Consider the following 72,089-nt stretch of genomic DNA (forward strand, 5'->3'; position numbering starts at 1 on the left):
AACAAGTGGATACTTCTCGTGAAACACAGGTCCCACGTCAAACATACCACTCCCACATTTAAACATTGAACTTGAAATGAATTGACCTCACTGTCATCAGTCAAATAATGCTCATAAAAACAAAGGTTTTTTTCCAATTAAGTTGTAATGTGCTTGTAGTTTCAGAGTTTGTTTTATAAATTCCTTGTCAGTAGATACATTCAAATAATAATGGAGAAATTCAATTTAATTATACACATGCAAAACACAAAGTCTTGGAGGAACTCAGTGGGTGGTGAGCATCTGTGGGGGGAAATGGGTTGAGGATGTTTTGGGTCAGGATCCTTCAGACTGAGTTGAGAAGCACGAAGAAAGCTGGAAAAGAGAAATGCGGGGTGGGGCAAAGCCTAGCAAGTGATAGGTGGATACAGTTGAGGTAAGTTGAGTAAGTGATAAAGGCGAGAGATTGAAGGGAGACAACAGGGAGCCAGATAAGGAGAGAAGTGGAGGCGTAAAATATAAAGCCGGATGGAGGGACATGGGTGTGACAGGGACTGGGGGCAGGAGTAAAAAGTGTGTTAAAAGGGAAGTAAAGGGCTTGGTGAACGGAGAAGAGTATTCAGAGGAGGGGAAAAGAGCAGGGCCAGCATCTGCAGTTCTTTGTTTCTTCAGGGTGACTAGGATGGTGAGAGATGGTGGGAGAAATGTATGTGCACCATATGAGGTGGGGGAGGGTGGGGGTGGGGGGGGGGGGGGGGGGGGGTGTTGTAATTGGAATGTATTTGTCCCATTTGTGTTGAGTTTAGAGATACAGCGTGGAAACAGGCCCTTTGGGCCATTGAGTCTGTACCAACACATATATTAGTTCTATGTTATCACAGTTTTGCATCCTACCCACTAGGCGCAAATTATAGAAGCCAATTATCCTACAAACTCAGACGTCTTTTGATTGCGGGAGGAAACTGGAGCACCTGGAGGAAATCCACATAAAGACTGTACAGACAGGACCCCTTAGTCAAGATCGAACCCGGGTCTCTGGCGCTGTAAGGCAGCAACTCTACTGATGCGTCGCCGTGCCACAATTATGTCTCAATTGCATCCATGTTCGCTGTGTGCTCTAATCAGTTATTTGCATGTTTGTCGACTATCATTAACATCAACAAAAGGTTTACTTCAGATCAATATTTTGGACATTCAAAGATCAGAAGATGGGCTACTTTTAGGTTGGCCACGTTGTGTTTGCACAGCTAGGAGCGGATCCAGCTAGTTGGCACCCACATGGGTTCCCGTTCTATGTTATCCAGGATTACTTTCAATTCACTGCATGCAGTTTGGAGGTCACCTTTCACCAAGACTTTATCGATAAGATGACCATACTTCTCTTCAACGTCAGCCGCTGACTGATTCATTTCCTGGTATTCATCTTCCTAAAGTTAAAGAACAGAATACTTGTGGCAATACTGGTACCATTCTAAATAAAAACGACAAACAAAGGATGAATGAGAAAGGTAAGTGATGATAGGGGGGAGCAGGTTACAATCACTGCAGGTTTGCAGCCTATAACATGTTTAGTGGGTTGTAAGGGAAGTACTTTGATTAGTAAGGGTGTCAGTGATGGGGCGAAGGCAGAAGAATGGGAAAGATAGATCAGCCATGATTGAATAGTGGAGTAGAAGGCCGAAAGGCCTAATTCTGCTCCTAGAATTTATGAACTTACGAACATTTTCCTGCTTCTTTGACATTCTTTGTGGAAGTTCAGGTGAGATTCATGACAAGACTTGGTAACAAAAGTTAATTTTAGTGCAGTTTTGAACTGACGGGACTTACTCCTAATTCTTTAATGACACCGTTCTCTGATGTGTCTGCTGTTGTTGAGATTGGCCTTGGTTCTTGAATAAATGGCTTGACAAATATCACATACGGTTTAAATTCTGCTGTTCTGAGGTGTTTGATTGTCTGTAATCAGGACAAAAGAGAAAATCATTTGTGCAGAACGAAGAACTGTTTAATAGATGTAGCTGTAACATGGATATTCCACGGCAGACAATTCTATCCCATAAAGACCTCACTATGAATGTTATTTTGTACCATCAAATATAGTCATTTTTCATACAGTGAGATCTGAGAGATAGCAATGACACAAATAATTAGTTGATTTGGGTTTTTTTGGACATTCATTATAGAAAATATTGCTACACGAACGTCCAATGGACCCATTAGACAACTGCAACATTTTCACCTCACTAAATTTGCAATGACCAAGCTGAAAAGCAAGAGTTACAAAGCACTTACTTGAGGATTGGCGTCCACTAAGCAAACCTTTTTTTTTAGCATCACTGTGCGGATGGAATCTATAGAGATCCCATAGAGATTGTCTTTGTATTCCCCATGCTCAACAAATCTGAAAAAAATATCAAAAGGCACCAAATCAACTCTTTGGACCTACTAACCTCCAGTTAATATCAGTTCCTGTCTATGGAACTGATGCGCTGTAATGCTGAGAACTATCTTCTGCACTCTGTATCTTCCTCTTTGTGTTTTACACAAGATTCCAGCATCTGCATTTGCTTTTGTGAGTCTGAAGAATGTTCTCAATCCAAAACAATGCCTACCTATTCCTTCCACAGATGCTGCCTGACCTGCTGAGTTACTCCAGCACATTGTGATTTATTTGATTCAGAATGTTGCTTTTAGCCAGACTCTAAGAACATAGAAATGACTAGACCAAAATAAATTCATTGAAATTGGAGTTAGTATTAGTTTATTACTGTTACATGATGATACTGTGAAAGGCTTTGTTTCGCGTGCTGTCCAAGTAAAAGTTTCCATGCATCATTACCAGCAAAAGGACTTTATCTTGCAATAAACGTTATTCCCTTTATCCTGTATATGTGCACTGTGGTGTACGTGTTTGATTGTAATCATGTTTTGTCTTTCAGGTGCCTGGATAGCACACAACAAAAAAGATTTTCACCGTGTCTCAGTACACATGACTATAAACAGTAGCAGACTGGGTCTAAAAATATTGGTTGCCAGGAGACAAAGGGGGCCCACTTCATCAGGGGCCCACTTGCCATCAGGCAAGCTGAAACCCTGGCCAGTCCGCCACTGACTATAAACTAAACTATCTAACCTTATGACCCAAGGAAGCAGTGAGCAGAATATAATGTTACAGCTTCTACCAGTCGAGTAACGGCATGATGAAGAATTATGGAGTAGCTGACTAATCATTGTAATAAAATATTCATATTGTAGAAAACCTCCAGATGGATTGGTCATTATAGGAACTCATCTAAGATTAATTATTCTTAATTCCTCACTGTCAAAAATAAATTGAAATGGAAGTCTGTGTTATACAATGTATGTTGGTCATTCCTGAATGTTACAGGTGAACTGTCAACAAAATGACCCTACCTGTTCTTCAGAATATCTGCTTCAAATGAGAGCTTGCTGACAAAATGATACTCCAATCCTTGTCTTTCATGGACCTTCTTTTGCCTTGTTGTTGCTGAATTCAAATAGAATAAGCAATTACACACATAGTAGCCTTTCAGTTCAGGAAATTGGACTGATGCTTTCTCCATAACATTCATACCAGCCTTTGAATTTATTTGGAGATGGACACAATATGCTGGAGTAACTCAGTGGTTCAGGCAGCATCTCTGGAGAAAAGGAATAGCGACGTTTCGGGTTGAGACCCTTCGTTAGACTGGTTTTAGTTGACTGAATTTAGTTGATTGACTAGTGCCGGCATCACCTGCGGAGGGAATGGATGGGTATTGTTTCCTTATGAGCGCTTTGTCCCACCACCACTTCCCTTTTCCAGCCTTCTTCCCCTTCAATAATCAGTTCGAAGAACGATCCCAACCTGAAACTACATCTGTCCATTCTCTCCGCAGATGCTGCCTGACCTGCTGAGTTCATCCAGCATTTTGTTTTGTTTTTTTAAATTTTAAAAAGGATATATTTCACCAATTTTTAATGACGTATCTCTAACCTATGTGGGAATTTGGTGTAACTATTTAAGTGTTAGAGCAATGAATTATTATCCCAAGTTATTTATTTTTTAAACCGCAACTTGGAAATTACAGGTTAGTATCTTTACCTGGAATGAACAAATGTTCGTCGAATGCACTGAGCCAACGTTTACTTACAAGGAACAGCCACATTGTAACGATTGGGATTTTCTGCTATTATTCTTTGCCTCATCTCGTTTATTTTGGCTCCTAAAGAACCTGCAGAGGTGCACAAAATCATCGAGGTTTAAAGGCAAACAAAATATAAGATCTGAACAGATTATTACGTTATGATATTTCAACTGATTCCTATAAAAGGTTTGACAAACCCAGATGAGAACAACAAGAATTGGATTGTTCTGTCTGGTGTACCCATACAAAAAAAATTTGCTCCTTCATATGAGGGAGGTAAAATGGGGGAGGTAAAGAGGAAAAGTGAGTTTCCAAAATCTCAGACTAACTGTAGATAGGCTGTGGGCCGAGCATCAAAAATGTGTCTAGAAATAGGATTTCGTGACCCAAGTCACCAAACTACATGAAATTTTCACATATTGTGTAAAAAAATCTATATAAGTCACCCCTGAAACTCGATATGAAGAAGACTTGCACATTTTTATTAAATTATAGAAAAACCGAAAAAATGTCGGGAATTTTTTAGTCCAATCAAAGCACGATTAACATTGAGTTGTCTGCCAGTTGGCCAATCACGCGCTTTGTTTCAGGTTAGCACACAAAATGGCTGAGGAGGCTTCACAGATGCCTGTTTTATTGGAGATTCCGATGTGTTGTTCTGTGGAATAAATGTCGTGGAAACTTGCAGCAGGTAATTGTATTTAGTGGGAAAAGCATTGAAAAGGCTGAAGAAAGTGCTGCGAAGTGGATTAAAGTGCAAGAGAGCCTTCAAAGTCCCTGCTGATGTGCTGGAACACAAAGAAGGCCCCACAACTTGGATTGTTTTCTCTGTAGTAGTGGAGGCTGTGCAGAGACTTGTTAAAAGTATATAACGTTATGAGAGGCACAGATAGGGTAGACAGAACTCTTTTCCCAGGATGGAAGTGTCAAAGACTAGAGGGCTTAACTTTAAGATGACAGGGGCAATATTTCAAGATGTTTAGATAGCATATGGAAACACGTTCTTCAGCCCACCGAGGCCATGCCAATCATTGATCACGTCTTCACTAGTTCTATGTTATCCCACTTTCGCATCCTACATGTGAGGGAGAATTTAGAGAAGCAAATTAACCTACAAACTTGCCTGTCTTTGGAGTGTGGGAGGAGATGGGAGCACCTGGAGAAAACCAACGTGGTGACAGGAAGAATGTACAAACTCCATACAGATAGCACCCGTAGTCAGGATCGAACCTGGGTCTCTGGTGCTGTAAGGGAGCAACTCTATCACTATACCACCGAGCTGCATAAATAATCGATTTTATTGCTATGTGGGGCAAGTTCTTTTACGCATAGAATGGTGAAGTGCCCGGAAAGCGAAAGGTGATGGTGGAGGCAGTTATGATAGTGGCATTTAAGAGGCTTTTGGATAGGGACATAGATATGCAGGGAATGCAAGGATATGGGTCATGTGCAGGCAGAGGAGATTGGCATCATGTTCGGCACAGACATTATGGGACGTGTTCTACTGTTCTCTACTCAATGAAGACCCACTGATCCTTCAGCATCTCTACATCTCTATCATCTGTGTGGAAAGCACTTCTGAGCCAAGGTTTGTCTGAACAGCCATCTTCGTACATATCGCCACATTACACATATAGGCGTCATGGCCTTAACTGAGAATGATTAACAAACAGCGTCAACATAAAAGATATATTGGTAAAACATTGTTACACTTTCATTCATAGTCCAGTGACTTTGAATATGACTCAGCATTGAACAGTTGCAGTAAGAGGCTTAGAGACAAGAAACTGCAGATGTTGGCTTACAAAAAAAAAAAAGGATGTATAAATGTTATCACATCAAGCCTCCTCATACTAAAGTAAAACACAATGTGCTGGAGTTAGTCAGTGGGTTAGGCAGCATCTCTGAAGGCATGGATTGGAGTCCTGACCTAAAATGGTACCTATCAATGTCTTCCAGACATACTGTGTTCTTGGAGTAACTTGGTAACCCACTGAGTTACTCCCAAGAACACAGACTTATTCTGTGTTTTATTTTAGTATGAGGATGCTTGATGTGATAACATTTACACATCCTCAGAGTTCTCTGTCTACCCTCTCACTGCATGGAAGTGCAATGTAGAACGTAGTTTGTATGACCAAGATGCATTGAGTGGATGATGGAACTCACCAGCAAGGACCACCAGTCGGTGTGAATCATTGGGGCGACGGTGGTAGATGGCCACTTCCTCATAGGTTAGATATTCCACGCTCTCACTCGGCTTCGGCTGCTTCTCTTCAGTTTGGTTCGTCTGTCGGGATTTTCGGCTCAGCCGGAAGCTTCTCCGTAAGCCAGCTGTAACACAACGTCAACTGAGGAAGGGGAATCAGGCCACTGGGACTCACAGTCTCTTAATAAATGTGACCATGTGGGAAGTCAGGAGTATATGGGTAGTGTGAGTAATTAATTAACTTCTCCAATCAACATGAATTATTGTTAGTTACATATAATAAATACTGCGCCATAAATCTTGTGAAATGTTTTAGACCTATTAAATTTTAAAAAAGGATGCAATTTGAACATGGATGTAAACAAATTAGAAGTTATGATTTATATTTGAAATAAACATCCCAATCAACAGAGTGTTCAACTAACATGCAGCATCATTTGGAAGACTAGATGTACTGTATATAATCTTCACTCAAGGTTAACTCGCACCTTCCATTTTCATTTGCAATTTGGTGTCACTTGCGTTAACTGGGAATGTACTAAGTCCTAATGCGGACAACAGATTTTCCAACAAGATGTACTTTAGGCTTAACACGCTTTCACTTATCAGCTCGCTATTTATTGCTCACTATTAATTGTTCATCTCATTGATTTGCCCTCAACACATAGGGAAGGTGTGTTAAGAGAAATTAAAAAGGGACACCTACTTTGTTGTCATGCCGGCCATCGATCACAGCACCACGGCACGGTGGTGCAGAGGTAAAGTTACAATGCCTGACACCCGGGTTCGATCATAACTACAGGGGCTAACTGTGCAGGGTTTGTGCATTCTCCCTATGATTGCCTGGGTTATCTCTGGGTGCTCTGTTTAACTCCCATATTCCAACGACATGTGGGTTTGTAGGTTAATCGGCTTCTGTAAATTGCCTTTAACGTGTAGGATGCGAAAGTGGGATAACACGGAACGCAAACGCGCTGGGCCATAGGGGCTGTTTCCACGCTATATCTCAAAACATCAAAAACCCATTCCCCTTTATTTCTCTGTTATCCCACTTTCTCACTTGGACACTAAAAAATCAAATTATTTACAGGGTTGAGAGAAATATACAAATTCTGCTTCAACAAGCATTTATAAGCATGTCATATTTTTTCATAGGAGTTTCCCTGTAGTTCTATCAAATGCCACAAAAAGCAAACCTAAGCCAGACCACTGTTTTATGATTTCTGATAAAGTAAAATTCTCTTTATCTTGCCTGGGATTCTGGAGTTTTCCCCGATTTTTAGGCTGATTACATTCAATTACTCCATTTACTTGTGTTTAAGTCTTTGGCTTATATCACCACTGACAATTAAATTCTACTTTAGTTTTTGAATCCAAAATTTTGCGATCAAATTTGGTGACTATTCCTTCCAAGAAATTCTAAAACAGTGGCCTTTATTAAAAATGCACAAGATAATTTAGCAAAACCTAAGCTCTCACCTATATAAAGCCCATTCAAATATCCATCACACTCACAGTCCTCTGATGAGGTAGAGAAGCAGCAAATTGAAAAGAAAAGAATAATAAAGATCAGGAAGTAAAATGCAGAACACTAATCAATGTTTAAGACCAGCAAATCAATAGTAATATAAGAGCACTCTCTGAATAAAAATAATAAAGCACTCCAGGTTAATGTCGAAACTCAAGTTTCCTTGAGCAAAATCTGAGTCATCGTCCCTTCGGCCCAACTTGTCCACATTGACTAACATGCCCCATCAAACAGCTAACAATGGCCTATTTTGTTTATCATTGTTACTTTTTGAATATCTTTCATGCATTTGTTCTATATCTCTCTACATCATCATCTATATCTCATGTTTCCCTTTCCCATGACTTTCAGTCTGAAGAAAGGTCTCGACCCGAAACATCACCGATTCCTTCTCTCTGGAGATGCTGCCTGTCCTGCTGAGTCACTCCAGGACTTTGTGTCTATCTTCTGTTTAAACCAGCATCTGCAGTTCCTTCCGACACATGCGCCATCTACACTAGACCCATCTGCCTGCCATTGGACCATATCCCACTAATCCTACCCTATCCATGTACCTGTTTAAATGGTTCTTAAATGTTGCGGTAGTGTCTGCCTCAATCACCTCCTCCGGCAGCTTGTTCTATACACCCACCACCCTTTGTGTAAAAAAGTTACCCCTCAGGTTCCCATTAAATATTTCCCCCCTCACCTTAAACCTATGTCCTCTGGTTAAACCTATGTCCTCTGGGTCCTCTTATGCATACTTATTATGCATTTACATTTTATATTTCCAAGATTATGAACATCCACTTATTAACTAGATTTCAGGTACATTTTCGGAAAGTGGCACCCAATTCACCCCATTTAATTGTTTCCATAATGGCCTAACCCGGTTGTATTGATTACTTATTACAAGATGCAGCGCATCATTTCCATGTTTATTCAACAATAGCTCCTATGTTTGGAAGGGCAAAACATAGTCTCATGGAATTTTATCTGCCTGTAACATTTTTACTCACCTGCAGAATTTTTCCAATATTCGTCAAAGACCCACACCATCCTGGCCAAACACTCATCTCACCACTGCCATCGGGAAGAAGGTACAGGGAGTCTGAGAACTGTAGGTTCCAGGTTCAGGAACAGCTTCTTCCCTACAGTCATCAGGCTATTAAACACTACAACCCCATAAGCTATGAACTATAATAGACTATTCTTCTTATTATTATTATTGCACTGTTATTGTTTGTTCTTTTTTTCCCTGAGTTTTTGTTATATTATTTATTATGATTACATATTCTGTTGTGCTGCATTTAATTGTTCTATCTGGGACATGTGACAATAAAACACTCTTGACTCTTGTTCATTTAATATTCATAACAACCTGTTGATATCTGTTCTGAATATACTCAGATAATGAAACTCCCAGCCTTTGTCACTTGTAATCAAGGTCCTCATTTACAAAACTTTCTTGCACATAATATTATTATTTCGAAGGAAATGTTCCTAACTGTCAGGTCTATGTCCAATCCAGGCACACAGCAATGAAATATATTCATAATTACTATACAACCCGAAACGCCACCTGAACATTTCCTGCACAGAAGCTGTCTGACCTGCTGAGTTACTCCACTATTTTGTGTTTTGTCCTTCGAGGTGCTCCAGCACATCATTCTACCCATTTAAATGAAAATCAGCGTTGGCTAGTCACAACCATAAAAATAATAATTAAATAAAATCAAAGGTTTCTATTGTTATTATATTTGATAAATACTATACAGACTTGCTCAGGAATTGGAACTGAAATAACTATTATAAGAAAGATATTACAGCTGATTATCTCATATTGGAAATAATCCAACAATGATCAATACCTTTAAGATTAGCAAAACAGAAAATTAATAATTTAAATTGCATTAAAATAAAAGTGGAGCATTTTCCAAATGTTATATGTGATCCAATAGTGTTGTAGCACGTACTAATAATACTGTTCAGGCCTCAATTTGTGCACTTTAATCCTTCTGCAGTTATGGAACCAAATGTAAAATATTAATGTGTGCAAATGTCCCATATTATTAGTAAGCATTGAATAGTTACAATGTAGCTATGCATGTTTAAGAAGGAACTGCAGATGCTGGAAAATCGAAGGTAGACAAAAATGCTGGAGAAACTCAGCGGGTGAGGCAGCATTTATGGAGCGAAGGAAATAGGCAACGTTTTGGGCCGAGACCCTTCTTGTAGCTATACATGGTCATATATTGTAAGAATATACAAGCAATTCACAATAAAACACCCACCTTTCTCACAACTCTGGTCGTCTAAGAATAGCATTAATGAGGAAAAAGGAAAATATTGAACAATTTGAGTTACAACAAAAAAAAATAAACAATCTGGCTGTTAGGGTTAGTCAGTATTTAGGTATTAAATCAATATCAAATTCATACCTTGAAATTTCCTTTTCAACAGAAATGCTTCATAAGTCATATAATGCACAATTGATTATAGTTATTTTAAAGAATATATCACTCAACATCATCAGGAGGAAAGGTGGGATTACTGACACTTTGATGATCTACCCATCTTCAGGCTCAGATATTCTGATGAAAGATTTATACCCAAAACTCATGTGATAAACTACACAGAGGAATTGTGGATGCAACATTGGCAAATGCTGATTCACAATGTCTAAAGAATATGTTTTATTGTAATTTCAGGTTTCTTTCACTGTTTTGTTTCTATGTTGGAAATGAGGAGAAATGTTTTCACTCAATGGGTTGGCAGGGCCTGGCAATGGTCCACACAAGGTTGTGGTAGAAGCCAATATATTGAACAATGTTCAAGTACAGAGAAGGTTCAAGTAAGAGGGAGTACAGAGAAGGTTCACCAGACTGATTCCTGGGAAGTCAGGACTTTCATATGAAGAAAGACTGGATAGACTCGGCTTGTACACGCTAGAAATTAGAAAATTGAGGGGGGATCTTATAGAAACTTACAAAATTCTTAAGGGGTTGGGCAGGCTAGGCGAGAAGATTATTCCCGATGTTGGGGAAGTCCAGAACTAGGGGTCACAGTTTAAGGATAAGAGGGAAGTCCTTTAGGACCGAGATGAGAAAATCATTTTTTACACAGTGGTGAATCTGTGGAATTCTCTGTCACAGAAGGTAGTTGAGGCCAGTTCATTGGCTATATTTAAGAGGGAGTTAGATGTGGCCCTTGTGGCTAAAGGGATCAGGGGGTATGGAGAGAAGGCAGGTACGGGATACTGAGTTGGATGATCAGCCTTGATCATATTGAATGGCGGTGCAGGCTCGAAGGGTCGAATGGCCTACTCCTGCATCTATGTTTCTATGTTTCTATGTTTTCTATGATTCAATAGGGTTGGGTTAGGTACTTGAGTTGCTGCTGGGTTAAAAAAAAAAGCAGGGACATTGAATTTTGCACGATTGTCCTTTTAAAGAGCTGATTCAGGCTGAATGGATCACTTTTGAAGATTCAAAAGCTGAAAAGCACGTACCACCAGATTCAGGAACAGGTTCTTCCCTGCTGTCATCAGACTACTGAACGATCCACCCTGAAGCTGGGGTGTAGTCTTGATCTTCCAACCTAACTCAGTGTGGACCTTGGACATTTTCTCTGTTGCTGTTTAGCTACAATGCTACAAAACCAGTGCATTTTCTGTGATGGTACATGCTGGAATGGTGTACCAACTTCTTGAAAAGTTATAAACTAGATTGATGTAGATCAGTCAATAATGTCGCATTAACTTATATGTGTGTCAACACCTTTTTGTCCACAAAAAAAGCACGGTGTAAAACTATATTCTGCCCTCTAGTATTTTCCTCATTGCACGACTTGTGTGCTGCTTGACAGCATGCAAACAAAAGCTTTTCACTGTATCTCAGTACACATGACAATAATGAACCAATACCAATATCAAATAGCCTCTTGTGTTGTAGATTTTTTATCATTGTATGGTAGAAGCAGTTACATTCACTGCAGTCAGCATTTCTAGTGCTTTTAGTCAAGCAAAATAGTAATGGGAATGAGTCTTATGCAAAGCAACCTCAGGTTTTTCTGCAGAAGTCAATAGATTGGGACCACTGATGGGGAAACCCGCTGAATTTGATTTATTCCTCATTTTGGATCTATAGGGTCATAATTTCAGTCATGCAAGAAAGTGCCTTTTGCACTTGAATTAGAACTGTGGTCATTCAAATATCACATAATTAAGGCACAATGGCGTAAGGTTATTTGATGTCTGCTTACATGATGATCTTTTGCTGCTTTTCTCTGGTTCCAAGGTCGCTCGCCTTTGCCAATAGGCAAGCCGTCTGCAATTGAAGGAGAGAATGGTTAATTTAGCACAAAAAAAATGTGAACAAGATTATCAAAGTTTCTCAAGGCAGCTGATATCTGCAAGTACCAGGCTTAGAAATATAGAAAATAGGTGCAGAAGTAGGCCATTCGACCCTTCGAGCCTGCACCGCCATTCAATATGACCATGGCTGATCATCCAACTCAGTATCCTGTACCTGCCTTCTCTCCATACCCCCTGATCCCTTTAGCCACAAGGGCCACATCTAAGGCTTGTTAGTGTTCACATTTTCAACCACTGTTAACAAATTGATTTTTTTTAGGTCTTTTTGTCGGTCTATCCCAAATGAAGTAATGAGTCTTGTTGTCCGGGAACAAAGAAACATTGAGGTTAGATTAATGTCGATTGGACTAATCTCAGCTGGAGCAGTGCTCTTCACTTCACAATTGATTTCTCTGCCTCTACACAAGAGATTGGAAAATACAGCCATCACATTAAACACCCAACTGACTGCGCATGGATCTATGAGGCAGCATCGTTAACATTTCTTGACCCATTGTTTAAAGCAAACGCTTTAGAACTCACACTCTAGACTCGCACGTAAAGAGCAATCTCTAAACTAAGACAGCAGTGGGTATCCTTAAACCAAAACCCAATTCATATTTTCATCAAAGATAAACAAAACCTGCTGGAGAACCTCAGCGGGTCAGAGCAACTCTGGAGAAAAAGGATGGGTGACGTTTCGGGGCAGGACCCTTCTTCAATCACCCATCCTTTTTCTCCAGAGATGCTGCCCGACCCGGTTAGTTACTGAAGCACCATGTGTTTATCCATCATATAAACCAGCATCTGCAGTTCTTTGTTTCTTCATATTTTCATTATCTCTAATGACCCATTGAACAATTAAGCACTACGGAATGGTGGCGCAGCAGTTGAGTTTCTGCCTTACAGCACCAGAGACCCAAGTTCAATCCTTACTGCGAATGCCGTCTGTATGGACGTTGTACGTTCTCCCCGTGACCACGTAGCTTTTTCGCCGGGAAGCTCTGATTTCCTCACATAGTTCTTCAAAGACATACAGGTTTGTAGGCTAATTAGCTTGGTATAAATGTAAATTTGGCCCTAGTGTGTATAGGATAGTGTATGGGACAATGTATGGAGATTTGCTGGTCGTCACGGATTCGGTGGGCCAAAGGTCCTGTTTCCACGCTGTATCTCAAAAACCAAACTAAACTAAAATTATGCGCTCACATCCCTGGTGATTCCATTTCCAATTGTTGATGGGGATTTAAAAAACACAAAAAATATTTTTAATTTTCTCATCGTGCTTGTTGAATTGTTGTCTGAGAGGATAATATAAAAATCAAGTAAAAAAAAATCTATTGTGTATCAGGTCAGCCTACCAAAAATAATCTAACCATGTTTTTCTTCCCTCTCTGGTATTCTTCAATGGCAGATGGCACAGGAACAAAGAAACACAAATTGCATCATTAATTATGTACATTTCTACACAGAACATTTACGTTTTGCAGGATTTCCAGGTAAGTAATTTCCAGTTACCAAGCAAGTAAATAGATTGACTGAAATAAGTAATGCTTGGGATGTTTTTGTTCGTGGTAATTTTTTAATAATGTATTTTAATGTAACATTTTCCAGGACAATCTTCTCATTATTAATGACTGGTTGAAGTAGAATAAAGAAACCTGCAGCAAAATCAGCTGTAATTTCATTCAGTATTAGGTAACAGAAGCGACAATTGAGGTGAACTGGATAATTGAGATGTGTTGTTCTTGAAGTGGAACTTGTTATCTGGGAACGAGCCCAAACTTCGGCAAGTAAGATCAAGAGGTAATCGGCTTTCAGTCTCAAATATGTTTTCTAATTGGCTATCCACTTCTGCACAATTTAATTTGGCATCTTAACAAAACAATGTTAAAGGTGACTTCTAAAACATCCTGGACCTTTAAGTGACATGGAACAAATGTAAGGTAGACAAAAATGCTGGAGAAACTCAGTGGGTGAGGCAGCATCTATGGAGCAAAGCCAAGGGTCTCGATCCGAAACACCACCTATTTCCTTCGCTCCATAGATGCTGCCTCACCCACTGAGTTTCTCCTGCATTTGTGTGTCTACCTTCCATTTTGCAGCATCAGCAGTTCCTTCTTAAACAATAGAACAAATGTAAGATAGACACAAAAAGCTGGAGTAACTCAGCGGGATAGGCAGCATCTCTGGAGAGAAGGAATGAGCGACGTTTCGGGTCGAGACCCTTCTTCAGACTAGTCAGGGGAAAGGGAAATGAGAGATATGGACGATGATGACGAGAGATAAAGAACAAAGAAGGAAAGATATGCAAAAAAGTAACGATGATAAAAGAAACAGGCTGTTGTTAGCTGTATGTTGGGTGAAAAGGAAAAGCTGGTATACAGATGCATTACCTACCTCTCTTGAAATCTCTTTGATGGAATAAGGCCAGCACGGAGACTTGCATCTCCGACACGCTTCGCTTGCCACCACACCGTGTCCTCCTGGTTCACGACGTGAAGAATGTCCCCTTTTCTGAAAGGTAACCCTGCCTCTTTACAGGGAATTGCTTTATCCTCTCTTGGGTCATAGTCAAAGAAAGCTCTCACATGCACCTATGATAAAGAAGGAATTCAATTAGAAGCATCTCAATCTATGAACATTGATCAGATTTTCCCCAAGTTCATAGGTTCATAAATAACAGGAGCAGAATTAGGCCATTTGGCCCATCAAGTCTACTCCACCATTCAATCATGGCGGATCTATCTTTAAGGGCGATCTCACGGTGCGACCTGAAGCAAGACCTAACAAGAGTGTAACATCGTGGGAACCTTCTGCGATAGCTGTACGGCATTCGTGGACCACCGAGGACCTCCGTGGCGCTGACGGCAGGCAGTCGTGTGACTTGGTAAGGTCGGGAGAAAATTCAAACATTTTTGAATTTCTCCAAGAGTGTCTTGAGCAGCGTTGCAACATTGTATGAGTGCAGATGCCAGTGCGATATCCTTGCGATATCCGTGCGATATCCGTAATGACTCTTACGAGTACCGTGGGAACTCCTGCAAACGGCAAACCCGGAAGCTTGACAGAAGGGGCATAAGGTGAGGTTAAATAAATATATTTTTTACTATCAGATTGATGTCTGCAACTCTTCATTAACACATCACTACAAGAGGAATGTCTCTAATGTTATAATCCCTCTCATGCTGAAACACAAAATAGTTGAAGGGAGGTGAAATAATCACATTTTTATTCTTTTTCATTTTTGAGTGTTGCTGAGCTATTGTACTCTCACTTGTTGAGCTATTGTACTCCAGCAGTTTGTGTCTCTTTTTGTCTGAAAGCAGTTTCTAACTGGAGGAACTCCGCGGGCCAGGCAGCATCTACGGAGGGAAATTGACAGGCGAGCCTTTCCTCAGGCTGCCTTATCTCTCTACACCCCCCCCCCCCCCCCTCAACTGCCACCCACACACACAAATGCTGGAGAAACTCAGCGGGTGCAGCAGCATCTATGGAACGAAGGAAATAGGCAACGTTTCGGCCCGAAAAGTTGCCTATTTCTTGTGCATATGTCGGAAGGAACAGCAGATGCCGGTTTAAAGAGAATGAGTAACTCGACGGCAGGCAGCATCTTTTGGGAGAAGGAATGGGTGACATTTCGGGTCGAGACCCTTCTGATATGCTGCTTGTCCCGCTGAGCTACATGTTGTGTCTATCTTCGTTTTAATCCAGCATCTGCAGATCCCTCCTGGCCGAACCAGATTGAAAGATGAGATGCTGGGCGATAGAAATCATTAATTGAATTAAATAACTAGATACCTGTCTAATCGTATCTACAGGATTGTACAGGCTAGATGGAGGAAGAATGTTCCCGATGTTGGGGGAGTCCAGAACCAGGGTCCCAGTTTTACAGTCTACCATGGGAACTCTTTAATTACAGCGGGAAACCTTCAGTTTCCCAGGGGGTCGGGACGGGACTGGAGTTGGGAGGGAAAGGTGGGGGAGTCGAGGGAGAGGAGGGGGAGACAGATGGGGGTGTCTTCATTTAGTGGCGGTGGGTGTCTGTCACTGAAACAGGCAGGTGAGATTTCACATTCACCTTGTGTGTGCCTCTCTCTCTCTCTCTCTTTCTCCCTCTCCCTCTCACACAGGCATGAATGGATGAACTCCGCGGGCCAGGCAGCATCTACGGAGGGAAATGGACAGGCGACCCATTCTTCAGGCTGCCTTATGTCTCTCTCCCCCCCCAACTCCCACCCACACACGCGAATGCTGGAGAAACTCAGCGGGTGCAGCAGCATCTATGGAACAAAGGAAATAGACAACGTTTTGGCCCCGCTGCACCCGCTGCACCCGCTGATTTTCTCCAGCATTCGTGTGTGTGGGTGGGAGTTGGGGGGAGGGGGGGGGGAGAGACATAAGGCAGCCTGAAGAATGGGTCGCCTGTCCATTTCCCTCCGTAGATGCTGCCTGGCCCGCGGAGTTCATCCATTCATGCCTGTGTGAGAGGGAGGGAGGGAGGGAGGGAGGGAGGGAGAGAGAGAGAGAGGCACACACAAGGTGAATGTGAAATCTCACCTGCCTGTTTCAGTGACAGACACCCACCACCACTAAATGAAGACACCCCCATCTGTCTCCCCCTCCTCTCCCTCGACTCCCCCACCCTTCCCTCCCAACTCCAGTCCCGTCCCAAGTTCGGTCTGTGAAACGCAACACGCCAGCCCCGACAACCAGCCCGGTGGTCAGTCCTTTGAAGATAGACACCAGTTGCTTGGAGCAACTCAGCGGGACAGGCAGCATTTACGGAGGGAAATGGACAGGCGACCCATTCTTCAGGCTGCCTTATGTCTCTCTCCCCCCCCCCCCAACTCCCACCCACACACGCGAATGCTGGAGAAACTCCGCGGGTGCAGCAGCATCTATGGAACGAAGGAAATAGACAACGTTTCGGCCCCGCTGCACCCGCTGAGTTTTCTCCAGCATTCGTGTGTGTGGGTGGGAGTTGGGGTGAGGGGGGGGGGAGAGAGAGACATAAGGCAGCCTGAAGAATGGGTCGCCTGTCCATTTCCCTCCGTAGATGCTGCCTGGCCCGCGGAGTTCATCCATTCATGCCTGTGTGTGTGAGAGAGAGGGAGGGAGAGAGAGAGAGAGAGAGAGAGAGAGAGGCAGTCCTGGTCAGTCCTTTGAAGATAGACACCAGTTGCTTGGAGCAACTCAGCGGGACAGGCAGCATCTCTGGAGAGAAGGAACGGGTGGCGTTTCGGGTCGAGAGCCTTCTTCAGACTGAAAGTTTCACCTCTCAGTAGATCATAAAATAACACAATCATCACGGTCAATGTGAGATACAGTGTTTATTCATATTTGACAAAATAAAAAGACGACTTCTTGCACATATTGAGAGAAGGTGCATCACACCAAACAACATTTGTCTAAAAAAACACAGATTATTCTTCAGCTCATTAAAGGGCTCGGGTGAAAAAAACCTATATAGTGTGTGACAACAAAGTAACATCATTTGTGCCACGTGATTAACTACACTACAGTCCACGATGTTCATTCACGATTAACGGGAAAGATCGGGAGACGGACAAGTCACTCGCAAAAATGACAGAATTGCAGAGTACCGTGGGAACTCTTTATCTACCTCCCGCTATATCGTGCGGAACTCTTGCGGAACTCTTACTGGACCACGACCACTTCACTCGGGAGAGATCTTGCATCAGGTCGCACCGTGAGATCTAGCCATTTCCCTCTCAACCCCATTATCCTGCTTTCCCCCCCATAAACCCTGACACCAAGTTATCTACTGTACAAGTGTAAATTGAAAAACTAAACATGATTTAATTTTTATTCATTTTAGCTTAGCCCTCTGATAGTCAAGTGTTGACAATTTCCTCCTTAAACTATATTCTGTATTCTGGTATTTTTCTCTTTGATCTACCTGTTGTACGTGTTTGGATTGGTTGTATTCATGCACAGTATTATCTGATTTGATTACATGGCATACAACCAAAAGCTTTTCTCTGTACCTTGTTACATGTGACAATAATAAACCTACGCTTCAATCTGTCTTCACTAAGTGGCTCATTATTTTTAAACAATGACCACAATTTTCCCATCCAGCCACAAGAGGAAACAAGTGGTCCATAGTTTGGACTTTGCTTGTCTTTTTCCTTTGTAAATGATGCCAAAATATGGCAATAGGTGCATGTATTTCACTGCACAGTGCATATGTGACAATAAGATCCATTAAACCCATGGACCATCCGCTCTACATCTATTCTTTCAAGACATGTTTCGAAACAAACCCAATACATTGTTTAATCAATCCACCCCCCATCCCCATTGTTAAGCACTCTGTTGGTGGTTTTCTATACTTATCCACTGTTGACCTTCTGAGCAACAGGACTCACTACCGTTACATTTAACGCTACCAGCTCGATTGGTTTCTTGCTTCAGATCAATTATTTAACTTCAAATTCATGTACCACCACCTGGACTTTGGGATGTCAGTCGTCTTTTGCATGTCTTTGATATGTTCCCATTTATGGCAATTATATTTGCCTAATTTGACACCAGTTGCTTAATCAGCTCAGTGCCTGCCGTTGATTTTGTGACTCCTTACCTTAGACCTTAATCGCCGACGTGGAACCTTCAGAAAAGCTTTCTGAAAATCCAAGTATAAAACATTAACTTATGTTTCTGCTTTTAGAACATAGAACATTTTGCAGTACAGCACAGGAACAGGCCCTTCTGCCCACAATGTCTGTGCCTTCTTGCAACTCTGATCACAATCACAAAATTATCTTACTGCTTCTTGTTACTTGTGACTATACAGTAAGTTCGGGCAGCACCAGTTTTACGTTGATGCATGGCCTCTTACAGAGAGTTCAGATTCTTGTGTCTCCAGGAACCCCTTCTTACTGAAATAAACAGGTCTGTAACTAATTTACCAATTCTCTGAACTCAAGAATACCCGGGATTAAATTCAGAATTAAAGGACGTTCTTTTACGAAGGAGATGAGGAGAAATTTATTTAGTCAGAGGGTTGTGAATCTGTGGAATTCCTTGCCACAGAAGGCTATGGAGGCCAAGGCAGTGGATACTTTTAAGGCAGAGATAGATAGATTCTTGATTAGTACAAGTGTCAGAGGTTATGGGGAGAAGGCAGGAGAATGGGATTAGGTGGGAGAGATCAGCCATGATTGAATGGCAGTGTAGACTTGATGGGCCAAATGGCCTAATTCCTATTCCTTTTGACATAACCTTATGACCCATGGACTTCTGATTTCAAATGAACATAGTAAATGGATCAGGATTGGCTTAGTGGTGCCTCAGATCTGCCATGGCTTTTAGTAAGATACAATCAATCCTATGTTGTGTTCCACTTTCCTGCGTGAACCCTATATTCAGTGTTTCACTTGGTGTTGAAGCATCTATACTCACCAAAGCCAACCCCCACCCACCTTTGAATATGCCTAATGATTCAGTATCCACTGGTGGACAACTCAAGGAATGCAAGTTCACGGCTAAAGATTTGGTCAAAAACACAGATCAGTTTTTGGGATTTTAAACATAGAACATTGAACAGTACTGCACAGGAACAGGACCTTCGGACCACAAAGCTGTGCCAAATGTGATGCCTTGTTAAAGTAATCTCCTCTGCCTGCACTTGATCCACTCTTCCATTCCCTACATATCCACGTGTCTACCCAAATGTCTCTTCGATGGCAATATCAAATCTGCCTTAATTTGTTAGCACATTTCACACACCCATCACTTTCTGTGTAAAACAGACTTGCCCCGCATATCTCCTTTAAAATTTCCTCTCTCATCTTAAAGCTGTGCCCTCAAGTCTTTGACATTTCCACCTTCTGACTGTCTACGCGATATATGCCCCTCATAATTTTATATACTTCAATCAAGTCTTCCCTCTGGCTCCACGCTGCAGAGAAAACAATTCATGTTTAACCAAGGCCTCCTTGTGGTCAATAGTCTCTAATTCAGGCAGTATTCTGGTGAACCGCTTCTCCACCCTCGCCAAAACCTCCACATCCTTCCTATAATGGGACAACCAGAACTGTACGCAATACTCAAAATGTTGTTTAATTAAAGTCTTATAAAGCTGCACCATGATTTGTTGACTGTAATAGTCAATGCTTCGACTAATGAAGGCAAACAAACCATATACCTTCTTTACCACATTATCTATTTATGATGCTACTTTCATAGGCTATGTACTTGGAGAGCAAGATCCCCCTGTACATCAATGCTGTTAGTAGTCTTGCCATTAATTGTATATTGTCCACTTGCATTCTGAACTCCCTCCAAAGCTTTCACAACCGTCTTGTAATAGGGTGACCAGAACTGCCTGCAAAATTCCAAATGCAGACGAACCAAAGTTTTATTGATCTGCAACATGACTTCCTGACTCTTTACACTCAATCATTAAACCTTCGACCCCTGCAGCATCACCGAACGGTTCATTTAAAGACAGCTAGAGTGAGGCTCTCCTTACCTTATATTCCATCAGCAGGGCATCTTCTTTAGCTGGTGGGATCAGCTTTAAGATTATTGAACCTTGCCACTGGGCCTGCAAAACATTTAAATATCTCATACCAGTGGGACATGTTCACCTTCTTTCAATCATGACTGCTGGTAGCACTCAGCATTCATCTTTTTTGTATGTCGGGATTTAAAAGCCAATTTCATTGAAAGTTCAGCATAAATTCAGTCAGGCAATGGGAGACACAAGAAACAGCAGGTGCTGCATTCTTGACTATAAGCCAAACTGCTGAAGGAACTGTGTAGGAGGGAAATGCAAATGCTGGAGTAACTCAGTGGGACAGGCAGCATCTCTGGAGAGAAGGAATGGGTGACATTTCAGTTCGAGACCCTTCTTCAGACCCATTCCTTCTCTTCAGAGCTGCTGCCTGTCTCGCTGAGTTACTCCACCGTTCTGTGTCTATCTACTGGAGGAACTAAATGGGTCGGGCAGCATCTGTGGAGGGAAATTAACAAACTGTGGCACCATCTGGTGGCCAGGCCACTGGTTAATCGAACCCTCGTTCATCATGTGATAAGGGGCACGTGACAGGGGGCGGGGATTAGAAAGGAAGTGGAGGGTGTGCCCTGCTGCAGACACACTCAGTTACTCTAGGCTCAGCAAGACTCCTCTTGTTTTTTTGGGTTTTTTTGTTTAATAAAGCTTGTCCTTGAGTTCATAAAGTCTGACTCCTTTAAGACAATGTTTTGCGTCGGGACCTTTCCATCAGCTATCTCTCTACTCCAGTTTTCAAGAAGGGTCCCAACCCAAAACATTACTATCCATTCCTTCCACAGATGCTGCCTAACCTGCTGAGTTCCTCCAGCATTTTCTTTGTGAAGAGTCAGGCAATACAGGAACAAGTACTTTGGCCATGCCTCTTGCTGAGTACCCATCTAAACTAATTCTATTTATCAGCAATTGGTTCACAGCTTCCTTTGTCCGGGCAATTCATTTGCTTGTTCAGACACTTTTAAAACACTGAGAGTATTTGCCTTCAGGTTGTTACGCCCTCTGGATTAAAACAGTTTATGTCAGAATTCCTTGAATCTTTTCCTCCTCATCAAGGGTCTGAGCGAGAGGGAGAGATTGGTCAGGCTAGGACTCCATTCCTTGAAGCACAGGAGGATGAGGGGTCATCTTATAGAGAGGTACAAAATGATGAGAGGAATAGATTAGGTAACTGCACAGAGTCTCACACCCAGAGTAAGGGAATCGAGAACCAGAGTGCATAGGTTTAAGGTGGGGGGGAAGATTGAATAGGTACTTGAGGGGTAACTTTTTTGAGGTGGTTGGTGTATGGAACGAGCTGCAGGTGGATATAGTTGAGGCACGTACAATCGCAACGTTTAATAAACATTTAGATAGGTACATGGATAGGACGGGTTTAGAGGGCTATATGGGCCGAATGCAGGCAGATGGAACTAATGTAGATGGGACATGTTCATTGGTGTGGGCAGGTTGGGTTTAATGCTAAATGACTCCATAACTATCGTACAACTCTGCCCACTGGTTTTAGACATCTCCATTACGAAACAAGGTTTCTCACTATCCACACTATCTATTGCCCTCATAACCTTGTGTACTTTATCAGATCCCCAGTCAACCTCCGCTGTCCCTAGGAAATCAAACCCACATCATGTCAGCTGCCCAGTTTTTGATGCTATCAGATTACATTGAGTTGCAATGCTGCAGGGCGTTTAAATGCCGGTAAAGTGTACTGTTCAGCTAACTAACACCACTACCTCCTTAAATGTACCTGTCCATGAAGTTTATTGATTGGACTTGTTATCCTTCTTTGATGGAGATTAGTGTTTAGTTTAGAGATACAGCATGGAAACAGGACCTTCAGGCCACAGAGTCCATGCCGACCATCGATCACCCGTTCACACTAGCTCCGTGTTATCCCACTTGCTCATTTACTCGCAACACATTTCACAAAGGCAATTTTATAGAGGACAATTAATCTACAAGCCTGCACATCTATGGGATGTGGGAGGAAACAGGACCCACAGGAGTTACAGGGAGAACGTGCAAACTCCACACAGACAGCACCCGAGGTCAGGATCAAACCTGGGTCTCTGCCCAGTTGTGAGGCAGCAGCTCTACCAGCTGCACCACTGTGCTGTCCAGGATGCTGTGCTATCACTAACAATTTATTTCACTTAATTTCAATCGTTGCAATATTATACTTGATGTAATCTATTCTATTTGATGAATGCCACTGACCAGAAAATGGAGAGAGTAATTTGTATAAAACTTTCAAATCGATACATTATCCTCAGTAACCTCAAGTATTATCATCTCACATACAGTGTAAGAATGTTCATCAATTCAATTGCTTCACTTAAGTTTTGAAGTGTTTCCATGCCAAACTTTTAGGTTAAAACAGGCTGCCAAATATTCCCATGCAATTGCTTTACTTTGCAGTTTTGTAATCTTCAACAGCCTGGGATGAAGGAATTCATACAATCAATTTTTTTTTTTTTTTTAATTAGATATAGACTTTGAATTGAAAACATAGATTTTTCATAATCTGCTGGTGTGTTATATTAGCAGGACCAAGAGAAGTGAACACTTCACTGATGACTTAGCTTGTCAATTCAGATAAAGTTTGATCCAATCTGGCATCCAAACCTGAAACTATTTAGCTGGTACTCAAAGTGCTTTGTAACAATAATGCAGCCCATGTCCCACAGTGGAATATGCCTTACTGAACACAAATGCAGGAAAAGTCAGATACAATACATCATTTTAGTTGCACAAGGAGCTGACTAATAATGAAAGATGCTTTGTGAAAGAAAGAACCACAGATGCCGATTTACCAAAGATAGACACAAAATGCTGGAGTAACTCAGCAGGTCAGGCAGCATCTCTAAAGAAAAGGGATAGGTGACATTTTGAGCCGGTACCCAAACTCGGGTCTGAAGAAGGGTTCTGACTCAAAACATCACCTATTCCTTTTCTCCCGAGATGCTGCCTGACCTGCTGAGTTACTCCAGCATTTTGTGTTTATGAAAGATGCTTTAACGACTTTGCAAAAAAAGTTTAAAAAAATATTTTTTTCGACACAAAAGAAAATGATCTACCAGGATCTGACTGATTTCTTCTGGTGTCTTCTGCTCAACTGGCACGTCGTTCACTTCTCTCAGTTCATCTCCAACATGTATCAAACCTGGGAAGACAAGATCAAGATAATCTGTTTGCAATGGATTGCTTAGTTAAAGGGGAGATAATCACAGCAACCCTCAGTCCTAGCCCCCTCCCCGTGTTAATCTAACTGGTTCCACTGAGGTGGTAACTAGAGCAATGAGGAGACTCTCAATCAGATGCAGAGAATGGTGTACTTGTAGATGTGTTAATCGCAAGAGTCAAGAGTGTTTAATTGTCATATGTACTGGCAACAGGACAATTAAATTCTTACATGCAGCGGCTTAATATTCTTGTAAATGCAATAACACGCTGATAATATATAATATTAAAAATAATTAAATAAATTAGTAACCATGCTGCCTGACTCTATGACTCTATTACAGTGAGAAGATCTTACCACTACGGTCTGCCGCTCCTCCCTGCATGATCCGAGCCACAACAACTGCACCGGTTTGCTCATTCTTCCTAATTGTTGCCCCCTGTTGATGAAAAATATTTGCCATTAAATTATGAGGATTTTTGTCTGTTTAGTGTTAGTTTAGTTTAGAGATGCAGCATGGAAATGGGCCCTTCAGCCCACCGAGTTCACGCCAACCATCGATCACCCATTCACACCAGTTCTATGTTATCCCAATTGTGTGACCTCTCCCTAGAGCTCGCATGTCTTTGGGATGTGAGGCGGAAACCGGAGCACCCAGAGGAAACCCACACGGTCACAGGGAGAACGTGCAAACTCCACATAGACAACACCCGTGATCAGGAATGAACCCTGGTCACTGGCTCTGTGAGGCAGCAGCTTTACCAACTGTACCATTGTGCTGCCCATTTCAACTTGTTTAATTAACACCCATATTTCTCTCAATCAACTAATCGTGCTCTGAAATAACCATGATAGATACAAAGGACTGTTAATGCCACAGTTAAAGTTGTTTGATTATTATGTTGAAATTAAATTTAAAATGTAAACTTTAGTCCATCAATATCATAAAGTGTATTATGCATCAGCATCCAGCAGAAATTTAATATACTTCAACGGAGCAATTATATTTTCTAATGTTGGGTCAAAATTAACGTTAATATTTTAACATTTTACCGCTAAAAAAAAGTTGCCCCTGAGTTTCATGCCATTCTATGATAATGCTCGCAGCTCTGATCATTTAATATGTCTCCAGTCCAATTAAATGCAATTAAAGGAGAGAAAGTGGGGGAGGTGAGGTGACAGTGGGGACAGTGGGGGTGGGGGGGGGGGGGGGGGGGGGGGGGGGGGGGGGGGGGGATGGCGGTAGGTGAGGAGTGGAGGAGCAGGGGATAGAGGGAGAGGAGGGGGTAAGGAGGGGAGAGGGGTTAGGGGGAGGGAGGGAGGGAGGGAGGGAGGGAGGGGGAGGGAGGGGGAGAGGGAGGGAGGGAGAGGTGATGGAGGGAGTGGAGGAGGGGAGGAGGAGAGGGGAAAGAAGAGGGAGGGTGAAGAGGAGGGGGAGTGCTGGGCGATGAGGGGAAATAAGCTGCGCCTGCGCAGTTGGGGGCTATGGGTGTGTGGTGGAATATTGGGTTGGGGGAATGGGGCCCAACGGGTCCCATTTGGTCTAGTATAATCTAAAATGTAAGCAATTTTGTATGGCAATGTGCACAGGTCGATGTTAGCTTAATATTTAGCCAGTTCTGCCATGAAAGAATTATGCAATAGAACTTCCTAAAGGAAAATAATTGTTTTAACAAGTTCAGATTGCTAAGTCTCATATACTGCAGACTAATGGAGAGATACACATGCATGCATTTCCTTCAAAAAAGGTTCAAAGGTATTTTATTGGCACGTGTACCAATTAAGGTACCGAGGACCAAGTCTACGTCGACCACCAAACACCTATTTACATTAATTCAAAACTGATCTAATTTTATTCTCATCAACTCCCTCTCGACTCTACCACTGAACTCCACACAATGGGCAATTTACAGTGGTCAACCAACTTACCAACCCCGCACATCTTTGGGATGTGGAGGGAAATTGGAGTATTCGGAGGAAACCTATGTGGTCAGAGGGAGAACATGCAAACTCCACACAGACAGCATCGGAGGTCAGGATTGAATCCGGGTCTTTGAAGATGTGTAGCAGTGGCTCTACCTGCTGCACCACTATGGCTTCCAGTGAGAAGGGATGGCCTCCCTTTCTTTGAGTCAATGGGTCACACTTCCAATCCCATACTCCCTATTATATTGGCCTTTGGCTAAGATAACTAAATCAACGGTAGGCCGTGTTGAAACTAATGGTAATTGAAACTGCAGGTCTTTAATCATTGTATTGAATTAAAACTATGGCACTCAAGTTTATTTTTAAGGAGTGTTTTCTCCAGGTAAAAGGCAGTAATGTTCTTATTTAGTCCATCATTCCATCTTACACCTTACACATCCCATCTTACACCTGCACTTTCAGATGCATCAAACATTTATATGGTTATAAATTATTACAGTTGAATTATTAACCATACTTAATTATTCATCAACATCGTTTTAGCCAGATTTGCTCTACAAAATAGAGTAAACTAAACGGATGAATAAAAGCAACGGAATAAATTTGGTGGGAAGGAATAGGTAATTCCTGTGTTTGCAGCAGCCTTCACAAATTTTATTTTGCAAGGATATATATCCAAAATTATTGCGAACAATTGTTCTGGATTATAATTGCAATTAAAAAGCATTAAACATTTACTCATGGAAGGAAATTTGCTCAAATGCAATGTAATCATATCGTCACAGACATGCAGCATGAAAACTGGTCCCTCGAGCCAACGTGTCCATGCTGAGGAAGGGTGCCTTTCAGCTGGAAAGAGTACAGTGAAGATTGGCACCAATGGGTCCCTCCAGGATGAGCTCAATGGATTCTACGCCTGCTTTGAACTGAAGGTCATTGGCGATATGCCGCTCTCCCCATCCATACTCTGCGATTGTATCGAAATTTTTCAAATCTAATCAAAAATGAATAATATTCCAGTTGCAAGTTTAAATATAAATTCTGTATACCAATGGTTCTTTGTTCTTCACAAGACGAACAATCTTCATTGATTCCTCTTCATCCTGAACAGCCACGTCATCTGGCATGGGTGGGAGCACTGGACCGAAGGCTTTGCGTGCAATCGTGTCGTGTGCTGAGAGCACAGCCTGTGAATGGCAAACACAACTTGCTTTCATACTGGACGCCACTGCAATGGATGTAAAGGATATTTTTAAGGCAGAGATAGATAGATTCTTGATTAGGATGGTTGTCAGGGATTATGGGGAGAAGGCAGGGGGACGGGATTAAGAGGTAAAGATAGATCAACCATGATTGAATGACGGAGTAGACTTGGTGGGCCGAATGGCCTAATTCTGCTCCTATCCATTATAAACTTATGGGAAAAAGAATTAAATCAAGTAATAACGAAAGATACTTGGGAAGAAAGTTTGCAACACATACATCAGTGTTCACTAAACGCCAGACATTCTCTAATACAATTTAAAGTAATACATAGGTTACATTATTCAAAAACAAAACTACATAACATTTTTCAACATATTTCACCTATCTGTGATAAATGTCAACATTTAGAAGCTACATTATCTCATATGTTTGCAAACTGTATAAAAATTAAAAAATTCTGGATAAATATTTTCAGTATAATATCTAAAGTAACCAACACACAATTGGACCCAGATCCAAAATTAATAATACTCGGAATATTAGATTTAAATCAAACATTTAGAATAACACAAAGAAACTTTATTGATTATAGTTTAATAACAGGAAAAAAATTAATTCTAAAATTTTGGAAAGGCCCTACGGCCCCCACATTCAAAATGTGGATTATAGAAATGACGGTGACCTTAAACGTGGAAAGAATCAGATTTTCCCTGTTGGACAAACAGGAATTATTCGTTGGAACATGGTCTCCTTTTATTGATTAATTAAAGGGTCAGAATAGTTCAGCACAGGAACCTGACTAGCACTCGGGCTAAAGAATGGATGAAATGCTATACCCTGAAATGTACGAACATATCTCGAACGATGTTTTTTATTTTAATAAATTTTTCCATTCTTCTTTAACTATCTTTTTCCTTTTTTTTTTTTTTTTTTCTTTCTTTACTTCATCTTTAGTTCTATCTAGTTTTAAAAAAAAGGAATAAAAAGGCAAAAGGTATTGGAGATAATGTAATAATAACTGACAATATTATCAATGTAAAAATGTAAGACAGTAATGATGTAATAGGTTATGTACCTATCTCCAATAAAAAATATTTTCAAAAAAAAAAAAAATACTTATGGACTAAATTTCTATATCTGTAACTTTGTTTGTTCCTCTGTATTGTGCACAGTTGGATGCTACCAAATAAACAAACATTTATTGTTTTTTATTGATTTTATCGGCAGTTCCATTTCGGATCCTTTAACTAGTGATTCTTTAGTTTAGAGATACAGCATGGAAACAGGCCCTACTGCCCACCGAGTCGAGAACCAGGGGTCACAGTTTAAGAATAAGAGGTAGGCCATTTAGGACTGAGATGAGGAAATACTTTTTCAGCCAGAGGGTTGTGAATCTGTGGAATTCTCTGCCACAGAAGGTAGTGGAGGCCAATTCACTGGAAGTTTTCAAGAGAGAGGTAGATTTAGCTCTTAGGGCTAAAGGAATTAAGGGATATGGGGATAAAGAAGGAACAGAGTACTGATTTTAGATGATCAGCCATGAACATGAACATGTTGAATTATTTTTCCACACATCTTTAAATTTAACCACTCTCAATTTAAAGCTGTGCTCTCCAGCTTATTAACATTTCCACCGTGGGAAAAAGGTTTCTACTGTTTATCCTATGTATGACATACCATTCTATATAGTTCCATCAAGTCTCCCCTCAACATTGGGCATTTAGAAAAAACCATCCAAGTTTATCCAACCTTTCCTGTTGTTTAAGATTCCTAATTTATTCGAATATTTATTCACTAAAACAAAGTTGCATTGAACAGAATTCTTACCAGGAGGTGCGGTTTGGCTAATAAATGTGTCAGTTCCCTGATGTCACTATTGGGTGGTCCACTCTGTAGCTCCTCTGTTACCTGAAAGGAGTTTTATAAAGTTTACAACAAATCACTGTGCAACTTCTAAATAGTCAGGTTTTTTTTTTTATGAATGTGCCAAATGCTTGATACAAAAGAAATCAGGAATACAACGACCTTCTGCAAAGCCAGGCCGTGATATTCATCGGATCACAAGCTGGCTACATTTAAGGCCACATTGATGAAAGTTAGACAATTATTCAGGGAGTGACACTCCAGCGGAATTCTTTGTCACAGACGGCTGTGGAAGCCAAGTCAGTGGATATTTATAAGGCCAAGATTGACAGATTCTTGATTAGTACGGGTGTCAGAGATTACGGGAAGAATGGCTGAGTAGACTTGATGGGCCGAATGGCCTAATTCTACTCCTATCACTTATAAACTTATGGCACAACATTGGCAAGACAATGCTTCTGATCTGGTAAATTTAGTGGGTATTGTAAATACAGGAAAATGTCACAAACCATCAGGGAGGAAGAAATGGTTTCTAACATTTCCATTGTAATATATGTACAATTAAATGCACATATGTATGTATACATGTACATGTACACATTATGTACTATCCTATCTATGATTATCTATTGATCTATCTATGGTTATACATGTACATAACCACATACATGTACATATGTACATTTCAATATATATACAATATATGTGCATTTTTTCAGTCTGTTGGAAGTGTAACCAGCTGCAAATAGTAAAAAAAAAACGATTTAGACACAACCTGTCAGTTTGTTCAGTTTCAGCACTACTGCAAGTCATGTTTCGTTCTCGCAAGCTTTCTACTCCTGAATGAATCACAAGGTTTGAAGAGAGTGCAAGAGATAAGTGTTGGCAATGGTGAGACCCAACCCCATCCATCAGCAACCATGTCCGTCACCCTTTTCACATGTTAATTTGATTTATCATTCCGGGTTAGAGACAAGATCCCTGAATAAGAGACTGAAGGTAGGCAAAATGCTGGAGAAACTCAGCGGGTGAGGCAGCATCTATGGAGCGTAGGAATAGGTGATGTTTCGGGTCGAGACCCTTCTTCAGACTACGTTGGTTTGTAATTCCACTAACCCTTCAGAATTCATGGTCTAACAATCATCAGTTCTGGTGGAATTAAGACTTTACAGCTTTTGATTTTAGCATGAAGTCATGTATGTTTCATGATTGCATCATTACCCTGGTTTGTTAATAATCATAATTACCATATTTGTTTACGTTAAAATGAATGTGTAAAAATAATTATGAGTTTTACTTTAGAGAGTGAACTAATTTGTACAGTCTCAAGAAAAATAATCCGTATCCTAACTTTGCAACCAATGTGACCAAGGCAGTTCCTCTGCCACCATTATCTGCAGCTCAGCTGTAATGCAAACAACGTTGGCCTTACATTGTGGAGGATAGAAATGCAGATGCTCGTTTAAACCGAAGATAGACACAAAAAGCTGGAGTAACTCAACAGGGCAGGCAGCATCTCTGGAGAGAAATAATGGGTGACGTTTTGGGTCGAGACCCTTCTTTAATTAGTTCATGAGAGGCAGTGGAATAAAATTGCTGATCAATGATGCCAGTACACTCTATCATGAAGACCACTTTTAATTACACTTCGTTAGAAGTGCTAATCCATAGATTAGGAAGAATTTATAGTTCTTTGTTGGCTCATCTGGCCAAATCTCTAACTAGTTGATTGAATAGCAGCTCTTTCTGAAATGAGAAATATTTTTCCTTCAATCTTCATTGTGGGTTTAGGACCAAAACATTCAAGTTACTGAAGGTCTAAAAAATGGACATAGAGACATCGGATCAAACCCCACCATGGCAATAAAGAAATTGGATTTCCATAAAATGTCTGAGTAAATAAAGACATCTAGGGCAATAATGAGACGATTAGATCGATCATTGAGTCATGTAGCACAGAAAAAATATCTTTGGCTTCTTGTTACCATGCAAGAACCTATGTGTATCAATCCCATTTCCCCACACTGCCTTCTCTGCCTCGTTGATTCAAGCTCTCATCCAGAAAGTTCCTAAATATTAGGAACGTTCCTGCTTCCCTCTCCCCTCAGGCAGACTACTGATAGATATCAGCCAACTTCCGAGTGGAAATATTTTTTGTCAGACAGCATTGACCTCACTTACCTTTACCATTCGCCTCTGGTTAAAGATGATTCAGAGTTAAAGTCAGAGCTATACAACATGAAAACAAAGCCCTTTGGCAGTCCTGGAATACTATCTACAGTACCTCATTGGTGGCCCTTGGACTATCTTTGATCGGACTTTACTAGCTTTACCTTGCACTAAACATTGTTCCCTTATCATGTATCTATACACTCTAAATTGCATGGACAAGTTGGGCTGAAGGGCCTGTTTTCGTGATGTATGACTCTATGGCTCTATGGCAATACTTACATCATCAGCCAAAGCAACAGCGTTGTGCGCTGCAGGCGTTGGGCTCTGTCGGATGTACTGCTGAAGCTTCTGATGGATCTGTAATGGAAATGGAGAATGTTAACCCAATGCTGGAGTAACTCAGCGGGACAAGCGGCATCTCTGGAGAGAAGGAATGGGTGACAGAATAAAAGCGTCCAAGATCGCGAGCCACCATATTCTATGTATAGTGTAAAACAATTCACAATATGTGGCCAGCAATATTATTCTGCAGTGATCTTTCAATCAAGCCCACATGAAGCAAATACCAATATCTTTAATGTGGTTTACACTTACTCCCACAAATTGCATTCTATACAATTACTTCCCTAAAGCAGAGTTGGCAGGGGCAGCTTTCGGTTGCTGTAAACACGGTGAATGTTTAGCACATCTGCACTGCAATACTCTACCTTTATAAGTGAGCTGAAACTATTTTCGCTGAAGACCTCTGTAAGGAAGCCCATTTCTGCTGTGAGATTTGCATCTGGTCTAAGCTGTGCAGTCAGAAGAGCCAGCACCTCATGTAACCCTGCAATAAGAACACCATGATAATTCCCTATAGTATTTTTGTTGTTATCACCAGAAAATTATACCATGGGATAGTCGTAGAAAACACCACATAAATACACCATGGGATCATCGTACACAGCACTATGCCCCGAGGGATTGCCAGAGAAAAGACTACAATTGTGCAACAGGGAAATTTTCAATAGTAAATAACATGATGATATTTTATGTTTTTATAGTTTGAGACTGAAGTTGTTGATCCCTTTTCATTAATGAAAGTAGACCTTTTGTGAGCATTTGCCCCAAATCCTAAATGTTAGACGGATTTTCCCATCACCACAGGGCCTCATAATACACTTGGGTAGAGTGCAACCCAACAGTACATTGAATTCTCTCATTTTCTCCCATTTCTCTCCTCTATCTCCATCCCACCATCTATCTATTTCTGAGATCAGGTTTACCTACAGCTGGAACTGTAGGCACTAGAAACCAACAACATTATCTCTGCAGGATTCAACTAAGTATGTTAATAATTACTGGTTCAATTTACAACCTAAACAAAACACAATCCAAAAGATAGGGTAGACTTTAAAGCATTCTTTGAATCATTCCCTCCACAGATTCCCATTTCCAACACTTCCCTACCATTCCTTGACCTCACCATCTCCATCGCAGGGGACAGACTTCTGACCGACATACACTACAAACCAACTGACTCACATGGCTATCTGGACAACACGTCTTCCCACCCTGCCCCCTGTAAAGACTCCATCCCCTACTCCCAATTCCTCCGCCTACGCCGCATCTGTTCCCAGGATGAGACGTTCCACACCAGGGCATCGGAAATGTCCTCGCTCTTCAGGGAATGGGGATTCCCCTCCGCCACCATAGATGAGGCTCGCACCAGGGTCTCATCCATACCCTGCAACACCTCTCTCTCTCCCCATCCCCGCACTCGCAACAAGGGCAGAGTCCCCCTAGTCCTCACCTTTCACCCCACCAGCCGGCAAATACAACAAATAATCCTCCGCCATTTCCGCCACCTCCAACGTGACCCCACCACTCGCCACATCTTCCCATCTCCTCCCATGTCTGCCTTCCGCAAAGACCGCTACCTCCGCAACTCCCTTGTCAATTCTGCCCTTCCCTCCCGTACCACCCCCTCCCCGGGCACTTTCCATTGTAACCGCAAGAAATGCAACGTGTCCCTTCACCACCCCACTCGACTCCATTCAAGAACCCAAGCAGTCGTTCCAGGTGCGACAAAGGTTCATCTGTATCTCCTCCAACCTCATCTACTGCATCCGCTGCTCTAGATGTCAGCTGATTTACATCGGTGAGACTAAGCGGAGGTTGGGCGATCGTTTCGCCGAACACCTCCGCTCAGTCCGCGTGGCTACCATATATTTTGACTAAACTATTAAACAAAATTGCATTCATTTACAAATAACTGCCAGAAATGGGAGTTTTATTTCATATACATTAGCTTCATAAGTTTTAGGAGCAGAATTAGGCCATTCAGTCCATCAAGTCTACTCCACCATTCAATCATGGCTGATCTATCTTTCCCTCTCAAGCCCATTCTCCTGCCTTTGCCCCATAACCCCTGACACCTTTACTAATCAAGAGTCTGTCAATCTCCACCTTAAAAATTGACTTAGCCTCCACAGCCATCTGTGGCAATGATTTCCACAGATTCACCATCCTCTGAGTAAACTTCATAATGAATTCCATCTTAATGTATGTTGCACACTTCAGCACGGTACCTCTCTTTTGGTTGTCAAGTAAACAATGAGGCTTGTACTCTGTTTCTCAACAAATTGGTATCAGCCCTTGGGTTTTTCAGTGTTTTCAATGTAAACACTTTGTAACAATTAGACTTTTTCACTGATATACGGTTTTTGTTTCCATTTTTCGTATTCTCTTTGCAAACCATGACAGAAACACATACAAAGCCATAGTGAACAAAATCATCCATGAGTGTGTAGGAAGAAAGTGCAGATGTTGGTTTACACTGAAGATAGATACAATGAAGGGTCTCAACCCAGAAATGTCACCTGTTCCTTTTCTCCAGAGATGCTGCCTGGCCTGCTGATTTACTCTCTCATTTTGTGTCTAAATCATCCATGGCTTGCCTTGCTCTAGGGATATGTGCCCACTTAGTTGGATGTACTTGTATGTGCACTTCAAACCAATAACCAATAAAAAAATTCAGGAGATACTCAGCAGATCAGGATGAAAGATTATCCTTTGGAAACATTAACTTTATTTTGCTCTATCCACTGATGTTGCTGAACAGCTCCTGGTTTGTTTTAATTATTAATTCAGATTTCCATCTTTGCAATTGGATTATTGTCCAAATCAATATATTGATGATCTGCTTTTATATTGCATTTTCAATATTTATTTAATTCCCCAAAGTGCATCTGGTTAAAATATGTGGATTGTGTAGGAAGGAACTGCAGATGCTGGTTTAAACCCAAGATAGGCACAAAAAGCTGGAGTAACTCAGCGGATCAGGCAGCATCTCTGGAGGAAAGGAATAGGTGATGTTTCTGGATTACACTTTAAGCAACTGGATTACACTTTTAAAAAGAGATCTAGCATTAAAAATGATACCTTATTATAAAGAATAAGCAAGAAATGTACCATCATTGGAAATGATTTACTGGTGTAAGCAGGGAAGGAACAGTTATATTTTACCTGCTGCAGTAGATAGAGCCGGCATGGTCAGACTGATGCAGGAAAGCAGACCATTCACGTTTGAGGAGACTAATGTTTCATTCAGTGACACTTCTGCAACAGATCAAAAGTATTAATGAGCAGCCGTTTGCCAACTAAATACGCATGGTGGCCACGTAATCAGCTAGGATGCAGGAATTCAACATTGCACAGAACCAGCTCACAAGGAGAAAGATACAGCTCGTAATGGAGTCACAGGAGACTACAGAGGCAGGAACCGTCAGCAGCTCATGATGTTAGCAGAATGTGACAGAAGCCTGCAGAGCCATTCCTGTGCCAGGGCTGCTGTTGTACAGGTTGACCTGAAAAATTGCCTGCGTGCCCGCAAGACATAGTCATACAGCACGGAAATATTCCCTTCAACCCAACTCCCTGCCGACCAAGATGTCCCAACTCAGCTATTCCCATATTTCCATGTTTGGCCGTAACCCTCCAAACATTTCCTATCCATATGGCTGTCCAACTGTTTCTTTTAAAATATGAAATAGAAATAGTACATATATTTAAAATATTATTTTACCTGCCTCAACTACTTCCCCTTGTGCCGTGTTCCATATACCCACCACCCTCTGTGTGAAAAAAACAGCCTCTCGGGTTCCTATTAAATTGTTCCCATCTCACCAAAACCTATGTGCTCTGGTTCTTGCTTCCCCTGCCCTGGGAGAAAGACTGTACATCAACTCTCTCTACTCCCCTCATGATTTTATACCTTTATAAAATAATCATATCCTGTGCTCCAAGAAATGAAGTCCTAGCCTGCCCTGTAGTTCAGACATTCGATTCCTGGCAACATCCTCGTGAGTCTTCTCTGCACTCTTTCCAGCTTAATGGTATCTTTCCTATAGCAGGATGACCGAAACTGAACACAGTACTCTAATTATAGCCTCACCAACGTCTTGTACAACTACAATATAATGTACCATCTTTTACACGCAATTCTTTGACTGATGAAGGCCAGCAATCTTCACCACCCTATTTACCTACAATGCTATTTTCAGGGAACTAGGTACTTGTAGTCCTCGATCTCTCTGTTCTACCACATTCCCTAGACTTTACTATTCCCTGTGAATAAATCCAAGCCATCTTGTAAACTGCGGTGTAGGAAGGAACTGCAGATGCTGGATTAGACTGAAGATAGACACAAAATGCTGGAGTAACTCAGCAAATCCGGCAGCATCTCTGGAGAAAAGGAATAGGTGACGCTTCAGGTCGAAACCCTTGTCTGCAGAAGGGTACATCACCTATTATTATTGTAAACTGCGGTTCCTACTGCTGAAGTAGCAGACAAGCCAGTCTTAATATCTAAGCAGGGACAACATTCATTAGAAATATTTTATTGTTTGTGAACATTTCAAATAAATCCCTATATCCCTAGACCAAACAGTATGAAGAAGGGTCCCGACTTGAAACATCACATATCCATGTTCTCCAGGGATGCTGCCTGAGCCGCTGAGTTACTCCAGCACCTTGTGCCCTTCAACAAGTTAATGCATATAGGCAGCTTACTTTTACTAACTTGCAGCACTTATATCGACTAATATTGATGTGAAGGCCTATTGCAAAACATGGAACAAAATGCTGCAGGATTAAAGAGCAATTTTCAGTTCACAAAATTTTTGTAAACATTTATTAATTCACCTTTCCAATAGATAATTAAAGATTAGAACAGGGTAAAGCACAAAGTGCTGGAGGAACTCGATTGGGCTGGCTGCATCCATGGAGGGAAATGGACAGATGATGTGTGAAGAAAGGTCTCAACATGAAACGTCACCTATTCCTTTTCTCCAGAGATGCTGCCTGTCCCGCTGAGTTACTCCAGCTTTTTGTGTCTACCTATGGACATATAATGTTTCAGGTTTGTTTAAGAAGGAACTGCAGCTGCTGTAAAATCGAAGGTAGATAAAAATGCTGGAGAAACTCAGCGGGTGAGGCAGGATCTATGGAGCGAAGGAAATAGGCAACGTTTTGGGTCCTGCAGGTCTGAAGAAGGGTTTCGACCCGAAACTTTGCCTATTTCCTTTGCTCCATAGATGCTGCCTCACCCTAATGTTTCAGGTTAGCTGTTCCTAATTGCAGAGAGGATATATCTGGATTAATGGGAAAATGTATCCTAGACCCTGTTGTACAGGTTCTTGGATACATTTGTTGTACAGGGTCTTGGTGAGACCACACCTGGAGTATTGCGTACCGTTTTGGTCTCCTGATCTGAGGAAAGATATCCTCGCCATAGAGGGAGTACAGAGAAGGTTCACCAGACTGATTCCTGGGATGTCAGGACTTTCATATGATGAACGACTGGATAGACTCGGCTTGTACTCGCTAGAATTTAGAAGAATGAGGGGGGATCTTATAGAAACTTACACAATTCTTAAGGGTTTGGACAGGCTAAATGCAGGAAAATTGTTCCCGATGTTGGGGAAGTCCAGAACAAGGGGTCACAGTTTAAGGATAAGGGGGAAATCTTTTAGGACCGAGATGAGAAAAAAAATTTTCACACAGAGAGTGGTGAATCTCTGGAATTCTCTGCCACAGAAGATAGTTGAGGCCAGTTCATTGGCTATTAGATGTGGCCCTTGTGGCTAAAGGGATCAGGGGGTATGGAGAGAAGGCAGGTACAGGATACTGAGTGGATGATCAGCCATGATCATATTGAATGGCGGTGCAGGCTCGAAGGGCCGAACGACCTACTCCTGCACCTATTTTCTATGTTTCTATGTTTCTATGTTTCTAAAATCCAGCACCTGCAGTCTTTTGTGTTTCTGATTAGAATAGCGGTCTGGTTTATTTTTCGTACCTTCTTCATTGCAACAATATTGACGCCAGCTGCTCTCAACCGCGATCAATGAGCTCAGTAATTGACTGGGATAAAAGCCAGGGCTTCCTTAGTCTGGGTGGCTTAATATCACACCGAGTAGTAGCCTTATGTTGAAGTTCAGGGAGTGCAATATAATGACATGCTTGTAAAACAGTATCATGCTGAGCAACTCTCACTTAAAGCTCAACATCTTGAGTCTGCTTTTTATGCAGTTTGGACAACATTTACTATCTTCTTGACATCAGAACTAATGTCATCATTCAAATTAATAGCCTTGGAAGTAGAAATGTCCATTATAACACGAGTAACTCAGTCCTACAGGGCTATGGTCCTGTTGCTCAGTAACATTTTTCAGTTATCTTTTATTTTTAATTTAATCACAAATGGACTTTTGCAATGGCCGCTTTATGATGCCTCTTCCACATTGATAGCACTGAAAGGATACAAGTGCCTTTTATTATCATATGTCCCAAAATGGAACAATTCTTACTTGCAGCAGCACAACAGATATGTAAACATAGCACTCTGTAAAACCTGTAATGAACAAAAAAAAGTTAAATATATATAGATGAAAAAAACAGACAAACAAATAAATAAACAATAATAAATAAACAATAATTATTGATTAGTACGGGTGTCGGGGTTATGGGGAGATGGCAGGATAATGGGATTAGATTGGAGAGATAGATCACTCAAGATTGAATGGCGGAGTAGACCTGATGGACCGAATGGCCTTATTCTGTTCCTATCAATTATGAACTTATAATAATACAAGTTTTGTGTTCTTATGGGTCACTGAACATAACAATTTTATATTCGTTAAATGGTCTGAGTTGACTGATTTATTACAGATTATCTTATTGTCATATACAACAGGATGCAATGAATACCTCATCCACATGGAGCTCACAGGGCAAACACTGCACGTCCAGTAATGATAAAGACTACAATAAATCCAATTCTGAGTACTAAACAGTAGAACGGTGCAAGACAGATCAATAGATTTTGAGATACTACGTGTTTGAATGGCCTCACCTTCCTTTCATTTATTGTGCTCCAGTATCCACTGGAAAGCCAAGATGTGGACAATAAAAACATAGTTCTGCACCAAGTTCTGTTCAAAGAATTGACCTACATTTGATTCTATATAAGCAACACTTTCACTTTACAACTCACACTCCGAAACAAATTCCTGCTCGGCCCCTTGATCTTCCTTCAACTTCATCACTTCATCATTGGTGGCCATGTTTGCAGTCACTAAGACCCTAAACTCCTTGATCTCAGTGCATAAGCCTCTGCCTCCCCATCACCTTGAACCTTACCTCGTCAGCCACACTTTTGGTCATCTGTCCCCAATAACTAATTGTGTAGTTTGACTTCAGTTTTCTTCTTTGAGAATCATACTATAGAATGCCTTGCAAAGTTTCACATTAAAGGAATTGTAGAAGTGGGTTATTGTAGATAGACAAAAAAACCCGTTTCCTGGTGGGGACCGCCCAGCACCTCGGCTTCGGTGGCGGCACAGCGCTGGAGCGCCATCGCGGAGCGGAGCGGGCGATGCCTTGCCTGGGTCGCCGCGCTGGATCGACGCGCTGGAGCTCCGGTGAGCTGGACCGCCGAGAGCAACACCTCCGGGCTGCGGGTCTGCGGAGCGGAGCGGGCGGCGCCGACATTAACATCGGGAGCCTGGGAGCTCCAACTCGGTGCGTCCTTGTCGGCTGCGGAAGCCGACAATCCCCTGCTAGGAAGCGGCCGTTTCAGGTGGCCCAGCCACTGTGAGGACTCTCCCGACGCCGGGGCAAGACCACCCGGCTAGAACGGACAGGAACATCGGGCCTCCATTGAGGCAACAATGGTGGCCTTAATAAGCCTGACTTTTGGGAGAACTGGGGTTGGGGACTGGACTTTTGTGCCTTCCCCCACAGTGGTTACCACTGTGGGGGGATGATTTTTCTGTGTGTAAGGTACTTTGTTAGTCTGTGTCCAAGATGGCTGTCGGAAGGGAGAGTGGACGCTGCTCTCTCTTCACATTGTGTTTTTTTTAATTTTTTTATTTTGTGTCTTTGGAGCGATTTCTATCTTTAATTTGTGTATTGATGATGTCCTTATTATTTATTTTTCTCCGACTATATGTTTTTTTTTCTTCTGTTCAATCTTTGTAAGGTGACCTTGAGATTTGAAAGGCGCCCGAAAATAAAATGTATTATTATTATTATTAAAATGCTGGAGTAACTCAGAGGGTCAGGTAGCGTCTCTGAAATAAAAGGAATAGGTGACGTTTCGGGTTGAAACCCTTCTGGGAGATATTGAAAGTGGAAGCTTGAAATCGTACACCACTGGAGTCAGTGTTTAAGAAAGAGCTGCAGATGCTGGAAAAATCAAAGGTAGACAAAAATGCTGGAGAAACTCAGCGGGTGAGGCAGCATTTATGGAATCGAAGGAATAGGTGACCTTTCGGGTCGAGACCCTTCTTCAGACTGAAGAAGGGTCTCGACCCGAAATGTCACCTATTCCTTCGCTCCATAGATGCTGCCTCACCCGCTGAGTTTCTCCAGCATTTTTGTCTACCACTAGAGTCAGAAACAGTTTCTTTCCTTTTGTTATCAGGCTTCTGAACAGTCCTTCCATAGAGAGAGCACAGACTGTTGCTACCTCTTTATTGCTATTGGATTTAGTCTCTGGAAATGTTGCACTACAATGCTGGGAATTATATTCTTCACTCTGTACATATCCCTTCACTCTACCTATTGTACTTGAGTTTGGCTTGATTGTATTTATGTATAGTATTATCTGATCTAAATGGACAGCATGCAAAACAAAGCTTTTTGCTGTACCTCAGTACACATGACAATAAAAACCTAAATGTATTGCTGACGTGCCTCCGATTATCAGGTTGCTTCATGCCATTTCTTCCCAGGAAGAATAATTGGCCCGGGCAACTCAAATGACCTTTGGATTGGATCCACACATGAGTCATTCTCTTCAGAGTAGACAAAAGGTAGAACCATTGGGCAAGCAGCCAATGAAAGCTAATAGTTTGATGCAATCTGGGTTAGATGAAACGATAGCTCATGTTTTCATGCATTTTTACTTGTTCTGAACACGTTTTGAGTTTGGAGTTACTCTGGAGAACTATAATTAGGTGAACTGGCAACTGTTGTTCAGCCCAATGGTACCCTGTTGGTGGAGTTCATAAGTTCACAGTTTTTATCCACAAGTAGTTGCTCTACTCAACAGCCAAAAATCTGTGGCCTCCCTTTGATCTGGTATTTTGTTGGTTCACATGCTTGATCAATGGTGTTTTATCATTAATGTTTAATTATTATTAATGTTTAGTGTTTTCTGAGTCATTCGTAACTGTCACTGTATGTCATGTTGTTACTTGTGGGCGGAGCACCAAGGCAAATTCCTTGTATGTGAATACTTGGCCAATAAACTTACTAACTTCATAAGTTCTAGGAGCAGAATTAGACCATTCAGCCCATCAAGTCTACTCCATCATACAATCACGGTTGATCTGTTTCCCTCTCAGCCCCATTCTCATGCCTTCTCCCCATAACCCCAGTATTTATCTTTAACCCAGCCAGTTATTCCATATACATTTATATCTGTTTCCACATCACTTTTTTCAAATTTACCTTTGTATCTCTATCTATTTTTTTTTTTAATTGTGAACCTGGGCTTTGGAAAAATGTTGACTGGCTGCCTGTCAGGAGGTGAATGTACTGGGATACAATGGAAAAACGATGCTGTCAATGGGTTTATAATTGGACTGGTGGGAAACTGGCATGAATTGCTTGGTGACTATCAAATTAGTGGAAAAATGCTATGACATTATTAGAATGTAATGAGTGGATTTGTACCCGAGGTGTTGAATCATAGGTGAAAACTACTAATCACTTGATGAATGACCTTAAGGTGATAATTGTTTGTGAAGCAATTTGCGTGTGAAGATAGCATCCACATAGCACCACGAGACCCGGGTTCGATCCTGATGTTGGGTGCTGTCTGTGGGGAGATTGCACGTTCTCCAGGGGATCACGTGGGTTTCCTCTGGGTGCTATGGTTTCCTCCCACACCGCAAAGATGTGCGGGTTTGTAGGTTAATTGGCATCCATGTGTTGCCCCTGGCGGATGCGAATGAGGTATCGCATAGAACTAGTGTGAATGGGTGATCGATGGTCGGCATGGACTCAGTGGGCCGAAGGGCCTGTTTCCACGCTGTATCTTTCAATCAATCATTCATGTGGAGCGAACCTCATGTTTGAACTATTCATAAACAATCACATCCATAAATCAGTACACACTGCCCAAGTAATGGGACGTTTCTTTCTTTCTTTCCTCATGTATGTATTCATCATTTTCCTACTGCTGCTTCTCCTATTATCAGTGGAAAGGCAAACAAACACATCCCAGAAGAATATCATAGAATGTCCTACAGCATAGGAACCTGCCCTCCGACCCACTGAGTCTGCACCAAACGTGATGACAAGTTAAACTAATCTCCTGGGCCTGCACTTGATCCATCTCCCTCCATTCACTCCAGATCCATGTGCCTATCCAAAAGCCTCTTAAATGCCACTATTGTATCTGCCTCCACCACCAACCCTGGCAGCATGCTCCAGGCACCCACCACTCACTGTGTACAAAAAGCATGCCCCATACGTATCCTTTAATCTTTGCCCCTCTCACCTTAATTCCTATGGCCTCTAGTCTTTGATATTTTCACCCTGGGGAAAAAAATCTTTGTCTATCCTCTCTATGCCTCTCATAATTTTATATCAGCTAACTTTGTGTTTTGAATTATTCCCAACAGACTGTATCTATAAATCAGTGCAAACACTGTCTAGTAAAGGAATGTAACTTTATTTCCACCTGCATTTATTCATTATGTTTCCATTGATGCTTCCCATGTTATTAGTGGACGTGCTAACAAAGTCATCATAGAAAGACAACAGACAGAATGGATGAATTGGCTGCAAGCTGTTGAACATGCAACAGGCAAACACTAAATTTACCTGAGCTTCGCTCCGGAGGTTACAGATAGCCACTTAAAAATTCACCAGCTTGGCCATCATGTGTTCCTGTGTACAAGATGCCATTCTCCTTCTCTTTGCAAAGTATCTGCATTCAGAACATCTCCCGACGAGCCGCATGTGGCAGAGCAATTCTCAACGGGCTGGTGGGCCTGGCTTGTCCACTGCAGAGCCAGGACACCCACCTGGAGTGGGAGCCTCACCCGAGCCTCGTCACTTGCTCATCCCCGAGGACCAGGAACAGGAGAGGTAAGTGGAGGGAGTGGGCGATGGTGGAAAAAAGGCCGTTAAGAAGAACCGGGGGTCCGAAGAAGGGTCTCAACCTGAAACGTGGCCCATTCCTTCTCTCCAGAGATGCTGCCTGTACCGCTGAATTACTCCAGCATTTTGAGTCTATAGACAATGGGTGCAGGAGTAGGCCATTCGGCCCTGCGAGCCAGCACTGCCATTCAATGTGATCATGGCTGATCATCCCCAATCAGTACCCCGTTCCTGCCTTCTCCCCATATTCCCGGACTCCGTTATCTTTAAGAGCCCTATCTAGCTCTCTCTTGAAAGTATCCAGAGAACTGGCCCCCACCACCCTCTGAGGCAGAGAATTCCACACTCACAATGCTCTGTGTGTAAAAGTGTTTCCTCATCTCTGTTCTAAATGGCTTACCCCTTATTCCTAAACTGTGGCCCCTGGTTCTGGACTCCCCCAACAGCGGGGACATGTTTCCTGCCTCTAGCGTGTCCAAACCCTTAATAATCTGTTATGTTTTAATAAGATGCCCTCTCATCCTTCTAAACTCCAGAGTATACAAGCCCAGCCGCTCCATTCTATCAGCATATGATGGTATCTTTGGGGTAAACCAGCATCTGCAATTCCGTACTACACACGGAGGTCTCAACTACCGCGCCCTCAAGGTCGGCTGCGGGAGGCTCCCCTGGGGCACAAAGGCTGAAGGTGGCCAGACGAGGAGAGGAACGACGGTTCGTGGGACGATTTGGATCATGGCCACGGCTGCAGCTGGAACTTGCAAAATACGCCAAAACCTGGCAACTGGTATATGGACTCAGTGGACTGTTTCTATGCATCCTGCTGTTAATCGGGGATTGTACTTATTTTTGGCAATCATCTTATTGACCTGTATGCAACAATAGAATTTTGCTGTACATTGGTCCATGTGATAATAAAGAACCATTGATCCATTGAATCATTCTGGCCAGATGCTCCTACTTGCCTGTTCCTTTAATTCACCATCCCACTCTCACTCTGACCTTTGTCTGTGGTCCCCTGCACCCTTACAGTGAGGCTCAATGCAGGCTTGAAGCACAATTACCAATGCATTAGCAGCCTGCTGACCTCTATCGAATTCTCCAACTTCAGGAAACTTTCTCTCTGTACCACAATTGGCCACTTCTGCCAAATGTCTAAACACAAAGTGCTGGAGGAACTCAATAGGTCAGGCAGCATCTGCGGAGGGAATGGACGGGCGATGTTTAAGATCGGGACCTTTCTTCAGATGCTGGAATATCCCAACAATGCAGCTTTCTCCACGCTATTCATTTCAGACTCTGAACCAGGGGCCACAGTTTAAGGATAAGGGGTAAGCCGTTTAGAACGGAGACGAGGCAACACTTTTTCTCACAGAGTGGTGAATCTGTGGAATTCTCTGCCTCAGAGGGCTCTTTATTCCCCCTTCCGGTAGGCGGCGCGGCTCTGGCCAGCAGCGGCCTCTGCAGCCTGTCCGCATTTTTATTATTTTTTTGTCTGTGTTTTTATGTAGTTTTTGTTATTTTATGTTGGGGGGTGTGTGTGTGTGGGGGGGCGGGGGTGGGGTGGGAGGGGGGGGGGGGAAACTTTTTGAATCTCTCCCTGCACTGGAGACCCGACCTTTCTCCCTGTCGGGTCTCAGTCGTCGTTGAGGCCGCAACGAGGAGCGGCCTCCAACAGGAAGAAGCCGGGGACTCTGGTGCCGACTCACCGTTGCCGTCGCGGGGCTGGCCGAGTCCGGAGCGGTGGAGGAGCGCTGCTGCTGCTGATGCTGTTGCTGCTGCTGCTGATGCTGTTGCTGCTGCTGCTGATGCTGTTGCTGCTGCTGCTGCTGCTGCTGCTACCGGAGAGTCGGAGGCTCTCTACAGGTCTGTGGACGACGGCATCGGGAGCCCATGGCTCCCTGGAGAGAGACCGCTTTTCGGGGCTTCTGCAACGGCGACTTCTCCCGCCCGAGTTGCGGGGTCGAAGAGCTCCTGGAGCGGGGCCTACATCACCGCCCCGCGCGGCTGGAACGGCCGCGGACTCTGCGAGCGCACACCGGGGGCTCCAACATCAAGACCCGGTGTGCGACCTCGCACCACCTGGCGTGGCTTTAATGGCCGCGGGACAATCGCCATCGCCAGCCGGGGGCTATGACTTTGACTCTGACACCGGGGGGGGGGAGAGTGCAGTGGAGAGATAAGTTTATTTGGCCTCCATCACAGCTATTGTGATGGATGTTTATGTAAAATGTAATTATGTTGTGTCTTGGGTCTATTTGTGTGTAATGTATGGCTGCAGAAACGGCATTTCGTTTGGACCTCCAGGGGTCCAAATGACAATTAAATTGACTCTGACTCTGACTCTGACTCTCTGGAGCTGGATAGGGCTCTTAAAAGTAGCGGAGTCATGGGCTTTGGGGAGAAGGCAGCAATGGGGTACCGATTGGGGATGATCAGCCATGATCACATTGAATGGCGCTGCTGGCTCAAAGGGCCGAATGGCCTACTCCTGCACCTATTGTCTATTGTCTAAGAGTCTTGACCTGAAATGGTCCACTCCCTCCACAGACGCTGCCTGACCCACAGAGTTTCACCAGCACTTTGTGTTTTGCATGAGATTCCAGCTTCGCAGTTTCTTGCATCTGCCAATAGTCACTTTGGATCAATCTTTCCTCTTGTGGTCTTGTCTGTCCACAGTGTTATCTTCTACAATAAATCACATGAACAGTGATTTGATCTTGCCCTTTCTGTTATATATTCATAGTTTTACCCTTCCCACCATCACCATTTCTGCTACCTCCAGCTAACTATAGTTTGGTTTAGTTTAGAACAGGATGGCACAGTGGTGTAGTGGTAGAATTGCTGTCTCAGAGTGGCAGAGACCCAGGTTTGATCCTGACTGCGGGTGCCCTCTGTACGGAGTTCATACGTTCTACCCTTAACCTGTGTGGGTTTCCTCCAGATGCTCCGGTTTCCTCCCACACTCCAAAGACGTACAGGTTTAAGGTTCATAGCAAAAGGATTTGAGTATAGGAGCAGGGAGGTTCTACTGCAGTTGTACAGTGTCTTGGTGAGACCACACCTGGAGTATTGCGTACAGTTTTGGTCTCCTAATCTGAGGAAAGACATTCTTGCCATAGAGGGAGTACAGAGAAGGTTCACCACACTGACTCCTGGAATTTCAGGACTTTCATATGAAGAAAGACTGGGTACACTCGGTTTGTACTCGCTAGAATTTAGAAGATTAAGGGGGGATCTTATAGAAACTTACAAAATTCTTAAGGGGTTGGACAGGCTAGATGCAGGAAGATTGTTCCCGATGTTGGGGAAGTCCAGAACAAGGGGTCATAGTTTAAGGATAAGGGGGAAATCTTTTAGGACCGAGATGAGGAAAACCTTTTTCACACAGAGAGTGGTGAATCTCTGGAATTCTCTGCCGCAGAAGGTAGTTGAGGCCAGTTCATTGGCTATATTTAAGAGGGAGTTAGATGTGGCCTTTGTGGCTAAGGGGATGAGGGGGTATGGAGAGAAGGCAGGTACAGGATACTGAGTTGGATGATCAGCCATGATCATATTGAATGGCGGTGCAGGCTCGAAGGGCCGAATGGCCTACTCCTGCACCTATTTTCTATGTTTCTATGTTTCTATGTTAATTGGCTTCGGTAAAAAAAGGGTAAATTGTCCCGAGTGTGTATGATAGTGTTAAGCGTGTGCGGGGATCGCTGGTAGGCGTGGACTCGCTGGGCCAACGTACCGTCATGTGAGCGCCACATCGCGTCACAACCCGGATATAAAGTGCGCGAGTTTTGAAAGTTTCCACTCACCGGAAAATTTCTTGCCATGGAGTTCGAACGACATCGCGAATGGCTCCTAAAAGAAGCAGGGCCCTCAGGAACAAAGTTCAAAATAGGCTAGCCATGAACCAGGTGAAGCAGATTGAGATCCAGGAGGATCCAGCCCCTGTTCCTGGCCATGCTGCTGCTCCAGCTCCAGCTCCTGCACCAGCTCCTGCCCCTGCTGCAGAATGGGACTCTGATTTGACTCAGGACACTGATGGGTCAGTAATTAAGAAGAAGAAGAGGCTTATGTTAACCAAGCATTACGATTTTAGCAGGGAAGAAGAGGGGACCTGGTAGATTAGTATCCTAGCGTTGTATGACAAAGCACACAGGAATTTCAGGAGCACGGATCTTCGGAACTCGCTGCTGGAAAACAAGGCAAAGGAGTTCTCTAGCTGCAGTTGTAAGTACACACTTTGTTGTTTGTCTGCATTTCTGTGGTTGTAATTGCAGTTCCAATTAAGATTACAATTTGATCCACACTTATCTTCATTCATTCTATGTTTTCACAGATGACCAACTATGCCAATGGTTCAAAAGTCAGAGGACAAGGTTCGGGAGGCTGTCGCACAGTCTGCATAAGTCTGGCTCCGCAAGACTCCACAAGGACGTAGCAAGCCGGTGATTGAGAGACAACAGTGGATCATGGAGAAATGGGGGTTTGTGCAGAACCACATAGTTTGAGTGGAGAGGAAGGAGAGCAGCAAGAAGGTGAATAGTTAAAAAAATATTTAACAGTGATAATTTGTTGGTCACCTTGTATGCTACGTCCCGATGCATTGTTGGGATATTCCAGCGTCTGAAAAAAGGTCCCGATGTAATACACTTCCAGTTTATCAAGGATAAATCCCCATGCGTCATCTCTAGTGATGATGAGCAGGATCCTCTTGAGGAAGCCTCTGGGTCCAGCACGGCAGCCAAAAAGGTGCACAGCAAGCGGAAGCCGGCACGCACATCTGCGCCTGAATGTGAAGAGGCTGGAGAGCAAAGTCAGCGGAAGATGTTCACAGATGTAAGTGCTTTTGGGTGAATTATCAGCAAATTTCTTAATTAACCCACCCCAACGTCCATGGTTCTCCATCGCCTCCAAAAATTTACTCTTTTGTTGCAGATCATGCAACAGGCGAAGACAACGGCAGACGTCATAAACGTCATGTCACAACCAAGGACGGTGCACGAGAGGGCCGTTTATACCTTCTCAACGTTCTTGCGAGAGGAGATGCTGCAAATCCCAGAATGCGAATGACTTAGCTACTCCTCGGAGGCCTTTGCCTTGGCAAGGGCCCACAGATCTCCTCAGCCAGTAAAATCTTTTAATCAAAGTTCATGGCATTTATAAAACGTTTGACTTTAATGCTTTATATGAATTACTCACTATTAATTCCTTGGTGTTGCAGAGACTGATGAGGCACATGCCATTCATGGGACACCAACAAATGGAGATGATGGCTCCACACCATGCTCACCGGGTACACTGTGAAACCTTTTCTGAGTCTGACTCAAGATTATCTGTGACACACAGCATGTGAAAGGTTGTAATTTATTTTATATGATTTGTTTGCCTCCCAACTCATATTGATAGAGGTTTATATGTTTTACCCACAGGTGATGATGGGACCACGACACATGGCAAACCCATGGATGGCAAGCGCACCCAACGTCAGGGTAGGCAGCTCAATGCCACATCAGGCACATCCAGCATCCGGCATGGTGACGCGTGATTTGTGCGTGACAGTCATACCGGCCTGTTGCGTAAATGACGCGCAAATGACGCCCAAGTGGGACAGGCCCTTGAGGTAGCAACTCTACCGCTGTGCCACCATGCTGCTCTATTCTTGTGTTTGCTTTCCCAAAGGATCTCTGATCAAGGAGACCAGACCTGAAATTTTCTATAAACTGTTACTCTTTCTACAGGTGTTGCCTGACCTCCCAAATGTTTCCAGCATTTTCTATTTTTATTCAGATTTCCCCAATCTGATGGTTGTGGATTCTTTTACTCACCAAATTCCATCCCTCATTCACTGAATAATCCAACCTGTTTATAATCCAGAGTGCTTCACTAAATTGCATACCTCTTACAGGAATCCTTGGAATTAGTGCTGTCTTGTGGATTCAGGGTAAAGTGTAACGAATAAATCATTCATTGATGTTTAAGGACCAAGCCCATAATCCTTCCCGAAAGAACAATATAACAATATTTTGCACTATTTTCATTAAATTATCACCGAGCCTACTTTCATTTATTTTATAATGCTTATTGCAAGCTAGACATGAAAAGTTTAAATATTTGCCGTATCGTTTAATAAACATTAAAATTCACTGTAATGAGCTACTTCTGAAGGAGTTAAATGGTGTTACGTGCAGTGTGTTACTAAGCATGGTGGTCAATTTAAAAGGTAGCGAAGTTCATTAATAATGTTAGGGTTTCATATTTCATGAGGCACTAAAAGACCATTCAGCCCACTAAGTCAATGCTAGCTCTCATATACATAGGTTAGTATTGCACAGGAACATGCCTTGTGGCCCACAATATCTGTGCAGAACATGATATCAAGTAACTAATCTCTGTCTGCATATGATTCATCTCACTCCATTCCCTGTACATCCATGTGCCTTTCTAAAAGCCTCAAATGCCACTGTCATATCTGATTCCACTACCAGCCAGGGCAGTGTGTACCAGGCACCCAGCACTCTCTGTGTAAAAAAAAATCATAAGACCATTCAGCCCATTGCTCTAAGCCAGCTCTCAGAGCAATTCCATTCCTCCATTAATTTTTTCTGCAATCTATATTCTCCCTGAATTCTACCATTCACCTACACATGAGAGGCAATTCACATTTGCCAATTATCCTATTAACCTGCATGTCTTTGGAGATTAAGACAAAAACATGCACACTCCGCATAGATAGCATATTAAACATTAATTATCAAAACAAACTGGTGGTCCTTTTGAAGCATACAACATTCTTACTGGACATAACAGGTGGTTACGTATTTGATATTTAGACCTTTAAAAGACATTTGTACAGACATGTGGATGGGATGGGTTTAGACAGCCATGGGCAAAATGCAGGCAAATGTGAATAGCCCCCTATGACGACTTGGTCAACGTAGAGAAGCTGAGTTGAATGGTCTTTAACCATGCTGTACAACTATGTTAAATGGAAATCCTAATCTGCCCTGGAAAATCTAGCCCTCACGTCTTCTCAAGTTATGTTGTGGTATGAACTCATCAACATTGAGAAAGGGTCAACCCAAAGCATTGCCTGTCCATTCCTTTCACAAATGCTGCCTGAGCCGCTGCGTTCCTCCAGCACTTTGAGTTTTTTCCCTTTAACGCTAATGTCGGGTTTTGTAGAAAAAAATCTCCCGTGAATTAAGAGTTAAAAAAAATATCTATTCCTATCTCTTTCTCAGTCTGATAAATCTATCCTGAAATTTATAATGCTGACAGTAGAGCCATGTAACTCGTCCATGGCGACTAAGATGTTAATTGCATTTAAAAAATCATTAACATCTACTCACGTAAAGGAAATTGCTCAAGCACAATGTAGTCACATAGCCATAGTGTCATACAGAACGGAAACAGGCCCTTTGGCCCGTCTTGTCCATGCCCCATCCACGCTAGTCCCACCCGCCCGCATATAGTCCAAGACCGTCTAAACCTTTCCTGTCCATGAACCTGTCATACTCGTGGAAACGATAGAATATCTGCAGAAAAAAAACATCATTCTCATTACTTGTGACAAACTCAATTCACAACGCCTTGTTCTGATCTTTCAACTGATAAACCCACTGCACCTGCAGACTGTTTTTTTGACTTAAAAAAAAGTAATTACTTGGAGTGCATGAGGTTTGACAGGGAAGCAACTGGCTGCAGAACTTTTAAAAATCTTGAAAATGGAGCATTTTGCAGTATTGCTGCCAAAACCTTCAAGCAATTCAACAATCAGGGATTTGCCAGAGCAGAGCACAAAACATGCAGGCATTTTCTGGGAGGGACTCAGCAAACACTGGCATTTGCAGTCCATAGGCATATTTTGAAATTGGCTCCACTGCCATCTTCCAAATCTTTGGCTGCATATTTTCCCCTCAGATTCTATCAGTTTTAACAGTGAAAAAATTAAGATGCCCCCCAGAGCTGAATTGGATACACCCCTCTCACCCACCATCTGAATTTAGTATGGTGCATCAAACATCTTAACCAAAATGGTTCCGTGAAGATTTAACAGTGCCACTGCATTATTGATCAGCTTTTTGGATCAGCTGAATTAAGGGGGTATATAAACACACGGGTTCCTAGAATTTTAAAGTCTGCTTCAAAATTATCAGCAAAACGCAAAAGGGAGAAAACTGTTACTCACAAGAGCCTTTGGTATTTGCAGGAATAATCAACGTGAGATTTCAATGGACTCTGTACAACATGCAGTCACTGTGAAGTGAGATAAATCCTCTGGTGTACCCATCCTGGGTAATTAGTGAAATCTCTCCACTGCCTCTCTATCGGAAGGCGGCTTCATCTGAAAATGACTGGGTTGTGGCCACAAGCAGAGCTTGCTACGTCACACTCTGACTTACTGTGGCAGGAGCTAATGTACCATTTCTATTCTCCGTGTTGTTTACTGTAACACAAGTTTAACACTTGTGCAGACGTTAACCCTTTGAGGTGCAAAGCACATCATGCGGAGAAAGCCAATTAACCACTTCAGCGCAGGCATACAGTACACATTTGTTCAATAAGCATCTTTTGCATTTAAAATCTTGCTGTTTAAGTACCGATTCTTCAATTTTCTGGTATAAATATGTTTCACGTTTAAACTGGAGTGGGAGATTGATTGCTTGTGAAGCTTTGCTTGGAATGATGCAGGTTTTTAATTATAAATGATTTCATTGTCTTTTTTCTCTCTTGTACCTACTTCCCTGTTGTTGGTCGGTCATCTCTTGCATGCCAGGAGCTGGCTGCTTCAAGTGAAAATTGTATAGTTTAGTTTCATATTGCTTTAATTTAGAGGTACAGTGAGAAGCTTTTTGTTGTGTGCTATACAGTCAGTGAAGAGACTATACATGATCACAATCAATCTGTTCGCAGTGTTCAGATACAGCATAAAGGAAATAATGTTAATGTTTACCATAATGTTTAGTGCAAGTTAAAGTCCAGTAGAGTCTGAGTAAAGATAATGTGAAGGTCTCCAATGAGGGAGATGGGAAGACAGTTCTCTAGTTGGTAAGAAGACAATTCTGTTGCCCGATAACAGCTGGGGAGAAACTGTTCCTGAATCTGGAGATATGAGTTTGCAAACTTGTATGCCTCTTGCCTGATGGGAGAGGGGAAAAGAGTGGATGAGACTGGTACTTTGTTATGCAGGTGGCCTTACCGAGTCAGCGTGAAATGTAGATGGAGTCAATGGAAGGGAGGTTGGTTTGCATGCTACACCCACAACTCTCTGCAATTTCTTGTGGTCTTGGATGGAGCCATTACCAAACCATGCTGTGAAGCATCCCGATAAAATGCTTTCTATGGAGCATCTGTAGAAGTTGTTGAGGGTTGAACTTCCTCAGTCTTCGGCGGGAGTAGAGGCGTTGGTATGCTTTTTTGGCCATTGCCTTGATGTGGCTGGTCCAGGACAAATTGCTAAGATTTTGAAGCTTTCAACCGTCTCTGCTTTGGTGCCATCAGCGTAATACCAGGGTGTGTGTACTGCTTTGTTTCCTGAAGTCAATTACAATCTCCTTTGTCTTGCTGACATTGCAGGAAAGGTTGTTGTCTAGTCATCAGGTTACGAGGTTCTCAATCTCCATCCTGTACGCCATCACATCAGGATTTGATATCTGTCCCACTACTGTGGTGTCCTCTGCAAATTTGTAAAGTGAGTTGGAATTGCATTTGGCTGCACAATGGTGGGTGTAAAAGGAGTAAAGAAGGAGGCTGAGAGCGCATCCTTGCGGGGCACCAGTGTTGAGGTTTATCATAGAGGATGACTTGTCACCTATCCTAGCTGATTGTAGACTGTAGGACAGGATGTCAAGTCAAGTTTATTTGTCACATACACATGCGAGAAGTGCAGTGAAATGAAAGTGGCAATGCTCGCGGTCCAGGATCCAGTTGCTGAGGGGAGAGCTGTCTCCACAGTTCACAAGTTCAGAGATGAGCTTGGATGTGATAATGGCTTTGAAAGCTGAGCTGCAGTCTATGAAACATAGAAACATAGAAAATAGGTGCAGGAGTAGGCCATTCGGCCCTTCGAGCCTGCACCGCCATTCAATATGATCATGACTGATCATCCAACTCAGTATCCTGTACCTGCCTTCTCTCCATACCCCCTGATCCCTTTAGTCACAAGGGCCACATCTAACTCCCTCTTAAATATAGCCAATGACCTGGCCTCAACTACCATCTGTGGCAGAGAATTCCGGAGATTCACCACTCTCTGTGTGAAAAATGTTTTCCTCATCTCAGTCTTCCTGCATCTAGCCTGTCCAACCCCTTAAGAATTTTGTAAGTTTCTATAAGATCCCCCCTCAATCTTCTAAATTCTACCGAGTACAAGCCAAGTCTATCCAGTCTTTCTTCATATGAAAGTTCTGACATCCCAGGAATCAGTCTGGTGAACCTTCTCTGTACTCCCTCTATGGCAAGAATGTCTTTCCTCAGATTAGGAGACCAAAACTGTACGCAATACTCCAGGTGTGGTCTCACCAAGACCCTGTACAACTGCAGTAGAGCCTCCCTGCTCCTATACTCAAATCCTTTTGCTATGAATGCTAACATTCAATTCGCTTTCTTCACTGCCTGCATGCCTACATTCAATGTCTGGTGTACCATGACACCCAGGTCTCGTTGCATCTCCCCTTTTCTTAATCGGCCACCATTCAGATAATAGTCTGCTTTCCTGTTTTTGCCACCAAAGTGGATAACCTCACATGTATCCACATTATACTGCATCTGCCATGCATTTGCCCACTCACCCAGCCTATCCAAGTCACCTTGCAGCCTCCTAGCATCCTCCTCACAGCTAACACTGCCCCCCAGCTTCGTGTCATCCGCAAACTTGGAGATGTTGCATTCATTTCCCTCGTCCAAATCATTAATATATATTGTAAATAGCTGGGGTCCCTGCACTGAGCCTTGCGGTACCCCACTAGTCACTGCCTGCCATTCTGAAAAGGACCCGTTTACTCCTACTCTTTGCTTCCTGTCTGCCAGTCAGTTCTCTATCCACATCAATACTGAACCCCCAATACCATGTGCTTTAAGTTTGTACACTAATCTCTTATGTGGGACCTTGTCGAAAGCCTTCTGAAAGTCCAGATATAACGCATCCACTGGTTCTCCCTTATCCACTCTACTAGTTACATCCTCGAAAAATTCTATAAGATTCGTTAGACATGATTTACCTTTCATAAATCCATGCTGACTTTGTCCAATGATTTCACCACTTTCCAAATGTGCTGCTATCCCATCTTTGATAACTGACTCTAGCAGTTTCCCCACTACCGATGTTTGATTAACTGGTCTGTAATTCCGTTTTCTGTCTCCCTCCCTTTTTTAAAAGTGGGGTTACATTAGCTACCCTTCAATCCTCAGGAACTACTCCAGAATAACCATATAACCATATAACCATATAACAATTACAGCATGGAAACAGGCCATCTCGACCCTTCTAGTCCGTGCCGAACACGTATTCTCCCCTAGTCCCATATACCTGCGCTCAGACCATAACCCTCCATTCCTTTCTCGTCCATATAACTATCCAATTTATTTTTAAATGATAAAAACGAACCTGCCTCCACCACCTTCACCGGAAGCTCATTCCACACAGCCATCACTCTCTGAGTAAAGAAGTTCCCCCTCATGTTACCCCTAAACGTCTGTCCCTTAATTCTCAAGTCATGTCCCCTTGTTTGCATCTTCCCTCCTCTCAGTGGAAAAAGCTTATCCACGTCAACTCTGTCTATCCCTCTCATCATTTTAAAGACCTCTATCAAGTCCCCCCTTAACCTTCTGCGCTCCAAAGAATAAAGCCCTAACTTGTTCAACCTTTCTCTGTAACTTAGTTGCTGAAACCCAGGCAATATTCTAGTAAATCTCCTCTGTACTCTCTCTATTTTGTTGACATCCTTCCTATAATTAGGCGACCAAAATTGTACCCCATACTCCAGAATTGGCCTCACCTATCTAAGGATCTATGCTAAGAATCTAAAGAGTTTAAAAAAATAATGCATCCACTATTTCTGGGGCTACTTCCTTAAGTACTCTGGGATGCAGCCTGTCTGGCCCTGGGGATTTATCGGCCTTTAATCCATTCAATTTACCTAACACCACTTCCCGGCTAACCTGGATTTCACTCAGTTCCTCTATCTCATTTGACACCCGGTCCCCTGCCATTTCCGGCAGATTAATTAAGTCTTCCTTAGTGTAGACGGAACCAAAGTAGTTGGTTCAACCGGAATTAGAGATGCAATCTTAATTCTTTTTTAACCCAGTTGCCCCTGCTTTGAGAGGGAAAACTCAATCTGAGGAATCCGATAATTTCATTGCATGGTGGGGATATTTCTATGCCTGTTGCAGCCTTTTGATGAATTGTGAATTGACCTGTAACTAAAGGATTATTTAAAACAATCATTGACTAATGATAATAAAACAGCAGCGTACCATGCTTTTTGTGTGAGATTGCTGTGTAAAAATTAGCTGTGGCATTTTCTACTGTGCAGGAGTGATTATACATGGAAGGCGTCTCATTGGCTGGGATGGGTTGAGATTTTGAAAGGCTTTGAAAGATTATCCATTTGATGGTATTTTCAGCAATTTATTGTGTGTCTTATTTCAAATAAAACAAACACAAAACATGCTGGAGGAGTGAAATCTAGCAGGAAATATTGGTCAGGCCCTATCCGCAGAGAGAGGTATTTCAAGTAAATTTTTATTTTGAACCAACACACAAAGTGCTGGAGGACTGAACTGGTCAGGCAGCATCTCTGGAGGACATGCAAAGGTGATCATGCGGGTCAGGATCCTCTTGGACAATAGACATTGTCCTATCAGGGACATATGACAATAAACTCACTTGAACAATAGACAGTAGACAATAGGTGCAGGAGTAGGCCATTCGGCCCTTCGAGTCAGCACGATTCAATATAATCATGGCTGATCATCCACTATCAGTACCTCTTTCCTGCCTTCTCGCCATATCCCCTGACCCCGCAATCTTGAAGAGCTCAACCTAACTCTCCCTTGAAAACATCCAGTGAATCAGCCTCCACTGCCTTCTGTGGCAGAGAATTCCCCAGATTCACAACTCTCTGGGTGAAAAAGTTTTTTCTTATCTCCATTCTAAATGTCTACCCCTTATTCTTAAACTAAGGCCCCTGGTTCTGGATTCCCCTAACATCGGGAACATGTTTCCTGCCTTTAGCATGTCCAATCTTTAATAATTTTATATCTTTCAATAAGAGAAACCCTCTCATCCTTCTAAATTCCAGTGTATACAAGCCCAGCCGCTCCATTCTATCAACATATGACAGTCTTGCCATCCCGGGAATTAACCTTGTAAACGTACGCTGCACTCAATCAATAGCAAGAATGTCCTTCCTCAAATTTGGAGATCAAAACTGCACACAATACTCCAGATGTGATCACACTAGGGCCCTGTACACCTGCAGATGGACCTCTTTGCTCCTATACTCAACTCCTCTTGTTATGAAGGCCAACATGCCATAGCTTTCTTCACTGCCTACTGTACCTGCATGCTTACTTTCAGTGACTGATGAACAAGGACCCCCAGATCTTGTCGTACTTCCCCTTTTCTCAACTTGATACCATTCAGATAATAATCTGCCTTCCTGTCTTTGCCACCAAAGTGGATAACCTCACATTTATCCACATTAAACTGCATCTGCCATGCATCTGCCCACTCACCCAACCTGTCCAAGTCACCCTGCATCCTCATAGCGTCCTCCTCACAGTTCACGCTGCCACCCAGCTTTGTGTCATCTGCAAATTTGCTAATGTTGCTTTTAATCCCTTCATCTAAATCATTAATGTATATAGTAAATAGCTGCGGTCTCAGCACCGAGTCCTGCGGTGCTAGGACCACAGCTATTCTTCAGATAGTTCAGATCGGTAACCTATTGCGTGCACTTTTGGGCTCCTAATCTGAGGAAGGACATTCTTGCCATAGAGGGAGTACAGAGAAGGTTCACCAGACTGATTCCTGGGATGTCAGGACTTTCATATGAAGAAAGACTGGATAGACTCGGCTTGTACTCGCTAGAATTTAGAAGATTGAGCGGGGATCTTATAGAAACTTACAAAATTCTTAAGGGGTTGGATAGGCTAGGTGCAGGAAGATTGTTCCCGATGTTGGGGAAGTCCAGAACAAGGGGTCACAGTTTAAGGATAAGGGGGAAGTCTTTTAGGACCGAGATGAGAAAAACATTTTTTACACAGAGAGTGGAGAATCTGTGGAATTCTCTGCCACAGAAGGTAGTTGAGGCCAGTTCATTGGCTATATTTAAGAGGGAGTTAGATGTGGCCCTTGTAGCTAAAGGGATCAGTGGGTATGGAGAGAAGGCTGGTACAGGATACTGAGTTGGATGGTCAGCCATGGTCATATTGAATGGCGGTGCAGGCTCCAAGGGCCGAATGGTCTACTCCTGCACCTATTTTCTATATTTCTATGTTTCTATGTAACCTCTGACCCCCGTACCAATCAAGAATCTATCTATCTCTGTCTTAAAAATATCAATTGACTTGGCCTCCACAAAAATTCCTCTTCATCTTCCTAAAGGAACGTCCTTAAATTCTGAAGCTATGACCTCTAGTCCTAGACTCTCCCACTAGTGGAAACACCCTCTCCATATCCACTCTATCCAAGCCTTTCGCTATTCGGTAAGTGTCAATGAGGTTCCTGGGATCATTTTTGCAAACCTTCTCTGGACCCTTTCCAGAGCCAACACATCCTTTTTCAGATATGGTGCCCAAATGGTTGAAATAATATGCCCAAATGAAATGGTTGTGGTAGTTGCCTGGTAACAGCTGGGAAGAAACTGTCCCTGAATCTGGAGGTGTGCATTTACACACTTCTGTATCTTTTGCCTGATGGGAGAAGGGAGAAGAGGGAGTGGAAAGGGTGCGACTCATCCTTGATTATGCTGCTGGCCTTGCTGAGGCAGCCTGAGGTTTTCATGTAGTCAATGGAAGAGCTAAGAATGAGCTAGGAAATCCTAGAAGAGCTAGGAATCGTCATTTGGTAATATTTCTGTGGGGTTATTGTTACATTTAACACTCAGTCTCTTCTAAGGAAAGAGTTGGTGAATGTTAATGCACAGATCAACTTATTTTGCTATCATTTTGAGGCGTTGTTACAGATCAGATCTGCATTATGTAGAGCATTGAGACACAGAATCATTTGATCTGCGGAGAAAGAAATTGTTTGTTGAATTATTGCAATCTCTCACACACTAAATTACTGTCTTTCCATTCTTTCAACTTTTAAAGAGGAGAATAAAAGAACTCCATTTAATGACATTTAAATGTCCATTTAATGGTCCATTTAATGACAGCCTTGTAACTGGGAATATATAACAGTGTCTATGCTATTGAACTGTCATTTTGGCCATTTTGAGAGAGCCATTTGTAAAGAAAAAAATGATGTTTCTGCATAATACTTGTCAGCGAATAATGAAAACTCGGACGCACTGGGATTCGCTCTGCATTATTGCCTGAAGGTATCAGCATGCCAGCGTTAAAGCCACTTAGCATTTGAAGCTTCATCCCATGGGCTTGGTCATTCTTCAACTGTCTAATATTTAACGCTGCGGACTCTGTAATTCAACATGGTATAGAAACAGACACAATTATAACTTTTAAAATACATTTTGGTTCAGATAAATGGATAGGAAGGGTTTAGAGAGCTATAGGCCATAGGCAGGCAAATGGGACTCGTCAAGTATGCTGCATGACTCTAAAACTCTAGTGACAAATTACCTGCACCATAGTGACTAACTCAAGTTGTATTTCTAACACATACCAAAGTTGATAAATTATCCATGGACTCAAATTGTTAGCACTTAATTCTCACATTGTAATTTACTTTTCTTCTAAATTATTGAGCGATTCTATATTTCTTGGTGCAAAATATGTTAAGTGAACCATTGGGGTTTTGACGTATTAGGTATTGGTGTGTTTAATAAATTTAGGGTTTTAATTAGCTTAACTGATGGTCAAAAATTAGTGGCTTTATGCTTGACACCCAACTTGGGAAACCTTAAGGTATGGTCTGAAAATAGACAGGATTACTTAATTGTACTTATAATGAGTTGCCATGTTGTCATCTGATACTTGCATTACTTCAACAAAAAATTATAAGGTGTCCACAGCTTGAAGTGAATATTATTTCAATAATGTTGACTTCAAACCATAGTGAGGCATTTCTGGACACATATATTGATAGAAAGGATTTAGAGGGCTGTGGGCCAATTGCAGGCAAATGGGGCGAGCCTAATGTGCCAACTTGGTCGGTAAGACAAGACGGGCTGAAGGGCCTGTTTTCATATTGTATAGCTTTTGGACTCTGACATTTCACACCAATGCAACTAGTCTGTGCTAACATACTGTGTGCTCCTCTCCTCTCAGAATTTTCAATAAGGCTGAAAATGAGATTGAAAAGTATCGCACAATGGTACTTTCAGATGGGCTGCAAGGATCCCTTTGTGACTCAAATATTGATGTATGTGCCCTAGAAATGTATCTCCAGTCAGCAACATTACATGTGCTATTTTAGTCAAAGTGCTGCCTATAAAATTCACTGGAGGAACTCATCAGGTCAGGCAGCGTCTGTGGAAGGAAATTATAAAATTCAATCCTTGACATCAGTGACATGAACACTGGAGACAAAGATCAGTGTGTGGTGTTGACATGAATACCAGCTCTCTAGCAGAGCCTCTGGATGAAGGATAACAGTAACCTTAGCAACTAAGATCTTGCCGTTGGTTTTACAGTCAGAGTCATAGAATGATACAATGTGGAAACAGGCCCTTTGACCCACTTGCCCACACTGGTCACATGTCCCAGCTCCACTAGTCACACCTGCCCACATTTGGTCCATATCCCTCCAAGCCTGTCCTATCCATGTACCTGCCTAACTGTTTCTTAAATGTTGGGGTAGTCCCTGCCTCAACTACCTCCCCTGGCAGCTTGTTCCATACACCCACCACCTTTTGTGTGAAAAAGTTAACCCTCAGATTCCGATTAAATCTTTTCCCCTTCACCTTAAATCCATATGACAATTAAACATTCTTGTCTCTACTCCAGGTCTGTCGGTTCTGAAGCAGCTGATAAAGCCAGTGATGGACCTGGAGACTGCCACAACCTGCCTTGATTGGGCAGGCATTTTGGGAGGTGGTGTGACCCTGCCAATGTTTATGTTCAAGAGACAAGAGTCAACAATCAAGAAACAGTAGTGTTTAATTGTCATATATAGCAACAATTGAATAATGAAGCTCTTATCTGCAACAGCATAACAGGAGCATAAACAAAAAAGCAGACGGATTATATATAATAAACAAAAATAAATAAGTTAATTAATTAATAGCCACAGTACTAGTTTAAAAAAATCCAAAATCCTTTTTGCAACCAAAGTCAGTCCCTAGAAGTTCAGAGTTGATATGGTGGTGTTTAGACCTCTGTGGAGGCCGTCATTGAGTATTTGTAAAGCGGAGGTTAACAGGTTCTGGATTAGTAAGGGTGTCAAAGGTTATAGGCAGGTGAATGGGGTTAAGGAGAGGAAGATAGATCAGCCATGATTGAATGACGGAGTAGATTTGATGGGTTGAATGGCCTAAATCTGCTTACATGACATTAACTTACTAACATGAAGAACCTGATGATTGTTGGGAAGAAGCCATTCTTGAACCTGATGCTCACAGCTTTCAGATGCCTTCCTCCCGATGGTAGGAGCTTCTATATGCTCGTGACCTTTGGATGCAGGTTTCTCCCTCTCTATTCCAATAAATTCTTCATTCTGAGTGATCATGAGCTGTGGATTTCCATGTTGGTGAGTTGTTTATATCTTCCTGGATGCTTACTGTAACTGGAGATGATTTTCCCGGCAGTAATTGCTTATGCTTTGTATCGATTAACTGACCTAAAAAAGGGATATTGTTCAAGATGGTGTAACCACAAATGCAACTGAGGAAATATTGCGGCACAAAGCCTTGTTTTACTTACTTATAGCCTGAGTCACTTAACTAGGTAAAAGTACAGTTAATGAAATTTATAGTTTATGTTATTCGCTAAATGCTGTGAGTATGTGTGATATTGTTTATGTCACTAAATTAGTAATTACTTCACTAAAATATTGGATGACATGGGCATTTCCATTGGGTGATGGTGCCCTTAACAATGACTGGTCAGGAAGGAAGGGAGTAGGGTTTGTCATGGTGCAAGCACGTGCGTGTGTGTGAGCATGTGCATTTATAGTCCTATATAAGCATTGTATCCCTCTTCCAAAATGGGGTTTGACCGAAATCACGATGGTGCAGCAGTAGAGTTGCTGCCTTACAGCGAATGCAGCGCCGGAGACCCGGGTTTGATTCCGACTATGGGTGCTGTCTGTACGGAGTTTGTACGTTGCCCCTGACCTGCGTGGGTTTTCTCCGAGATCTTCGGTTTCCTCCCACACTCCAAAGATCTACAGGTTTGTAGGTTAATTGGCTTGGTAAATGTAAAAAATGTTCCTAGTGGGTGTAGGATAGTGTTAATGTGCGGGGATCGCTGGCCTGGTGGGCTGAAGGGCCTGTATCCGTGCTGTATCTCTAAACTAAAACTAAAATGAAATCACCTTTTTGAAAGCAGAGTTTAATAAACAAACACAACAATACTGTGTATTTCAACAACAGAAAATGGCAGAAGCACTCAGGCAGTCTGGCAGCGTCTGTGGAGAGGGAACTATTAAACATTTCCGGTAACTAGACAGCACGAAGTGTGTGTGCATTACTATTAAATTTATCAATGTTCAGGTGATGAACTACTTGCATAGTATCTACCGACTGATTGTGTTATCTGACTGCTTAATAGGCTTTAAACTCCAAACCTTTTTTAAATTTTTTTATTTTTATATAATTTATTTCGAACAGAATAAAATAATAAGCAAATGTGAAACAGCATACAAAAAACAAAAATATATATTTATAAAATATCTATAAAGTATCTATAAAATATTTATAATCCTTCTGCTGTTGCCCACATGAACATATGGATTCAGATGCCCACTCTTATCATACAAAGCAATGAATAAATCATAGCCACCACATTAAATACTGCAGTCTAATCATTTCCCTATAAAAGCTCAATGTTATGCTCTGTTTGTAAAGTATAATATTCTGGTTCATTAAAAATAAATAACGTACTATTTCTGGATAATCCATCAGCTATAGAATTATTCAGACAAATTATTCACTTAGCCTTTCTTGTGAGACCCACAGTAGTTTTAAATACAAAATGGATGATAGCAGTGCCCACAATGTGAAATATTTCGAATACATACTGATGTCACATTATTTCTTGGGGAAAACCTATTACCACTATTCTGGAAGTAGTACCTACTCTTAGAACCTTTCTTGAAACATATTTTCTATGTTTATCTTGAACAGCAAATTAATTTCCAAACTACAACAGAGCAGAAATGAATTGTGTTCAAAGAAGGTCTCCAAGAGAAAGTCATTAATCATTCAGGAGGTTTTTGATGACATCAGTTTTTTTTTGCACCTTGGATAAACACTACAATTCCCTTTTGCTTGTGAAGGCATTAATCTAAGTCTGTGAAATGTGTATTACTACTAGTAAATATTGGTCAACAATATGTAAGTCAATAGATGGTCAAAGTCTTTTTCCCAGGGTGGAAATGTCAGATAGCATCGGCCATTGCTTTAAGGTGAGAGCGGGAAAGGGGATTTATGGTGCATGTTATTTCACGCAGAGGGTGGTAGTTTCCTGGAATGTGCCGCCTGAGGAAGTGGTAGAAGCAGATACAATAGCTACGTTTAAGAAGCAAAACATCAACTGCTGGGGGCACTCAGCAGGCCAGCCAGCATTTGTGAAGAGAAAGAGATGGAGAATATAGAATATTGAACGTAGAAAAGTACAGCGCATGACTGGCCCTTCCGCCCACAATGTCGATTCCAAACATAACGCCAAGACTAACTCTTATCTGCCTGCACACAATCCATGAAGCATGAAGTTCTTAGGACTACATCTGTCTGATGACCTGACGTCCACGGCCAACACCACAGCTCTGGTCAAGAGAGCCCAGCAGCGACTTCACCCTCTCCGAAGACTATGTAAAGCAGGCCTCCCCACCACACACCTACGGACTTTTTATAGGGGGACTGTCGAGAGCACACTGACATACGGCATCACTTCCTGGTTCGGGAGCTGCAAGGCGTACGAACGGCACCAACTGGACAGGATAGTGAAGACCGCAAGCAGGATTATTGGTGCTCCACTCCCCTTCCTGCTGGACATATACAGGAAGAGATGTATCAACAGAGCCATCTCCATCATCAAAGACCCTTACCACCCATCGCATGACATTTTCTCCATCCTCCCATCTGGGAAGAGGTACAGGAGCATTAGCTGCAAAACCAGCAGGATGCTCCTCAGCTTCTTCCCACAGGCTATAAGACTGTTAAATGGACTTTGCCCCCTGCCAAGTATCGCGCACAAACCCCCACACTGCAGCAGAGCCACTGTTGTGCCGCTGCCGGTCGGAACGGCTGTTGAATGTTTAGTAGAGTGTTAAATTTGTTCATGACATGTATTTTTTATTTTCATTTCTATTTATTTTTTAACGCAAACTGAATGGACACTGGTTGAGCAACGTTTTTTTGTTTCCTCTGGGTATGCGAATACTCAGGAAATGACAATAAAGATATACAATACAAGATCCCTCCATTCCCTGCCCTATCCAAAAGTCTCATAAATGCCACAATCGTATCGTACAATATTTTGTGTTGGGATCTTTTTTATAAAACTGGATTTGAGGAGAAATAGCTGGCAGAAAGAGGTAAAAGAAAGGGTGGGGTAAAGGCTAGTAAGTAATAGATGGATCCATGTGAGGAGAGATGATTTGGATTATGGGGGAGAGAAGGGGGTAGGTGGCCATAAAGGCTGGAGGTGATATGTGGAGAAGATAAAGGGCTGCAGATGATGGAATCTGATAAGAAAGAGATGTAGAACCAGAAGGAGGGATGAGGTGGATGGGAATGTGGGGAGGAGGTGGAACAAGGGTACACAAAGGGGTAGACTGGGTAGTGAGCAGAAGGATGAGGTGGAAGAGGTGGTAACTGGGGGGAGGGAGGGGGTGGGTGCAGAAGAGTGGAAAAAAGATGTGCAGAGAGAAGGGGGGAGGGTTACCTGAAATTGAAGAATTTAATGTACTCAGCAAAACAGGTGCACCTCTCATGGTTCAGTGCTAGCACTCAGTGTCGGAGCAGTTAGGTTGAGGGCCCCCGGTTCCACCTTCGGGTACTCGAGCTGAAAACAAGCTGACAAAAGGACACAATGTGCTGGAGTAACTCAGCATGTCAGGCAGCATCTCTGGAGGATGTGACGTTTCGGGTCTGGACCCTTCTTATTCTGACCAACCTGAAACGTTACCTATCCATGCTCTCCAGAGACGCTGTCTGACCTGCTGAGTTAAGGGCCTGTCCCACCTTCACGATCTAACTCACAACCTTTTTTACTCGAGGATATTTTTCATCATGCTAGAAAAAATGCCCCAACCTACATGATGCCACGAGTACCTATGACTACCACCACGGCCTGCTACGACATACCTATGACCTCCTACGACCTCGTGACGACCATGCTGCGAGTATGAGTCAAGGACAAACTCAGCAGAGGTCGTGAATTAGGTCGTGAGAGTGGGACAAGTCCTTTACTCCAGCACTTTGTGTTCTTCGTGTCAACCAACATCTGCAGTTCCTTGTTTCTACACATTGGGTGATATTCAGTGTAATCCTGAGTGCGGAGCTGTCACATGCACCAATTTTTAGATGAGACATCTGCTTTCTTGAGTAGACTGAAAAGATCTTGTGATCCTATTTTGAAGGAGTCACCATATTACCCTGAAGAACTCCCCAGAGATGCTGCCTCACCTGCTGAGTTACTGCAACATTTTGTGTCTACCTTTGATTTAAACCAGCATCTGTAGTTCTTTCTCACACACGTCATATACCATACGTTAGGACAGGGACTAAGTTTCAAACATGTTGTCTTAAATAGCTGTAGAGCGTTTTGGGCCACTTCAGGCCAGCACAGTTGTGCATCTGGTCGAGCTGCTCCCTCAAAGTGCCATAGACCCATGTACAAGCCTGACCTTGCCTGCTGTCTGTGTGGAGTTTGCATGTTCTTCCTGTGACCACGTAGGTTTCCTCCGGGTGCTCTGGTTTCTCCCACAAAGAGTTATAATTTTTATAATGAAATTAATTTTACTCGTAAAAAGGACTCTACATTCAGCATATTGGTCGCTTTTTGATGATTTAAATTTAGAGTTTCACCCAATCTCTCATTCCTTTATACCTTTCCTGAAATTACAGCTAGTTACCTCTTCGACTTTATATTACCACTTCAATGGAGTTGGCAGGTTATACATGTAGCATTTACCACCAGGAGCGCCGCACGATTGGCAGCCCTGCCAACAGTCTGTCTGTTTTTTTTGTATTTTTTGATATTTTATGTGCGTAAATGTTCTCCTGTTTGTTTAATGTGGGGGGAGGGAGAAACTTTTTTTCCGTCTCTTACCCGGCCGGAGATGCGATTGTTTTCCAGATTGCATCTCCGGTCGCTCTGCGGCCGAACATCGTGAAGCTGGAGGCCTCTTTGGACTGACTTTGAGCCCCACTGCGGGGCATGGACTTAACATCGGAGCTGATCCCTTGCCTATGATCACTCTAACGGCAGCCTGCGAACTTTACATCGATAGCTCACAGTCTCGGGAGCTCCTACGACGCAGAGGTCCAATCGCCCGGCGCGGGGGAGCTGACCCCCCCGATGCAGGAGCTGATTGCCCCAACGTGGAGGGCCTAAACGTCACCGGCTACGGGAGTCAAGATCGTCCCGTCAACGGAAGGCTCGAGGCCCCCGACCGCGGGAGAACAAAGAAGGGAAGAGATTGAACTTTTTTTCATCTTCCATCACAGTGAGGAATGTGGAGGAGTCACTGTGGTGGATATTTATGTTAAAATGTTTTTTATGTGTTCTGTTGCTTTTTTTTGTATGACTGGCTTAGCAAATGAAACTCCTCTTAATGTTGCAAAACATACTTAGCTAATAAAATATTATTGTATTGGATTTTTAATTACTGTTTGAAAACTGCCTGACTTTTGCAATAGTAATAGAACTAGCCCTAGAACTATAAAGCTCAGAAACATGCAACTTCAGACCACTTGTCCATGCCAACTAAGTTGGCATCCTGGTCAACTCTCATTTGCCTGCATTTTGGCCCATTCCTAAACCATTCCTATACATATATCTACCTGGATGTCTTTTAAAAGTAATCATTGTATCCACTTCTATAGCTTCCTCTGGTAGTTCATTCCAGATACAGACTTAAATCTCTCTCCTCCGCCCTCTACTTCTATATGCTGGGGAAAAAGATTCTCAGCATTCAATTTATCCATGTCCCTCATGATCTTGTACATTTTCATTTTGCTTTTGAGTAATTTGGTCCGAATACTTTACAAGAATGCTCGGATAAATTAAGCCAAATTGCACAAGATCACACAGATTCAGATTCAGATTCAATTTTAATTGTCATTGTCAGTGTACAGTACAGAGACAACGAAATGCATTTAGCATCTCCCTTGAAGAGCGACATAGCAAACGATTTGAATAAAAAATAAATAATAAGTGTCCGGGGGGGGGGGGGGGATTGGCAGTCACCGAGGTACGTTGTTTAGTAGAGTGACAGCCGCTGGAAAGAAGCTGTTCCTCGACCTGCTGGTTCGGCAACGGAGAGACCTGTAGCGCCTCCCGGATGGTAGGAGGGTAAACAGTCCATGGTTGGGGTGAGAGCAGTCCTTGGCGATGCTGAGCGCCCTCCGCAGACAGCGCTTGCTTTGGACAGACTCAATGGAGGGGAGCGTGGAACCGGTGATGTGTTGGGCAATTTTCACCACCCTCTGCAGTGCCTTCCGGTCGGAGACAGAGCAGTTGCCATACCATACTGTGATGCAGTTGGTAAGGATGCTCTCGATGGTGCAGCGGTAGAAGTTCACCAGGATCTGAGGAGACAGATGGACCTTCTTCAGTCTCCTCAGGAAGAAGAGACGCTGATGAGCCTTCTTGATCAGAGTAGAGGTATTGTGGGTCCAAGAGAGGTCATCGGAGATGTTGACTCCCAGGAACCTGAAGCTAGAAACACGTTCCACCTCCGTCCCGTTAATGTGGATGGGGGTGTGCGTGCCGCCTCTGGACTTCCTGAAGTCTACAATGAGCTCCTTGGTCTTCTTGGAGTTAAGGGCCAGGTTGTTGTCAGCGCACCATGCTGCTAAGTGCTGGACCTCCTCCCTGTAGGCCAGCTCATCGTTGTTGCTGATGAGGCCAACATTCCCTTTATATCACCCACAGTGGTGGCAAATGCAAGGTTTTGAATATATTATTTAGAAATAAGTAGTGGAACCAATATGCTGCCATAAATGAATGGCAATTAGCTTATGCTGGCAAGTAAACACCAGCGTTTGTGTTGCAATTTTTTCTTAATTGACTGAGACATGAATCAATATTTTGAAAGTGTTACAGTGAAAGAGTTGGCTGACAAATAAACTGCAAGAAATCAAACACTGTGCCCTTGCAAGACATTTAGCCGTGTTTAGATTACCACTCCATCAAATGCTACATGATCAAGGTGCTGCATAAAAAATCATTGTTGTTATATTAGAAAAGACAGCGACCCTTAATTTTAGAAAGGTTATTTTCTAAACCTTTGAACCTTTGTATGATCATTTCTTTTAAGGTTTTGCATACTTTTGCCACATAAACCACAGTGTCATAGACCCACACAACATGGAAACAGGTCCCTCGGCCCAACCTGTCCATGCTGAGAGTGTTTGGACCATGGAGACAGGAAACTGATGTGCAGAGGAACATGACACTTGTTACTTTATTAAAAAGTTTTACTTGGCTTTAATAAATATTTGCTTGTGGTCTTCAAAATGTTCTTTGGTCATAATTCCAAATCTTTGAATTCTGCATATATTTCATTACAAATGCCCAGCTTGAAGGAGGCTGCGGAGAGTATTAGACACAGCCCGGTCCATCTGACCTCCCCACCATCAATGGGATCTGTAGGAGGCACTGCCTCAAAAAGGCAGCCAACAATAGATATATTTCACCCTGGCCACACTCTCATTTCTCTGCTACCACAGGGAAGAAGATACATTAACCTGAAAACCATTGATTCCAGAACAGCTTCTTGCCAGCAACCATCAGGCTCTTGAACACTGCACAATACTAACCAAAACCCCACCTCACCAACTATCGTCTTCTATGGACTATTCTTTTAGTTGCAATGCAGGTTTCAGTTTTGCACTGTTTTGGTTTGGTAACCTACCATTAGTGATTATTAATTAATCGTATTGTTGATTATTGTATATTTATTTGAGTGTTATTGTGATAACGTGCCTGTTAAGCTGCAGTAAGTAGGAAAAAAAAATTGTTCTGTTGCCGGTAAATATGACAATTAAACACTCTTAACTTTTGAATAAGAAAAAAGAGCATGAAATATTAAAAGTTGCTGCATTACCTGCCTGGGTATTTTGTACTGGAAAATGAATTGTTAAATATGTTTCTGTGAATTTCGTTTGGTGTTAGTCATAGTCATTGAGTGATACAGAGGGGAAACAGGCCCTTCGGCCCAACTTGCCTACACCAGCCAACATGTCCCATCTACACTAGTCGCACCTGCCCACATCCCTGGTCCATATCCCTCCAAACCTGTCCTATCCATGTACTTATCTAACTGTTTCTTAAACGTTGAGATAGTCCCTGCCTCAACTACCTCCTCTGGCAGCTTCTTCCATCCACCTGCCATCCTTTGTGTAAAAAAGTTACTCCTTAAATTCCTATTAAATTATTTTTTCCCTTCACCTTAAACCTATGTCCTCTAGTCCTTGATTCACCTACACTGGACAAGAGACTCTGTGCATCTACCCAATCTATTTGTCTCATGACTTTATGCATTGGTAATAGGTAGTACAGCTGGAGACAATGTTGCTGTGAGATTTCCCCTGGGTGTTAGAAAGCCAGGAGAAGTACTTACAGATCTTGAATTTAAAGGAGCATCCATCATGAACATTCGCAGGGTAGGTTTAAATCATTGCACAAAAGTATAGTGCAGAACAAAAATATCCACACAAATATCTTTCTGGAATGAAAATCTGTACCAGAAACTTGACAGAATTGAATTCCTGTATCCCAAGAATTCGAGGATTGCAGGTGTATCACCGGTGGGTGCCTATTTCTTGATTATTTTTGAGCCAATTTTGAAATTATTTATGATCATTTGGCCGTGCGGGCGGTTGCCTAATGCTGACAGGCAGCCGGCGGCAGAACCGGGGAGCCCACCTAGAGTAGGTGTGGAGTGGGTCTGGAGTGGGTGTGGAGTGGGTCTGGAGTGGGTGTGAGTGGGTGTGAGTGGGTGTGAGTGGGTCTGGAGTGGGTCCGGAGTGGGTCTGGAGTGGGTCTGGAGTGTTGGTCTGGAATGGTTGTGTGTGAATGGGTGTGGAGTGGGTGGGTGGAGTGGGTCTGGAGTGGGTGTGAGTGGGTCTGGGGGGGGTCTGGGGGTGGGTCTGGGGTGGGGTCTGGGGTGGGTCTGGGGTGGGTCTGGGGGTGTGAGTGGGGGTGGGTCTGGGGAGTGGGTCTGGGGTGGGTCTGGGGGTCTGGAATGGGGTCTGGAGGGTGGGTGGGTCTGGAGTGGGTGTGTGTGGGTGTGTGGGTCTGGAGCGGGTCTGATGCTCGACTCCCCGCTCAGCCAGAAGACAGGGAACCGGAAGGAGGAGAGTGGGTGACACCGGCAGCCACTGGACAAAGGGGCAGGAGGAGAACCTAGGGGTGTTCAAACCTTGCGTACCTTCGTCGGCTGAGGGAGGCTCCTCCCAGGGCACAAAGGCTGAAGGCCCAGTGAGGAGAGAAAGACGGCTCGCTGGCGAACCGAATGAGGCGATGGCTGATATGGGCCTTTATGGCCAGCTGCAGTTTGGACCGGGTATAATGGCTCCATAATTTGGTGACTATTGCATATGGACTCAGTGGGCTTTTCCCATGCATGGGGAACTTAATCGGGCATTGGCTTTATGTACGGCAATAATCTCACTGATCAATATGCAAAAAAATTATTACACTGTACCTAGGTTCACGAGACAATAAAAGAACCATTGAACCATTGGACATTGAACTATTATTTGGACTACTTATAGGAGTTAAGACAACACATTCAAAATAGCCTCTGCTGCCCCTTGCGGTCAGTACCATACTTATTACAGCACATTTATCACATAGACAGCAAGGAATTTGAGTGAAGCGCCCCTTAATTTCTTAACTTTGCAGAAATATTGTATTAATTAAGAAAAGAAGAAACATACTCAGCAAGGCAGGTGGTATTTGTGGGAGGAGAAAGAGAGCAAAGAGTTCATGTCAAAGGCATGTGTAGGAAGGAACTGCGGATGCAGGTTGACACCAAAAAATGCTGAAGTATCTCAGTGAGACTGGCAGCATCTCTGGTTAGAAGGAATGGGCGATGTTTTGGGTCGAGACCCTTCTTTGGACCAATGGATGACAATTCGGGCCTCCACCCAAAACATCACCCATTCCTTCTAACCAGTGATGCTGCCTGTCCCGCTGAGTTACTGCAGCATTTTGTGTCATGCCAAAGGCAGTTCTGATGAAAGGCTGACCAACTCAGCATTTCCAGCATTTTATATTTTGATTTTAGATTTCCAGCATCTCCAGTTTCTTATGGATTTCAAGCCCAGCTACCCGTTGTCTTTCCATTGTCTGGAAAAACGAGAGATGTTATAGAGAAATGCAAGAAAGAGCAACTGGAAACCAAGGAATATAACAATGTGTCCACCCATCACTCGCCAGGCTTTGTCCCGCCCCCACCTCACTTTTCCAGCTTTCTGAAGAAGGGTCCCGGCCTGAAACGTCACCTGTCCATTCCTTCCACAGATGCTGCCTTATCCGCTGATTTACTCCAGCACTTTGTATTTTTACCTTATTGCTGTTTCTGTTGTCATGGTGGCTTTTGCTGCTGCATTTTATCCTTTGCTACATTTGAAATGACTACATTTCAGTACTTTATTTTAGGCATTTTAGGATGGATTTAAAGTAGTGCAAGGGCTGTGGAAATTGCTCTGTCAAGGTGCAGTCACAGATTCGTAGAGCTGTATGGCACAGTAACTGTTCAGGAATGTGTAGGAAGGAACTGCAGATGCTGGTTTAAACTGAAAATAGACACAAAAAGCTGGAGTAACTCAGCGGGACAGGTAGCATCCCTGGAGAGAAGGAATGGGTGACGTTTCGGGTCGGGATCCTCCTTCAACTGTACGTACTGAGCTAGTCTCATTTGCCTGCATTTGGCCCATATCCCTCTCTAAAACACTTTCTATGTGCAAACGTATTTTAAAAGTTGTAATTGCGCCCGCTTCTATAGCTCCGCCTTGCAACTCATTGTGGATACGGACTACCGCCTGAATGAAGACGTTGCCATGGCGATACATAATGGCTGAAACCATTAGCTCCCTGCCTGCAGAGTGGCAGAGTGAATCGGAGTGACGGAGGGACACAATGGAATGCTTTTGCAAACCTGCCGGCAGGCACTCACCAATCAAGTATGTTGATTTAGAGTTGAGAAATACGACCCTATATGTTCTCATTTGAAACTACATCTGACTGATTGGGTTATTTACTGATTCCAATTCAATCTTATGCTCAGAGTGACAGAGTCTATATGTTACCAAAGAAGTGGTTTGAATTGAATTGTTGTTAGTGCTTTTTTTTAACGGTACACCCTGGCACAGTGTCCCAGCATCTCTAAAAAGTTAATAACTAGATTTTCAATTTTTTTGAATATTGAATTATCAATTTTAGCACAAAAAGATGACTAAATGAAAAAAAGTACAATTTCTTAATGAATCGACCCTTAAACAGCGAGCAGTTTACAGGATGATGATCTATCAAAGAGACAAGGGCGGCAGAGTGGTGCAGCAGTAGAGCTGCCACTTTACAGCACCAGGGACCTGGGTTTGATCCTAACTATGGGCGCTGTACTTTTGTATGTTGTCCCCATGACTGCGTGGGTTTTCTCCGGGTGCTCCGGTTTCCTCCCACACTCCAAAGACATACAGATTTGTAGGTTAATTGGCTTCGGTAAAAATTGTAAATTGTCCCTAGTAGGACAGTGCCAGTGTAGGGGGACTGTTGACCGGGCCGGACTCGGTGGTCCAAAGGACTTGTTTCTGCCAACAGC

The 72,089-nt window shown here is 42.7% G+C and overlaps 1 protein-coding gene across 3 annotated transcripts; it reads right to left on the reverse strand.

Annotated features, from left to right (window-relative positions):
- Nucleotides 1-721: 721 nt before the first annotated feature.
- LOC129710306 (MAGUK p55 subfamily member 3-like) lies at nucleotides 722-51,129 on the reverse strand. 3 transcript variants are annotated; one of them, XM_055657210.1, is made up of 20 exons: nucleotides 50,928-51,129; nucleotides 34,592-34,684; nucleotides 31,792-31,910; nucleotides 31,364-31,441; nucleotides 28,877-28,957; nucleotides 26,893-27,030; nucleotides 24,275-24,356; nucleotides 23,814-23,899; nucleotides 20,698-20,772; nucleotides 18,805-18,846; nucleotides 14,598-14,794; nucleotides 12,107-12,171; nucleotides 10,138-10,158; nucleotides 7,816-7,857; nucleotides 6,297-6,461; nucleotides 4,134-4,214; nucleotides 3,394-3,487; nucleotides 2,272-2,380; nucleotides 1,807-1,935; nucleotides 722-1,406 (listed from the first exon to the last, which is right to left on the reverse strand). In XM_055657210.1, exons 2-20 carry the CDS (start codon nucleotides 34,614-34,616, stop codon nucleotides 1,227-1,229), a joined length of 1,809 nt encoding a protein of 602 aa, XP_055513185.1. In that variant the 5' UTR covers nucleotides 34,617-34,684; nucleotides 50,928-51,129; the 3' UTR covers nucleotides 722-1,226. The 3 variants fall into 3 exon arrangements, with proteins under 3 accessions (XP_055513185.1, XP_055513186.1, XP_055513187.1); XM_055657211.1 differs by lacking the exon at nucleotides 50,928-51,129 and having other exon boundaries at nucleotides 34,592-35,267; XM_055657212.1 differs by lacking the exons at nucleotides 7,816-7,857; nucleotides 10,138-10,158.
- Nucleotides 51,130-72,089: the final 20,960 nt, after the last annotated feature.

This window comes from Leucoraja erinacea, chromosome 27, assembly GCF_028641065.1.
Source record: "Leucoraja erinacea ecotype New England chromosome 27, Leri_hhj_1, whole genome shotgun sequence".
Taxonomy (NCBI): domain Eukaryota; kingdom Metazoa; phylum Chordata; class Chondrichthyes; order Rajiformes; family Rajidae; genus Leucoraja; species Leucoraja erinaceus.

Bases quoted from the DNA above. Each gene is read 5' to 3' on its own strand.
- LOC129710306 (XM_055657210.1), bottom strand. From the start codon at position 34,616: ATGCCGGCTCTATCTACTGCAGCAG. The intron at 12,172-14,597 runs GTAGGTAATGCA...CTTCAATTGCAG, and splicing joins TCAAAGAGATTTCAAGAGAG to ACGGCTTGCCTATTGGCAAA. The intron at 6,462-7,815 runs GTGAGAGCTTAG...GTTGTGTTACAG, and splicing joins TTTGAATGGGCTTTATATAG to CTGGCTTACGGAGAAGCTTC.